The 72,089-nt window shown below is 37.7% G+C and overlaps 3 protein-coding genes and 1 long non-coding RNA gene across 4 annotated transcripts; all 4 read right to left on the bottom strand.

Moving 5' to 3' along the window:
- Positions 1–35,830: 35,830 nt before the first annotated feature.
- LOC127105925 (proteinase inhibitor PSI-1.2) lies at positions 35,831–36,464 on the bottom strand. Its single transcript, XM_051043143.1, has 2 exons — positions 36,320–36,464; positions 35,831–36,213 (listed from the first exon to the last, which is right to left on the bottom strand). The coding sequence occupies exons 1-2, from the start codon at positions 36,360–36,362 to the stop codon at positions 36,023–36,025; spliced, it is 234 nt and encodes a 77-aa protein (XP_050899100.1). The 5' UTR covers positions 36,363–36,464; the 3' UTR covers positions 35,831–36,022.
- Positions 36,465–41,316: 4,852 nt separating this feature from the next.
- Positions 41,317–45,071, bottom strand: LOC127105924 (protein RTF1 homolog). The gene is made up of 2 exons (XM_051043142.1): positions 44,910–45,071; positions 41,317–43,386 (listed from the first exon to the last, which is right to left on the bottom strand). The coding sequence occupies exon 2, from the start codon at positions 43,369–43,371 to the stop codon at positions 41,404–41,406; it is 1,968 nt and encodes a 655-aa protein (XP_050899099.1). The 5' UTR covers positions 43,372–43,386; positions 44,910–45,071; the 3' UTR covers positions 41,317–41,403.
- Positions 45,072–45,196: 125 nt separating this feature from the next.
- LOC127105922 (pentatricopeptide repeat-containing protein At3g09040, mitochondrial) lies at positions 45,197–48,404 on the bottom strand. The gene has a single exon (XM_051043141.1). It carries the CDS (start codon positions 48,269–48,271, stop codon positions 45,380–45,382), a length of 2,892 nt encoding a protein of 963 aa, XP_050899098.1. The 5' UTR covers positions 48,272–48,404; the 3' UTR covers positions 45,197–45,379.
- Positions 48,405–49,766: 1,362 nt separating this feature from the next.
- On the bottom strand, positions 49,767–51,776 carry LOC127107318 (uncharacterized). The gene is made up of 3 exons (XR_007795676.1): positions 51,247–51,776; positions 50,452–50,540; positions 49,767–50,080 (listed from the first exon to the last, which is right to left on the bottom strand). It is a non-coding gene; the product is annotated as an uncharacterized LOC127107318 (long non-coding RNA).
- Positions 51,777–72,089: the final 20,313 nt, after the last annotated feature.

Below are 72,089 nucleotides of genomic sequence, written 5' to 3'. Positions count from 1 at the left end.
CTTATTTTCACTTAATCTCAACTAAACATGTTTAATTTTGATTAAGAGTGGATTAACACAGGGTATATATTCATAATCATAACAGAATTTGAGAGGATTCTAGACCTAGATCTCAAAATTCTCTCTCCCTCCAAAATTTTCTCCTAATCAAAATTCAAATTTCTTCCACATAAGCCTTCAATTTTCTTCCATATTCTTGTTCTTTGGTGTGGATTTAGTAATGATCAAGCCTTGAATCATCAAATCTGGACCAGAATTGTGCATAGCAAGCTCAAGAACACAAGCATGGAAGTTGATTGTTAAGCAAGATCTAAGCTGTTTCAAGCCTCAATTTCAACTTCAAGCTTCATAACAGTGATATAGGAGTGGATTTACATGCTTGCCAAGTCCTGGATCTGCCACTGCCATTGTTGGATCTTCAAGAGGTCAAAATATCGAACCTCTTAATTCATGATTTTATGTGCATAGACTTGTAGAGTTTTTCATGTTGGTTCTACTGATATAAAATTTATTAAAAACGGATTAATATTGCATGAGATATGTGAGTTTAAAGTTTGTAGATCTAGAAAGTTTTCCTTCGATTCTCTTTGGTCATGATGTTTTAGGATGAAATGATGCTTGATTTGTAACCTCCATAACACGAGCTTTCAAATGATGTATTTATTTTAAAATTCTGGAAAAAAAATCGTGAACAGTAACCACCACCGTCTTCATGAAGAAGACGGTGGTTTCTGCCACTAGCGTCCACCTAGCGTCAGTATAGCGTCCGTTTCTGGATTTGGCTAGGGCACTGATGAAACGACGTCGTTTCGTCCTGGAAGCGCCCCTCGCTTCGATTCCTGCTGGGAGCAATTGCCATTTTATTCAATTCTTTTCATTATTTCATGTTTTTTTCAATTTTTATTTCATTTTTTCCATGATCTTCAAAAAATCATAACTAATTGTAGAATGATCCAAATAATTCCAGGTTTTTTGCTACTTGATCCTTGAAATGTCTATAATTTTATGATGTTAATTTCTAGAATTGTGCCTGACTGGATTTTGAATTGTGTTAGACTATGTAAGCATGTATACTTTTGTGACATTGCCTTGTTCTTTCCATTGTGAAATGCTTGATATTGATCCAAATGCCATGAAATTTTGCATGATGATTCTTAACATGTTGATTGACATTTTAGGCTTGGTTTGGTATTTTTCTCATGTTCCATCCCTGTTTTATGTACATGTAAATATGGTGTGACAATGCATGTCACACAATTGGATGTCCTATTTGATCATTTTCATTTCCAAATCAATTGATCTCTTCTATTTAAAATTTTTGGTATGCTAATTGTGTTTGATGTGTTGAATGCTCATGAAAATTTCCAAAATTGTTTGAGCCATTTCTGATTTAATGTGCATTTTCTCATCTTGTGTGTCCAATTGATGATCATGTTGTGTGCATTGCCTTCTCTTGGTTGAATGATAACATTTCTTGATGATTTTGATTTGGTCCTTTTTAGGACATGTTCATGATTGGCTAAGGATGATTCAAGTTGATTTTTACCTTCTGTTTTGAATTTCTTCTTCACTTTTGACCCTAGGCTTTGCCCTAGGGATTTGTACTCACATTTGAGTTGTGAATTTCAGGTTCAAGTATGCATCTCCATGATTGATGTTGCTTCTTCATTTGAGCTTGGCCATTTGTTATTGTTTGCTAACATTTGTTTGTTTTGTAGGCTTTGATGATAATTCATTTGAGTGTTTTCCTTATGGCTTGCTCATTGTGTATATTGGACTTGTCTGTCTGTTGAGATCTATTGACTGTTGTCTGTTTGTCTGAATGTAAATATTGACTGTTTTAGCTTTTCTTACAGGTACTTTAGCCGCTTTAACTCATTATTTGAGTTGCTTTGCTTGGCTTGGGGTTGGCATACCACTTAGGTAACTTCCTTAACTTCATGTAGTCTGGAAGACCTGTCATGTTATTTTGGCAGGCACCTGTCTGAAGCCCTCCTTAAGAGGCAATGTTTGTGGTTGTTTATCTTTGTGCCTTGTACATTTAAAGACCTCCTAAGTGAAGAGACATTGGCAGATAAAAGGGATGTGCAATCCATCCCCTGCTATTCAGTTGTGTCTTTCATCTTGCTCACACCATGTGTTGATGCACTTTGAATAAAAACCCAAAATCTTGTTGTGTCAGTCATGTGGAATAGAGTCCCACATTCTGGACTCCCACACCTTCTTTGATTCAAGATCACCCAGGCCCGGGTTAAGAGCTATGAGGCATAACTCTCATCTCCATTTCATCTGCTCACCCTAACTCTCAATGTTAGAGGTTAAGAGCCTGACCACCCTTTCCAGTTGGCTTGTTTGTCAAGGTCGATATGACCCCTTGACTGAAGCCCAACCTTGTATGGGCCACTTGTTTGCATATAGCGTGTGATACCTGTTCACCTGTGTTGCTTACTTGCTGTGTGATTGACTTGCTGCCTGTGCGAGTTAGGTTCTGTTTAGATACCTCAACCTAGGACTATTGTGGATTGCATGACAACTTTTAGGCTCGAGTCAGTCTCCCTATTAGTTTGTTATTTCCCGGTCTCTGGTTAGGAGAAAGTTTCTCCCCTGTTAAGGGGAACTACGTCGCCCTGATCCTCATACCAGATGAGGTACGTAGGCAGGAGATCGTGCGAGATCTCTCCGGGCAACCTTTTTTTTTTGTGTGTGTTTGCCTGACAGCTATTAGGCTCGAGTTCCAGACTCCCTATTAGCTTCTCTGTTTGATAACCTTTTTGTGGGTGTTAGGAGTTGGATGTAAGACCAGCGATTGGCATTCCGTTTCCTTCTTGTGGTGTGTTTGGAGTCTGATGTAAGTCCAGCGATTGGCATTCGGTTTCCCGTTTGTTTGTTGTGTGCTTGGAGTCTGATGTAAGTCCAGCGATTGGCATTCGGTTTCCTTTTCGTGTTTGTTGTGTGTGGAGTCTGATGTAAGTCCAGCGATTGGCATTCGGTTTCCCGTTTGTGTTTGTGTGTTCGGAGTTGGACGTAAGACCAGCCATTGGCAGTCTGTTTCCGTTTGTGTGTTTACTTTGACGTCTCAGCGTCTTTGTGTTGTGTTTTGTTTCGGCGTGTGTTAGCCGAACTACGGTAGCTCTGATTCTCATTCCAGATGAGATACATAGGCATAGGATGCGATATCCTAGCGAGCCCGTTCCCCATTTCCCCGAACTACGTTGACTCTGATGTTTGTTTCTGACAAACTACGTAGGACCAGGATGCGACATCCTGCCGAGTCACCTTCCTCCTTCTTCCATCTGTGTTTTATTCCAGCGTGTGTGCATTCTTTTGAGCAGTTATTTAGCAACCTTATTCTATTCTTCTGAGCGTGGATCCCGTCGAGTACGACGGACGTGAGGGGGTGCTAATACCTTCCCCTTGCGTAACCGACTCCCGATCCTTGCGTCTCCGGTCGTAAGACCATTTCCTTTCCAGGTTTACTTCGAGCGTTTCCTTTCCCTCCTTTGGGATAAATAACGCACGGTGGCGGCTCTGTTTGTTTGTTTTTCCCGCCGGTTGTTTTTCGCGGATGCGATAGCTGGCGACTCTGTTGGGGAAATATAGAAGTTGACCTCTTGCTGGTCCATCTTCCCTAAGCGAGTCACTCCTAGCGCTCTCTAGGATAGTTTAGGTTGCTTTTGCTGCTCTATTTATTGCATTTATGATTATATTGTGACTGTATATATTTGCATAGATGTTTGCATGCATCATACTATCATTGTGCTGTCTTCTGTACAGGTGGTTCCTCTGATTTGGGGTGGGTGTTCTGAGTGGGGCTAAAACCCAGGCCCGAGTATACACCTAGGATTAGTGTGGTCTCAGGTTGCCTCTCATGTTAGGTCAACAGGTTTTTGGCGACGTGACATACCACAAGCCGGACGAGGTTCTGTTGAGAGAGCCCTTCCTTTGTGGAGTATCCACTTTGGTTGAGTTATCTCATCTGAGCTGGTGACTTCGGTGACCGTTCTTTCCCGGATCTTTGGTTTAGACGATTTTATGAGAGCTGCAGCGGCACACCCAAAAGGGCAAACCCGTTGAGTATCTTGTCCGATTGTCGAGACCATTATCCGCCTTAGGATGACCTGATTAGAATTCACATGTGAGGGGAGGGTTGATTCTTACATATGCATGTTTTGATGGTGACTTTGATGGTGACTAATGGTTCAGTTATTGATCAGAGTCCTGTTTATAAGTCGGATTTATGGATATTTATTTCTGAGACGCCAGAGTTCCGTCCGTGGTATTTATCAGTGGGGATCCGTTTATTTCAGGATTCCCTGGGCTGGTTCAGAGGGTCTTGTGGTTATTTGTTCAGAGGATTTCTGGTGATGATGATGATGTATCCTCCGGTTCCGTTTATTTCGGAACTCTCAAGTCGGATTTGTGGTTACATATTCCCTCAGATGATTGTGATCAGTTCAGAGACCGTGATCCAGTGCAGTGGATGTTCAGATGACTTGGAGGATGGCACAGTGCATTGCATTCATACATCAGCATCATTCACATTTTGCATTTATCTGCATCTAACTCATGTTTATCCATATGCATGGGACATTCTTGACCGAGATCCTGGTTGAGAGACTTCTTTGTTCCAGACATGAGGACCGGTTTGAAAGACGATGTCGTCTACAGTTTCTTCGATCCAGAGATTGGTGTGCTGAGAGATATGATAGCATTGATTACACCTGACCATGTGGGGATGTTTCGTGAGGCATACGGTGGTATTCTGAAGTTGGTTTTCAGGCTCACAGACAATGATAGGAGTGTCATTCATACTCTTCTCCAGTTTTATGACCCGGGTTTGAGGTGCTTTGTTTTCCCGGATTACTTGTTGGGACCTTTGATGGAGGACTATGCCAGTATCCTGGGTCTTCCAATCAGGGACCAGATTCCGTTCTATGTCACTAAGGATGAACCTGATGTTGCTAAGTCTCTCGTGCTCTTTATTTGAGCCCGGAAGTGACTAAGGGGGGTTTGAAGGAGAAGGGAAAGTTGCCCGGTTTCCATCTGAATTTCTTGGAGGCTAAGGCCAAGGAGCATGCTGTTGTGGGTAATTGGAGGGTTGTTTGTGCTTTGCTTGCTGTGAGTATCTATGGAATCATCATGTTCCCTAATCAGAAGAACTTTGTAGACATTAATGCCATCCGGGTGTTTATGCAGAGGAACCCTATTCCTACCATGGTTGGGGATGTTTATTACTCGGTCCATAATCGGAACGAGAAGCGGCGTGGTGGACTGATCAGATGTTATGCTCAGTTGTTGTACAAATGGTTCATGGGGTATTTGCCTTCCAGAGGTGTCTTTGTTTTTCTTGATCCTACTGTCAAATGGTCAATCAGGTTGATGGGTTTGCGAGCCAAGGACATAGCTTGGACTCACAATAGTATGGCTGGACAAGACTTCATTTACAGTTGTGGAAGTCTTCCCAATGTGCCTCTTATAGGAGTTCAAGGTTGCATTAATTACAACCCGGTGCTTCTTAGGAGACAGATGGGATTTGCTGTGGAGGGTCCTCCCCTTGAGCGAGAGATTCATGAGTCTTTCTACTTCCCAATTGAGGGTAATCAGCCAAAGTTGAGGCAAGTGTCTGATGAGTGGCGTGACATTCAGAGAAAGGGCAAGGTTCCTTTTGGCAAGGTTAATAGCAGGTCTTTTCCTTCGTTTGATGATTGGCTTAGGAAGAGGATTGAGCTCACACATCTACCATTTCCTGGGGGTAATCCTTGGTGTCCATTGATTGAGGGGCCACGTTCTGCTGTCAGCATGGAAGAGTTCCTTGAGATGAAGAAAGCCAGAGATCAGCTGCAAGCAGAGAAGACTGAATTGGAGATGAGTGTTGCTAGAATTCAGATGGCTAATCAGGAAATCAACGGGAGAATGAAAGATCAGGATAAGAGACATGCCATTGAGGTAAAAAGCTTTGAGATAGACACTGCCTATTACCGTAAGATCAGCCAAGCGTTGGAGTCATCTACAAAGGAGCATGACCTTACCAAGGAGAAGCTAACTAGAGCTTTGAGGGATATTGAAGATGAGAAGAGGAGACAGGTCCTTGTGAAGAATCAGAGAGATGCCAGAGTCAGAGTCCTTATCATTGAATGGGAAGCAAAGTTGAAGATTAAGGAAGAAGAGAACACGAAGATTATTGCTGAGAGAGATCATTATCTTGCTGAGAGGGATCATTATTTCCGACAGATGAAGATTCACCAGAAGGAGGTGGGGAGATTGCAGCAGGAGAACACTGAGCTCAGGTTCGCCGTGAAGTTTACCAGGATGGTTGATGATGCAGAGCCTTCTGTAGGACCTTCTTTGGTGTAGACTTTTGTTATCATGTGTTGGATTACCGTCAGACCTATTGACGGAATACACTTGTTTGTATTTTCTTTCTGATTCTGGAGAATTGTATTTGATTTGTATCAGCCTGATGTATGACTCTTGCACTTGTAGTGCACTTTTGATATACAGTGGTTATTTTCATTCAGTGATTGATCTTCAAGCTTCATTTTCTTTCCTGTGCATACTCACATCGCACACACATGGTTGGGTAATATTTTTGCTAAATCATATATCTCTTCTTGGATTGGCAAAATTAGACGATTGATGTCAGAATGTTGCTGTCAAATTATTATCTGTCTCGATGAAACCAGGATCGAAAGACAGAGTGTTCCTCATATGGATAGACATTGCATTCATGCATGAATCATAATAACTTGTCTTCTATTTTGCAGGTGTCGGTTTCTAATGTGCTTGATTGTTTCAGGAATCATTGCTCGCGCACGTAGAATCATTCCCTTGCACGCAGCACGTCCGCACAGATACCCTACCCGACATAACACATCCAGGCTGATGGATCTACCCAACGCAGATATTCTCGAGCTGAAGGAGAAAATGAATGAACTGATCAATGTCATGCAAGGGTTTGCCGTGGGGCAAAAAGCGCTTGTTGATAAAGTGGAGAAGCTCGAGCGGGCTTCAACTGCCAACAGTGGTATCAATTTAGAGGGTGTCTCCAACCATGGCCTTGGTGGTTCCAGGGATGGAGGAGATCTCGGAAAGAAGACAACTGCTGGTGTGGTGATTAATAATGGGGGTGGTTTCGGTGTTGCCACAGGCGGAGGACCAGGTCCGATGGGCAACAATCTGAAGGGCAGTCTGTTTCCTCCTTTCTTCGGGGCTGAGGAAGATAGAGAAGAAGACCAGTTCTCCGTGCTTAATGAACAGTTCGGTCAATTTGGTGTCCAACCACCAAATAAAGAGATTCAGGTGTTGGCGGAGAAAATCAGGGCTCTTGAAAGCTATGCTACTCCGGGGGTTGTTAATATGTCGAACATGGGGCTTGTTGAAGGGATTGTGATCCCGCAAAAGTTTAAAGCACCTGCGTTTGACAAGTATAATGGGAATTATTGCCCGGAAACTCATCTCCAGGCTTTTGTCCGAAAGATTTCTGCTTATACAATGGACCAGAAGCTTTGGATGTACTTCTTCCAGGACAGTCTGTCTGGGGGGTCTTTGGAATGGTACACCAAATTGAGGTCATTTGATGTCAAGAGCTGGCAGGATCTTGGTGATGCGTTCTTTAAACAATATCAATTTAATGCTGACATGGCTCCTAGTCGTACCCAGCTGCAGGGTATGTCTCAGAAGCCAAATGAGGGGTTTAAAGAATATGCACAGAGGTGGAGAGAGCTGGTTGCCCGAGTCCAACCTCTGTTGGTAGACCGAGAAATGTCTGATCTATTCATGGGTACCCTTCAGGGGACGTTTGCAGAGAGGATGGTTGGATACCCGGTTACCAACTTTGCTGATATAGTGGTGGCCGGAGAAAGAATAGAAAGCTGGTTAAAGATGGGAAAGATACAGGGTAGTGCTTCGTCGTCTGGATCGAAGAAGCCCTTTGGGAATGGTCAGAGGAAGAAGGAGGGTGATACAAGTGTTGTGTATGCCCAAAGAGGACAGAGTAGGGATCGTTACTACCAACACACTTTTGCGGTAACAATTTCTCTTGACAATCAGGCTGCACAACAACATCAACAACAACCGCAACAACAACGACAGCCGTTTCAATAGAGACCGCAGAGGGTCGGGTATCAGGTGCGGGGGCGAATGACTGACCGTCAATTTTATAGACCACCTGTAACCTACTCGTTCTTGTTGAAGAAGTTGAAGGATTTGGGTTTGGTTCAGTTGAGGACTTTGGCTCCAGTGAGACCGGATCAGAGGCCGGCTAGCTATGATGAGAACGCCAAGTGCGAATTCCACTCAGGTGCCCCTGGACACAATGTAGAAAATTGTAAAGATTTTAAGCATGTGGTCCAGGACTTGGTGGATTCTAGAGCTATCAATTTTGCTCCGTCTCCAAATGTAAATGTTAATCCCATGCCCGCGCATGGTCAGATGGGGGTGAATGCAATTTCTGAAGATGGTAGAACTGTTGGGCTGATGAATGTAGATCAGTTGAAGACTCCATTGGTTGAGGTCAAGAGACAATTGTTGAAGAATGGGGTCTTTCCGGGCTGCGATGATTGTTGTGCTGCGTGCACCGTTGTTCCCAATGGGTGTATATTGTTGAGGGAGGCTGTCCAGAGGCTGATGGATGAGGGAAGCCTCAGATTTGAAAAGGTTGATTCGGGGAAGGAAGATATCTCCACCATAACCATCTACTTCGATCCGGTTGATTTGTCAACGCTGGCAGATGCGGCTCCAGTTACTATCACGTTACCTGGGCCAATTCCTTATGACAATGATGACGCCGTGCCGTGGCACTATGGTGGGGAGGTTTATTATAATGGGGAGAAGTTGGATGATCAGACTGCAGGTGAAAACACTGTTTCAAAGGTGGATAATGCCGGACCCAGTGGTTTCACTCGCAGTGGAAGGTTGTTCGCACCTGACATTTTGAGAAGTGGGGATGGAGAGAGAGAAAAGAAAGATAAGGCCGAGGCTTTAGCCAGGGAGAGAGGGAAGCAGGTGGTAAATGAGGGTACTCCTGTGGTGACACCGGCGCCTGGTGGGTCGGAAAGAGAACTTGATGATGAAGCTGAAGAATTTTTGAGAATCATCAAGAAGTCAGAGTATAAGCTTGTTGACCACTTGCAGCAGACGCCATCTAAGATTTCAATCCTGTCATTGTTGCTGAGCTCGGAGGGGCATAGAGAGGCTTTGTTGAAAATACTGAAGAGAGTCTATGTTCCCCGGGAGATAAAAATCAATCAGTTGGAGACGGTGGTGTCAAATGTCAATGCCAGCCATGGGCTGGGTTTCACCGACCTTGATTTAACTGTGGATGGGCGTAACCATAATAGGGCATTACACATTGCCATGGAGTGTAAAGGAGTCGTGCTTTCGCACGTGTTGGTTGATACCGGCTCGTCGCTCAACGTGTTGCCGAAGAAGGCCCTGGCGAAGCTGGATTGCGAAGGAGTGGTGTTGAGGCCCACTGACCTTGTTGTCAGAGCCTTTGATGGTTCGAAGCGGGCTGTGTTTGGGGAAGTGAAGCTCCCCGTGAAGATCGGGCCTGAGGTGTTTAAGTCCGTTTTTTATGTCATGGATATTCAGCCGGCATACAGTTGCCTGTTGGGTCGCCCATGGATTCATGCTGTTGGAGCAGTGACTTCGACTTTACACCAGAAATTGAAGTATATATGGGACGGGCAGGTCGTCACAGTCTGTGGAGAAGAAGACATCTTCGTCAGCCACTTATCATCGTTCAAATATGTGGAAATGGACGGTGAAATTGTTGAAACACCAAGTCAAGCATTCGAAACCGTCAAGGTGGAGAATGCTCTTTTGGCCAAAGAAGAGGAGAAGCCGTCCATTTCTTCGTACAAGCAGGCTGCCGAGGTGGTGAAGAATGGAGAAGCTCCTGGTTGGGGAAATATGATGGACATCACCGCCAAGAAAGACAGATTTGGAGTGGGTTATCAGTCGGGCCGAGGCTCGTCTGGTCAGAGCAAGGGACGTCGTCAGCCATTCACGTTCACCAGTGCTGGAATGCTGGATCCATATCACATCTGTATGATGGGTGAAGAGGTCGACAGTGACTGTGAGCTCGATGGTTGGATAAAACCGTGTGTACCAGGGATGGAGATCCAGAACTGGAAGGCCGAAAAGATCATCACTGTCACTCTACGTGAAGAGTAATATTTCCTGTTTTTCAATTCTATTTGCATGAAAGCCATACGTTTTGCCCGAAACGTAATGGTTCATTGTAAGGGCCACCTCATGTGTTTCATTTTGCAATATTTGCATCATAAATAAAAAGGATGTTTTTCATTAAAAGCGGTGTTCCCTGTTTTTAATTTATTTTTGCAGTTTAATAAAAACAAAAATAAAAATGGCAATGTTTTCATTTTCCTTTTTCGTTTGTTTCGCTCCGGTTCTAAAGCAATGCATGAATCAACATTCATGCAGATGCGATCATTCTCCGGATCTTATTGATAACAATTTCTGTTACACCCTCATATGACTTCGACAATCCGATCTATCACGCCGAAGAAGAAGGCGAAGAAGATTGTGAACTGCCGGAGGAATTACCCAGGTTGTTGAAACAAGAGGAGAAGGTGATTCAGCCGCACGAGGAGCAAGTTGAGGTTGTGAATCTGGGCACCGAGGAGGTCAGGAAGGAAGTGAAAATTGGGGCCGCGTTGGAGGAAAGTGTTAAGAGCAGAATGGTAGCCTTGTTGAAAGAGTATGTTGATATCTTCGCCTGGTCTTATCAGGATATGCCAGGGTTGGATACCGATATTGTGGTGCACAAGCTACCGTTGAGAGCAGATTGTCCTCCAGTGAAGCAGAAGTTGCGCAGAACTCGACCTAAGATGGCCATGAAAATTAAAGAAGAGGTTCAGAAGCAGTTGGATGCTGGCTTCCTCGCTGTCACTAATTATCCGCCTTGGGTCGCAAATATTGTGCCAGTCCCGAAGAAGGATGAGAAGGTGAGAATGTGTGTGGACTACCGGGATTTGAATAGAGCTAGCCCGAAGGACGATTTCCCACTACCTCACATCGATGTGTTGGTAGATAATACAGCTCAATTCTCGGTGTTTTCCTTCATGGATGGCTTTTCTGGCTATAATCAAATCAAAATGTCGCCAGATGATATGGAGAAAACAACGTTCATCACACCGTGGGGCACTTTTTTCTATAAGGTGATGCCATTTGGTCTCAAGAACGTCGGTGCTACTTATCAGAGGGCCATGGTGACTTTGTTTCATGATATGATTCATCATGAAATCGAATGCTATGTTGATGACATGATAGCAAAGTCCCAAACAGAGGAGGGACATCTGGTGGATCTGGCCAAGTTGTTTGACCGGCTGAGACAATTCAGACTGAGGTTGAATCCGAATAAGTGAACTTTCGGAGTGCGGTCCGGTAAGTTGCTGGGGTTTATTGTAAGCGAAAGAGGAATCGAGGTTGATCCTGCTAAAGTAAAAGCAATACGAGAAATGCCTGAACCGAGAACAGAAAAGGAGGTTCGTGGTTTCTTAGGTAGATTGAACTACATTTCACGGTTCATATCTCATCTAACAGCCACGTGTGAACCTATATTCAAGTTGTTAAGAAAAGATCAAACGGTCAGGTGGAATAATGATTGCCAAGCGGCATTTGAAAAGATAAAAGAGTATTTGCAGGAGCCTCCGATTCTGATGCCTCCTGTGGAGGGACGACCGTTAATTCTGTACTTGACGGTCCTCGAGGGGTCTATGGGGTGTGTATTGGGGCAGCATGACGAGTCTGGTCGAAAAGAGCATGCGATTTACTACCTTAGCAAAAAGTTTACCGACTGTGAAACAAGATATTCACTGCTCGAGAAAACTTGCTGCGCTTTGGTATGGGCTGCTCGCCGACTGAGGCAGTATATGCTGGTTCATACCACTTTATTGATTTCCAAGATGGATCCAATCAAGTATATTTTTGAGAAGCCAGCATTGACCGGGCGGGTTGCGAGATGGCAAATGATTTTGACTGAATACGATATCCAGTATACCTCTCAGAAGGCGATAAAGGGGAGTGTATTGTCTGATTATCTCGCTCAGCAACCCATTGAGGATTATCAACCTATGAAGTTTGAGTTCCCTGATGAGGGCATCATGTTTCTCAAATCGAAAGATTGTGAGGAACCAATCCCGGAGGAGGGGCCTGACCCTGAATCTGAATGGATTCTGATGTTTGATGGGGCCGTTAACGTGAACGGTAGTGGAGTTGGTGCTATTTTGGTTACGCCGAAAGGATCCCACATTCCTTTTGCTGCCCGGCTAACATTTGAATGCACCAACAACGTGGCTGAATACGAAGCTTGTATCTTGGGGATTGAAGAGGCGATTGATTTGCGGATCAAGAACCTTGTCATATATGGAGATTCAGCTTTGGTTGTGAATCAGGTTAATGGAAAATGGTATACGCATCAATCTCATTTAATTCCATATCGGGATTATACGAGGAGATTGTTGACGTTTTTCACCAAGGTGGTGTTGCATCATGTGCCTAGAGAAGAGAACCCTTTGGCAGATGCTTTGGCTACTCTGGCTGTCTTGATTAAGGTGCGGTGGTGGAATCAGTTCACTAGTATTGAGGTGGGACGTCTGGATAGACCGGCTTATGTGTTTGCTGTTGACACAGCACCTGATGATGAGAAGCCGTGGTATTATGATATCAAGCGCTATCTGGAGACCCAAGAGTATCCTGAGGGAGCATCTAAGAAGGACCGAAGGACTCTGAGGAGGTTGGCCATGGTGTTCTATCTGAACAAGGATGGGGTTTTGTACAAGCGGAATTTTGATTGGGTCTTGCTCAGATGTGTTGATGACAAGGAAGCAAGCCAATTGATGGAAGAGGTTCACGAGGGGTCGTTTGGTACCCATGCCAGTGGGAATGCAATGGTGAAGAAGCTGCTGAGGGCAGGGTATTATTGGATGACAATGGAGGCCCAGTGTTTCAACTTCGTGCGGAAGTGTCATAAATGCCAGATTTATGCTGATAAGGTGCACGTGCCTCCAAATCCGTTGAGTTTAATGTCGTCTCCATCGTCGTTTGCCATGTGGGGCATTGATATGATTGGGAAGATTGAACCTACGGCTTCGAATAGGCACCGGTTCATATTAGTGGCCATTGATTACTTCACCAAGTGGGTGGAAGCAGCCTCTTATGCGAACGTGACGAAGCAGGTCGTGGCCAGATTCCTCAAAAGAGATATCATTTGCAGATATGGGGTTCCCGAGAGAATCATTACTAATAATGGTTCTAATTTGAACAATAAGATGATGGCAGAACTGTGCCGGGAATTCAAGATTGAGCATCACAATTCTTCTCCTTATCGTCCAAAGATGAATGGGGCGGTCGAGGCAGCTAATAAGAATATTAAGAAGATTATGCAGAAGATGGTCGTGACCTATAAGGATTGGCACGAGATGTTGTCGTTTGCATTGCATGGGTATCGAACTTCGGTGCGCACGTCTACTGGAGCAACGCCTTTCTCGCTTGTGTATGGGATGGAAGCCGTGCTACCGGTTGAGGTTCAGATTCCTTCGTTGAGAGTCCTGATGGACGTGAAATTGCAAGAGGCTGAATGGGTAAGAACTCGGTATGAAGAGTTGAGCCTGATTGAAGAAAAGAGGCTGGCGGCCATTTGTCATGGGCAGTTGTACCAGCAGCGGATGAAGCGTGCTTTTGACCGAAAGGTACGACCTCGAGTATACCATGTAGGCGATATGGTGTTGAAAAGGATCCTTCCTCCTCAAAACGATCGAAGGGGCAAGTGGACACCCAATTACGAAGGTCCATTTGTGGTCAAGAAGGTTTTCTCTAGCGGAGCCTTGCTGTTGACGACCATGGATGGTGAGGATTTTCCATCCCCTGTGAATGTAGACGCAGTTAAAAAATACTTCGTATAAGAGACCCGCTGGACGAAAAGAATAAAATAGTCCAGGCAAAAATGGGCATCCCGGCGAACCAAGAAAAAAGAAAAAAGGTTCGGGCAAAAATTAGGGATAAAAATGGAAAAACTGTACACCCGGCAAGTCGAAAACCCCACAAGGGCGACTTGGGCAAAAAAGGGTATCCCGGTGGACTGAAAACCCAAAAAGGGCGGTCCAGGAAAAAGAGGGATTGAAACGAACAACTGCGTCCAGCATGATCGTTTGCGCTTTGGTTAAGGCACGTGGATAATCCCCGACAGGGATCGGTCGGAAGTGTCTTGTTCAGAAGGCGGAAAGCACGAAGAGTCTTGAGGACATATGGGGTGTAACCGAGTTGGAACTCGATGAGATCACGGGTTCACATTGCCATTAGGATAGATTTTCCTTTTGTGCGCAATTACCTCTTTTCAGGAATTGCTTCTTGTGTATTGCTCGGTTTTGAGCCACCTTTTTCAATCAATAAAATGCATATTCAGTCAAATAATTCTGTTTTTGTTTTCATTACCGCTTTGATTGCAAAAACATCTGTTTATTTTGATAAATAATCTTTGCATTATGAGACATGGAGGTACCTTCCAATGCATGTTTATAAGATTGAAAACTTGAAATCTTATTTGGAAGGTGGAGTGACCCAGGTGTTGAAATCTTGGCACGCCTGGGGCACGTTTTTATCTAACGATCTTTTTTGTAGGTGTTGTTGGATATTTTCACTCACTTGCAGGTTGTGATGTGAAGCTTTTTGATAATAGATCCTCATGGAGTCCAGTTAGGGACAGGAGAAATAGAAGAACGGTGAAAAGGCGACGGAAGAACGTATGACGATCCTGGAGGGTTAATCAAGAAGACTCTTCAAAGTCTGAGGACTGGGAAGTTTGTATGAATCCAGGGGGTTCGATCTCCGTAGAGTACGGAGAAGTCGAGAATACAAGGTGATTAATCAGAAAAGTCCAGACAAGTCTGGGAGCTCTCAAAAGTGGAAAGTTGACACTTGATTTAGATGTTGAATACCATGGTTCGACGAGTCGACGGTTGTTTTGTGCCGAACTTTCCTTATTTCCCCAAGCAGAGTCGGGATTGTTACCTCTCCAGCAGATTCAAGGTCTGTGTCTTCCCTAGCGGAGTCGGGATTTTTATATCCCCAGCAGTTTCGAGATCGATATTTCCTCAGCAGCCAGGCCGGAAGGTTGCTATTTCCCGTAGCACGGCGGAGCTTGTATATTTCCCCAGCAAGTCGAAGATTGTTGTTTTCCCCGCAGAGTGTGTTAGTGGTTTGTTCCCCAGCGAAGTCCCTGAACGGATCGGGTTCAGCGGAGGTCTTCCCCGGTGAGGGTTGTCTTTTCCTCAGCAGCAGTGCTATTCCCCAACAGGGTGGAGATTGGAGTGTTGTCGAGTTCCTCAGCAGAGTGCCTCGAGCTCCCCAGAAGAGTCTCTTGAGGGGGATACTTTTTATGCATTCATCATTTAGACAAGCATAGCATATTGCATGTCTAATTGCGTAGCATTTCCATGGTTGTGGAGTATTATGCTAAAAAATCATCATGCATCAGCATTGCAAGCATAAACTAGTCTCGAGTCGTGGTTACTGTTTGAGGATTGGTTTCGCCAGAGGGTGAAGATGTTACTCTGAGGAGTTTGGCATCGTGATTTTGAATCAACAGTATTCCCCAGCAGTGCGATATTGGCGGAAGGATTTCTATCGGGCGGAGATGGAAATGATAATCAAAGAAGTTTTGGGGTTCAAAAAAGGCAAAAAAAAGAGAAAGAGAATAATCCCCAGCTGAGCGCAAACTGTTCGTTTGCTAGGGATGAATAGAGGATATCATGCTAATGGCTTGTTATCCCCAGCATGGGTCGTTGGCACGCGTGCCGCCTCACTTATCATTGTCCCTTATTTCTGCCGATGCTGACAGGCATGACAAGTTTTCGGGTATTCAGACCGATGTGTTCAGGCCAGTTTTCGGGTATTCAGACCGATGTGGCGTTCAGGCCAGTGTTCGGGTATTCAGACCGATGTGGCGTTCAGGCCAGGTTTCCGGTGTTCAGGCCGAGGTGGGTATTCAGGCCAATTTCCGATCTTCAGATCGAAGAAGCTTCCGAAGTTCAGATCGATGCAGCTTGCGGCATTCAGGCTAGGTTTCGGGTGTTCAGGCCGAGGTGGGTATTCAGACCAGACTTTCCAATTTTCAGATCGAAGAAGCTTCCGAAGTTCAGATCGATGCAGCTTGCGGCATTCAGGCCAGTTTCCGGTATTCATACCGAAATGGTATTCAGACCAAAATGGTATTCAGACCGAAATGGTATTCAGACCGAAGCGGTATTCAGACCAAAATGGTATTCAGACCGAAGCGTCATTCAGGCCAATCTCTCGGTGTTCAGACCGACGTTAATACTCTCATGTTTCGATGTTCAGTATTAAGACTCATGAGCGGCGTTCAGGCCATGGTGGTTCCCGTGTTACCATATATTTTGATATCCAGGTCAATATTTCTTTTTGGTACTCAGGCCGACCTTCACCGTACCAGACGGATTCTTCTTTTGAGATCGCTTCACTGCCGATTCTGACAGGCATTGTTAATTATTTCCCGGCGGAGTGCAAATTGTTCGTCTGTTCTTGGTATTCAATCACTCTTCACCCTGATCATCTGAAAGCCAAGGCTATTCATATCGACAGGTTCACAGTGGATTGAATAGGGGCAGCTGTAACACCTCAAAATTTGCCCTCCTCTCTTGGAACTAGCTTAGCATATTGCATTTCATTTTTTAGGACATTAGGCATTTGCATATTGCATATCATGTGAGAATAAACAAGTCATCCTCCAAAATCTTTCTCAGAAGATAGAGAGGTTAAGAGATTCATGCCTGAGGGTCTCATGGATTGATCACTAGCCATCTGAGGGTTTGTGCTTCAATTACGGTTTCTTGGTCCTTCAAGGAGTTTGAGCATTATCTTATTGGCAAGGGTACATTATCATCATCATGGTTATGTCATCCTCAAGGGGCTCATTGTTCATGCTCAGATCCTTTGGGATTAGGGTTTTGACCTCTAGTCAACCCTAATTAGTTGCATTCTACCAGTCAGGGTTCCTCAAGGAAATGGGGTTTATTTGCTTGGATGAGGATCATATGATTATTGTGTGGAGCTTACAAGAGCTAGGGGTTCCTTTTGGAGCCAATTCCTCAAGTGGCTGAGGCTCAGGCTGATCAGAGCATGGCCAGGTCATTTAAGGACCTACAAAGTCAACAGAAAGTCAACTAAGGGCTAGGAGGTGGAGAAATGGTTTTCAACATCTCATTCATGTTCAAAAGAGGCTTATTCATCATGTCAAATGCATATCTTGAAGAATTTGAGGCCAGATCAAAACTTTCCAAAACTGGAAAGTGACCTGTAATTGAAAGTTTCCAAAAATGGAAAGTTTTTGGTTTAAATTCAACTTGATCTTACATCATCAAAGAAGCTTTAAATGAAATTTTGTCCAACATGAAAATTGAAGATCTTTCTCTCCCGTTTCCAAAAAGTCCAAGATCATGAATTTATGATGAATGGTTCAGGAGATATGATCAAATCATTGCCAAGTGTGCTTGAAACTTCAAAAGGCCATATCTTTTGACTCATAACTCCAAATTGAGTTCTCCTTTTTGCCAAATTCTTCTCATGACATGAACTTTCTAAATCATTCATCACATTGCATGAAAATTCATCACATGATCATATGCATATTCATGCTTATTTTGGAGGGAAAATGCTAAATTTGAAATTGGTGCATCATGGGAACAAATCACCATTGCCATTGTGTTAATTGGAAGATTTTAAGTGAGATTAATCATTCATTTGGTACTGTTCACGTCCATTTGCTCCATGCACCATGCAAAATGTCATTTTGGGCCAAACACCTTATTTTCACTTAATCTCAACTAAACATGTTTAATTTTGATTAAGAGTGGATTAACACAGGGTATATATTCATAATCATAACAGAATTTGAGAGGATTCTAGATCTAGATCTCAAAATTCTCTCTCCCTCCAAAATTTTCTCCTAATCAAAATTCAAATTTCTTCCACATAAGCCTTCAATTTTCTTCCATATTCTTGTTCTTTGGTGTGGATTTAGTATTGATCAAGCCTTGAATCATCAAATCTAGACCAGAATTGTGCATAGCAAGCTCAAGAACACAAGCATGGAAGTTGATTGTTAAGCAAGATCTAAGCTGTTTCAAGCCTCAATTTCAACTTCAAGCTTCATAATAGTGATATAGGAGTGGATTTACATGCTTGCCAAGTCCTGGATCTGCCACTGCCATTGTTGGATCTTCAAGAGGTCAAAATTTCGAACCTCTTAATTCATGATTTTATGTGCATAGACTTGTAGAGTTTTTCATGTTGGTTCTACTGATATAAAATTTATTAAAAACGGATGAATTTTGCATGAGATATGTGAGTTTAAAGTTTGTAGATCTAGAAAGTTTTCCTTCGATTCTCTTTGGTCATGATGTTTTAGGATGAAATGATGCTTGATTTGTAACCTCCATAACACGAGCTTTCAAATGATGTATTTATTTTAAAATTCTGGAAAAAAAATCGTGAACAGTAACCACCACCGTCTTCATGAAGAAGACGGTGGTTTCCGCCACTAGCGTCCACCTAGCGTCAGCATAGCGTCCGTTTCTGCATTTGGCTAGGGCACTGATGAAACGACGTCGTTTCGTCCTGGAAGCACCCCTCGCTTCGATTCCTGCTGGGAGCAATTGCCATTTTATTCAATTCTTTTCATTATTTCATGTTTTTTTCAATTTTTATTTCATTTTTTCCATGATCTTCAAAAAATCATAACTAATTGTAGAATGATCCAAATAATTCCAGGTTTTTTGCTACTTGATCCTTGAAATGTCTAGAAATTTATGATGTTAATTTCTGGAATTGTGCCTGACTGGATTTTGAATTGTGTTAGACTATGTAAACATGTATACTTTTGTGACATTGCCTTGTTCTTTCCATTGTGAAATGCTTGATATTGATCCAAATGCCATGAAATTTTGCATGATGATTCTTAACATGTTGATTGACATTTTAGGCTTGGTTTGGTATTTTCTCATGTTCCATCCCTGTTTTATGTACATGTTAATATGGTGTGACAATGCATGTCACACAATTGGATGTCCTATTTGATCATTTTCATTTCCATATCAATTGATCTCTTCTGTTTACAATTTTTGGTATGCTAATTGTGTTTGATGTGTTGAATGCTCATGAAAAATTCCAGAATTGTTTGAGCCATTTCTGATTTAATGTTCATTTTCTCATCTTGTGTGTCCAATTGATGATCATGTTGTGTGCATTGCCTTCTCTTGGTTGAATGATGACATTGCTTGATGATTTTGATTTGGTCCTTTTTAGGACATGTTCATGATTGATTAAGGATGATTCGTGTTGATTTTTAGCTTCTGTTTTGAATTTCTTCTTCACTTTTGACCCTAGGCTTTGCCCTAGGGATTTGTACTCACATTTGAGTTGTGAATTTCAGGTTCAAGTATGCATCTCCATGATTGATGTTGCTTCTTCATTTGAGCTTGGCCATTTGTTATTGTTTGCTAACATTTGTTTGTTTTGTAGGCTTTGATGATAATTCATTTGAGTGTTTGTCTTATGGCTTACTCATTGTGTATATTGGACTTGTCTGTCTTTTGAGATCTATTGACTGTTGTCTGTTTGTCTGAATGTAAATATTGACTATTTTAGCTTTTCTTACAGGTACTTTAGCCGCTTTAACTCATTATTTGAGTTGCTTTGCTTGGCTTGTGGTTGGCATACCACTTAGGTAACTTCCTTAACTTCATGTAGTCTGGAAGACCTGTCATGTTATTTTGGCAGGCACCTGTCTGAAGCCCTCCTTAAGAGGCAATGTTTGTGGTTGTTTATCTTTGTGCCTTGTACATTTAAAGACCTCCTAAGTGAAGAGGCATTGGCAGATAAAAGGGATGTGCAATCCATCCCCTGCTATTCAGTTGTGTCTTTCATCTTGCTCACACCATGTGTTGATGCACTTTGAATAAAAACCCAAAATCTTGTTGTGTCAGTCATGTGGAATAGAGTCCCACATTCTGGACTCCCACACCTTCTTTGATTCAAGATCACCCAGGCCCGGGTTAAGAGCTATGAGGCATAACTCTCATCTCCATTTCATCTGCTCACCCTAACTCTCAATGTTAGAGGTTAAGAGCCTGACCACCCTTTCCAGTTGGCTTGTTTGTCAAGGTCGATATGACTCCTTGACTGAAGCCCAACCTTGTATGGGCCACTTGTTTGCATATAGCGTGTGATACCTGTTCACCTGTGTTGCTTACTTGCTGTGTGATTGACTTGCTGCCTGTGCGAGTTAGGTTCTGTTTAGATACCTCAACCTAGGACTATTGTGGATTGCATGACAACTTTTAGGCTCGAGTCAGTCTCCCTATTAGTTTGTTATTTCCCGGTCTCTGGTTAGGAGAAAGTTTCTCCCCTGTTAAGGGGAACTACGTCGCCCTGATCCTCATACCAGATGAGGTACGTAGGCAGGAGATCGTGCGAGATCTCTCTGGGCAACCTTTTATTTTTTGTGTGTGTTTGCCTGACAGCTATTAGGCTCGAGTTCCAGACTCCCTATTAGCTTTTCAGTTTGATAACCTTTTGTGGGTGTTAGGAGTTGGATGTAAGACCAGCGATTGGCATTCCGTTTCCCTCTTGTGGTGTGTTTGGAGTCTGAGGTAAGTCCAGCGATTGGCATTCGGTTTCCCGTTTGTTTGTTGTGTGCTTGGAGTCTGATGTAAGTCCAGCGATTGGCATTCGGTTTCCTTTTCGTGTTTGTTGTGTGTGGAGTCTGATGTAAGTCCAGCGATTGGCATTCGGTTTCCCGTTTGTGTTTGTGTGTTCGGAGTTGGACGTAAGACCATCCATTGGCAGTCTGTTTCCGTTTGTGTGTTTACTTTGACGTCTCAGCGTCTTTGTGTTGTGTTTTGTTTCGGCGTGCGTTAGCCGAACTACGGTAGCTCTGATTCTCATTCCAGATGAGATACGTAGGCATAGGATGCGATATCCTAGCGAGCCCGTTCCCCATTTCCCCGAACTACGTTGACTCTGATGTTTGTTTCTGACAAACTACGTAGGACCAGGATGCGACATCCTGCCGAGTCACCTTCCTCCTTCTTCCATTTGTGTTTTATTCCAGCGTGTGTGCATTCTTTTGAGCAGTTATTTAGCAACCTTATTCTATTCTTCTGAGCGTGGATCCCGTCGAGTACGACGGACGTGAGGGGGTGCTAATACCTTCCCCTTGCGTAACCGACTCCCGATCCTTGCGTCTCCGGTCGTAAGACCATTTCCTTTCCAGGTTTACTTCGAGCGTTTCCTTTCCCTCCTTTAGGATAAATAACGCACGGTGGCGGCTCTGTTTGTTTGTTTTTCCCGCCGGTTGTTTTTCGCGGATGCGACACATATCTCACCATTTATGCACCACATCATTCATCATGCGAAACAATCAATCAATGTTACGACATCAATAAACAACAATGAACAATAACAACTTAATAAATGTAACTTCATAGGAATTCATTCATGTTAATTCACTAAAATAACAACACATCATCATATAAACGTAACGATTCACTAACGGATCATACAAGTCAGCACAAACATCCTTATACTAGGCATATAACTACCCCTCAACTATCTCATCAAGCACTACCATGACGCAGCTCTGAGAGGTAGATTTCTAACGCTTCAAACGGAGTGTCATTTGGACCTACAAATCAAACATTATGGCGTAAATCTTAGAATAAAATGACATGTAAGTTTTGTCAATTATTCAGGTCATCCCCTCACTTTGAACGACGTCTCATTTGGAGTCAAGAAACTCAAGTTACGCTGAAAAACGTATCACTTGGTAAAAAAATCCAATGGGCTACTACGGCCGCCCCGTAACAGCTGTTACAGCCCATAGCACTCCCCAAGCCAAAAAAAAACTTTTGGGGAACGCCTCTGGTAACACCCTAAACCCGCATACAATTTGAACACGTAATTTAATAAAACCACAACCACATAGGGTGTCACTCACATCAAACATATCCTGCTCTGTAACACGGGTTACAAAATATCATATAAGACATATAATCGAGTGCTCACCTTCACTTAGGGTATCATCACAGTGGAATCATTTTTTAATCAATTTAAACATAATAAATGTAACTCATGACATTAAGTCTCATAACTCCAACTTTCATAACGCAGTAACCATGGTTGTAAAGCTCAACTCATCATAATGTTGAAACCTCATCAAACATAAATAGCAATTTTAACAAGATAAAAGAAATTAGATCAAACGTTCTTAGCCCTATGTTACATTGACCAGAGTAAGACCCTACTAAAATAAATGACAATTATAGGAAGCCACTCCAAGAGCTACCTTCCACTTACTGCAACAAAACTACTCTTGAGTATCTACACGATGCCCTTGTAAAGGAAACATTCAAACAGAAGGGGTGAGAACTCATTTCAATAATAAATTATATAACATGAAGAATAGAGTACAACATCCACACAATCATGCACAACAATATATTACATTCTCACACCTAACTCATTATCAACACCATACACGACAACATCTCAATTATCATCAACATCATACGCAACCACATCTCAATTATCATTGACATCATATGCAACAATGTCTCAATTATTATTAACATGATATGTAACATATTTCATCCAAAAAACATCAACAATAATCAATACAAATGTAACACTTATGCAATGTACTCAACACTGACTCGACATACATGTGGTACCAATTATGAACACTCGTGTTCATTTTGCACCTCGTTCCCCGTCATAGGATCATATTCCCTCTTGGAACCGAAGCATACCAAATTACTACCATCACCATAGGTTCTGCTTCACTAATCCCCCATAATAGGAATTATTTACTCGCACCCGATCCATCACTATGGGATTGAGGCTCACCAAAACTCGTTACCATTACCATAGGTAACGCTTGACTAATCCCCCATAATAGGAATTAGATACTCGCACATGATCCATCACCATAGGATCGAGGCTCACCAAAATTGGACTGAAGCCCGTACACCATGATGCATGACTCTCAAATAACATGCATTAACACAATAAGGTTCACCAAAAGGATCCCCATACACATCTCACATTTATGCATCACATCATTTATCATGCAACAATAAATTCATATTACAACGTCAATAACATAAATACATCAACAACTCATCAACATCATAGCATGATTATCATAACAACATTGACACAACAACATCATTATGACACCACGATATTACAATAATGCAATGATTCATTAACCAAACATATAAACCAATATATTTACCAACATAGTAGGCACATTAGTATTATTCAAACCTTTCACTAATCACTACCATTTTATTGGTTTGAGCTCTATCTTTTTAACACTTCGAACAGTATCAAAATCGGGCTTACAAAATGAAAGTTATGACCAAAATTGTTGGGATATGTCAACAATTTATTAACCAAACATATAAACAAAACCTTCACCAACACAGTAAGCATAGTAATAATACTCAAACAATTCACCTATCAATATCATTTTATATATCTGAGTGTTATCTTTTGAATGGTTCAATTGGCACGTCATTAGAGTATATGAATCAAAAGTTATGGCCAAAATCGTAGAACAGTAACATTCTGGCAGTTATGTGTCAACACCATAATATCTATAGGTCGGAATATAACATTTATAGGCCGGCACATAACATATATAGATCGACACATATATTATATTTTTAAAGTCAGTACGTTATCTCATGTGTGCTGGCTGCATGTGTCAATCTATGACCTATACAAGTCGGCACATGACCTTCATAGGTCGACCTATAATGCAAAAATTTCACAAAAATCAAATTTTAAACCATCCAAACACTCCCTCATGTGCCAGAAACTTATGCTATGAAAGCCCATCAAATAAAATACAATTTACATGGTTATAGCTTCCTAATTCATCAACTACTCCATAGTTTTCATGAATTATATCATATTACAACACATCATCATACTCATCATCTATAATTCACCAAATAACACAAATCAAGGTTAAAACCTTAAAACATCAATCAATGGCATAACAACATCAACAACATCAAAAAAAACATATGCATACATAGGATACATGGACTTCACACCTAATTCATCATACAATCAACAATTATAACATGGAAACCAGAATTTATATCTAGAACACCCAACCCTAAGGAGGTTAAGGGTTCCTCTATCATACCTTTCTAACACACCTTTTACTATTGGAACAAGTTTCCACCTTACCTGATTTCAATCAAAATCCCTTTGATCTTCTCCTTCAACCTCAAGCCCTTTCTCTCCATCCTTGCCTCTTTTTCTCTAACTCTCTAAAAATACGTACTGACACTTCTAGGTTCTCCAAATCTCTTCCAAGACCTATCTCCTTCCAAATAACTTTTTCCCTTTTACCCTTCAACTTATCCTTGTATCCCTTTCATATCCTTCATATTTTCCTTATTTCCAACCTTGCTCTCAATTCCTCTACACATCTTATTTTCTCATTATAATTAAATAAATAAAATGAATTACTATTATTTAAATGTAAAAATACTAATATTCTAGATTTAATCTAGTTTTCTCCCTACATTCCATAATGCTAACCATACACCCTCAAACACAAATTTATTTAGTTAAATCATAATAACTAAATAAATTTCACAAAATTATAATTAAATAAAACACCAAAAATCATCATAAATCACCAATAATTCAAAATAAAAAAATTAATAAAATTAGGGTGTTACAACTCTCCCTCACTTAAAGAATTTTCGCCTTCAAAATTTTTTCCAAGTGAACAAATCCAGATACAAATCCCTCATCTAGCTCTTTAAGCTCCCAAGTTACGTTTCCACCAGCTGGTCATTCCCTTAAGCTACCTTCACCAAGGAAATCTGATAGGTTACTCCTCTTATCCTCTGTAAAATCTTGTAAGAACCGATGAAACACGGAGTGAGCTTTCGAGACTTCAATGTTCGCCCAACACCGGTTATTGGGGTAACTCTCAAAAACACGTGACTCCCACCTGGAACTCAAGTACTTTCCTCCTTTTGGATCATCTTGAACTTCTTAGTCGTCTGATGAACACTCTCACGTCCGAGCATAACACTTTTTTCCGACTCATATCAACACAAAGGAATCATATGCCCCCTATGATACAACGCCTTATATGGTGTTATCCTAATACTAGCATGGAAATTATTAATTTAGGTACACTCAATCAATGGCATATAGCTACTCCAAGCACCTCTTTATTCTAGCATACAATCCATCAGCAAATCCTCTAAAGACTCGATAGTCATCTCCGATCTCTTCAAGGATAACACTCGTCAGCTTCAACATACTCAACTTCATACTACTAGGAGTTTCTTCACACATTAAAGTCATATCTCTGAATTGCTCAATCAGTTCTAACTCTCAAACCATAAACGTCGACATGTGTAAATACTTCCAACTCATCGCATCAGCTATAACATTAGCTTTACCCGAATGATAACTCAAACCAAAATCCTAATCCTTTAGAAGTCCAAGCCATCTCCTCTTCCTCATACTCAACTCTTCTGATCAAATAAATATTTCAAACTCTTGTGATCACTGAACACTTCGAATTTGGATCCAAATAGGTAGTGCCTCAAAATCGTCAACACGAACACCATTGCTGCCAACTCAAGATCATGCATAGGGTAATTACTTTCATGAACTCTTAACTATCTCGAAGCATAAGCCATAACCTGACCATTCTGCATCAACACACCTCCCAGGCCCATCTTCGAAGCATCACAATATACAACAAAGAACTCACTTGGATTCATAAAAATCAAAACTAGAGTACACGTCAACTTCTTTTTGAGTTCTTGGAAACTCTCTTTACAATGCACATCCCAAACATAGGCTTGACCCTTTCGAGTCAACTGAGTTAATGAAAATGCTAATTTTGAAAAACCTTCAATGAACTTCCTGTAGTAACCAGCCAATCTAAAAAAAACTTCTAATTTCAGTGACAGACTTCAGAGTATCCCATTGTAACACGACATTTATCCTCAACGAATTCACAACTATACCAACAATATAATCACATGACCAAGGAAACTCACTTCTCTTAACCATAATTCGCACATGGAAAACTTTGCGTACAACTGGTTCTCTTTCAATCTCTGCAATACAATTATTAGATGGTCCAAACATATCCCCATACTACCATTCATCTTCTTCACTAATAGCACTGGAGCACCCCATGGCGAAACACTCGGATAAATAGACTTCTACTTAAGTAGATCTTCTAATTGTTTCTTCAATTCACCTAACTATGAAGCAGACACCCTATAAGGAGTCATCGACACCGGACTAGCACCAGGTACTAAGTCTATAGAAAACACCACTTTACGCTCTAGAGGAAAACCACTGATGTCTTCAGGAAACACTTCCGGAAATTCACACACTGTAGGAAGATCACGAACTATTCCCATTTCCTCTAGCTTTCGACGAAGCTAACATCACAAACACTTGTGTCTTATCCTTCATAAACTCTCTCACTTGCTTAGCTGATACAAATGTTAATTGTTTACCTCCATCAAACTCATATTCACGCTCTGGAGGCAATTCACAATATCTTCAGGAAAATATCAGGAATCACACACCACTAGCATAACACTAGTTGCCACATTGCTCTTTACTCTCTGAGAAGCAACATCAACAATACCTAATTTTTTCCCTAAAGACATACCAACTTGATCGGCAGACATGAATCTCAAATCCACAGCATCTTCAGTGTCAAGAACAACAAAACTTGGACATCGTCTGAGCTCTTGTAATCAGCGACACACTGCACCAACTTGTCAAAAAATTGGTAAACACTTGCTTTAACTACAACTAATTCATTCCAAGAATAATTTCAACTTGTTCCAACAAAGGACTAATCATACACATCCTCAAGGAACACGTCTAGATATTCAACACGCCATTAGATCCTTTCTAACCAAAACATTGGTTTCCCCCTCACAAGGAAGCGATCACTCCCCCTCGGATGTGTTGTCCGGATAATGTGACCTCTGACTGATCTGGAGGATTCGGTCTTCAACCTAGAAGATGTTTGGACTTTGTCGGATGTGAATGACTTTGCTACCCGGGTTTGAGGTAGACCGGCGTCTATGGACTCAAAGTTCTCTTCGGGATATCTGGGTTGCTTGGTAGTACGACCAGGGACCTTCGGGAATTCGGATTATTCATTACCTTCTCAAACAGAACCCGATAGCTACTTTAGTGAACCTGTCTACCTGGAGTGTTGGATTATTGTCAGAGGTAGATACCGGCAGGTGCATCCGGTGGATACCTGCTTCATTGTCCGTTCAGTGGAAACCTCAGTGCATCCGGTGGAAATCTGATTGTATCCATGCGAACTTATGATATATGGGCGCCTTTAACTATGAACTCTGCCATTGGCTTCCTTTTTGACCCCCTTGGTGACGGTGGGAAGCCCGGGAGCGGACATGTTAGGTGGTGAATAAGGAGGCTCTCTGCCGACTTTCCTGGAAATCGTGTTCAGTCCCCCGTGTAACCCTATATATGTGCCTGAGGGACCTTGTTTGGCTAATTTGCAGCATTCTTTAGGGAATTGGAGATTCGGTCCCCGACATGTTGGGACTGAGGCAACGATTGAGTAGGCTGACCGCGACGGATCTCCACGTTCTCCTTCGAACATTTTATGATTCTGAATTCTTAGAAGGTTGCGCAAGATGAAGGAGGAAATCGTAGAATCCAGAAGTTGAATCGCTCTCGACGATGGTCTGATGAGGTCGTAAGCTAACAAATTGAATACCCGGATATGAACCGTTAAAATCCAGATCTAGAACTTTTGATCTTGTTCGATAGCATTTGCAAGGAAAACGTGATTTTCATGGAAATCATAGGAATTATAAGTCATTCCCATAGATGACACCATTATTTCATTGTGAAACTAGAAATGGATGAGATTGCAGAAGTTACGGAGGAGCGAGGCTTCCTAGGTGATTCAGTGATACGACACCTATGATTGAAGGTTGCGATCTCGGTGTTTTTGGAACCGATAAGGTTAATCTTGAACCGTCGTTTCTTATCTCAGGTACGGTGGATCTAAGGGCTACCTACATGGTTAGCATTCCAACGCCCAAGTCAGCTAGGGTTCAAAATTGTGTGTCATAAAATCCTTTATTAAGGCATTTATATCTTGGGCTCAATGGAGTGGGAAGAGTAAGTGGGCCTTATTTTATTGGGCTTTTTGCTGGCACGAAATAGAATCCAAACAAAAGTCTTCTCCACCTTTGCGAGAGGATATGCAAAGTATAAATTATATCGAGTCACTATCAAATAATGTTCAAACAACATCCACGTTCCTTCTGACACAATTTTCTCCTTATTTGGGAGTATTTTGCACTTTACCATAAAGAAATCATTATCAACGTCCATGATCTCAAAACCTCTGATAAGTTTCCACATCTTCTTCAGCCTATCTTCATAAAATGATAATTCATATTTTTCCCAAGGAGTTTTATGATTAGCGTCTCCTTTCAAGGATTGCATAGTTCCTGAAAAAGTTTATTGTGCATCGTAACCTTTCACAGCAAATGATTCCTCCTTCAAGTGAGACTTTAATAAGTCCATTTTTAATCAGGTCCCTCTCACCTTCACAATAGTGGCTCTTTGGCCTTCGATGAGAATATATGAAACGACGGTGTAAGAAGAATACATGCACCACCGTCTAGTGGCTTGACCGACGGCGGCATCATAGAAATGGTAAAAACAAAGGGTTCTATGTGAAAACTTCTCCGCTGTTCAAAAGTTGTTTTTGAAATTATCAACAAATGGGTTGGGTTTCTTAGTTAGTGTCATTTGATTAAACTAGTATAATAAAATTACTATTTTAATTACAAAATTAACTATTTCAAATAAATACAAGATTCTTTATTCAAAACAAAATATCTAATTTAGTTTAAAACAATATCTAAAAACACTTCAAAGTATTATTACAATAGAGAAAATTGTGTTTAATAGTTTGTTATAAGTACTTTACTTTTGGTTGACATTGTTGTGTGACTTCTATTATGTAGTATTGAAACCCAAAAAATAATAAAATATTAAAGACCTAAAGCATAAAGCATGAAGTTAAAGTTTATGGTATTATTATAACTGGTTTGTAACACATATTACAACATATTTATTAAACTTTAAAAGAGTAATGTTTTTCTGTATGTGAATAGACATTCACATGATACCTATATTATTTTAGTAGACTTTAATGGAGATCAGTATTAAATATTGATGTCAGTGTCATTTTGATAGATCTTTATTGATTTCAGTTGAATGTAATTTTTTCAATAAAAAAAGTTGTTTTAAAAGATTAATAAAATAATAATGTTGTTTGATATAATATTGCACTTATTATATATTATGTTTTCTTTTTTTTCTTCTTCAATATTTCAATTTCTCTTCTTATGTTTTAATGGAAGATAATATTATATAGTAAATTTATTAATAACAGAGAAACATTATATTTCCCAAAAATTATTAAAATATCAGGACCAACAGTTGGCCAATGCCCTATGAGAAAAACATATCATTATTTTAATACAACAGTCAAATTAAAGACCTCACACTAAAAGTCAAATTAAATCTCTTTCAATTTCAACAAGGAAGCCAATTCAACCATAGTGTTTACATTGGACAGTTACATCAAATTTCTTAATTGAGAAAAATGATATCGACACTGCTGGTTGAGAAAAAAGAATATAACTATTATATCTATAATTCAATTTTTTAAATTACTAAAATGTTTTAATGATAAATCAAATATTATTTTAAAATATATAAAATTCAGTTTAGTGAGAAGAGTAATAGGTGGGTTTGGAGACACATTAGAGATGGTTTATTTTTTATGGTGTCTACTTACTAAATTCTATATTATCGTTATTCTTCCTGTGAGCCCCTTTTATACGAGGATAATCCAATTCTGTAAGGTGTTGATCTTTTCTTCGCAACTTCTACAAGACAAATTTTCGAAGTAAAAAAAAACTCGTTTAAAACGAAGGTCATTGAGGACACAAATGACATCTCTTGTACCTTTTATGGGGATTTGTCGAATTAGCCTTTCACTTATTTGTTATTTGTAAATTAGCTTCTTGTTATGAGGTTTATTTTTTGAGTTCTTTCTTTCTTTAGGTGGGAAGGCTGAGTCTAGGAGAAATTTTGCCATGATTTGACATGCAATGGTGTGGACAATCTGGTTAGTGCGTAATGATAAGTTGTTTTTTAAATTATCAACAAACGTGAAAGAAGTGGAGGATTAGAGCATTTTTAGCTTGGAGTTAGTTTCTTAATGGGTCAACATTGAACTCGACATCCTTCTTTTACTGTCTTCATGACTCTATCATGACTCTACAGGTTCTAGAGGATTCAATGGTCTTGGTGTTGCTAGTGATTTTTCTAGTCTATTGACGATGAGTCTAGCGGTCGGAGCACTACTACGGAAAACACCTATCACATCGGCTGGAAAATGGATACCACCACGCCAGACCAACCGTTGTGAGGTAAGGTGTGATTGCATGTATGATGTTTTCGACTACGGTCGTGCGATCGTGATTATAAGTTATGTAGTGCGCTACCTACCACAATGATTACTTTAAACAACTGTTGTGGTATTTTTTAAAGCATTATATTTAACAATGGTTGGTATAAACAACCGTTGTGATATATACACCTGAGTTTATTACAAATTATGTGGAATGCTTATTTCGTCAATGCTCATTAAACATATAACCTTTCAATCAGATTTAGAAAATTATAATATGAAAAATTAAATTATATCAGAAGAACAAATTCACGTTCAATGCTAGAAAATAATTCTTTAACTTCTTATCCGCATTTTTGTCTTTAACAGTATAAAACTTTGTTTAATGATCCTAGTTCTTCAACTGCCCATTCCTTCATCTCTAGTTCATTTTACAAAATATCATTTACTTTGCAAACAAAATTATAGGTGGAGAAATGGACAGTTGAAGAACTACAATCATTAAATAAAGTTCTAACATTTAAAGAACAATATGCAAATAACGGGATGAAGAATTCTTGTCTAGAACTAAACGTGTACTTGTTTTCTAATATAACTTTATCTATCATATTATAATTTTCTAATGCAATCTGAAAAGTTATATATTCGGTAAGGGATTGGAAAAAACACTCAAACCACATACGATATAATAAACTCGTCTCTTAAACAAACATTAACAACAACATTCATCAACAACAAACCATATACAACTTACACGATACAACAAACATATCAACTCATAGAATGTTTCAAAAACGTACATGTCCCATAATAACATCTACAATGAAAGTCTCTTAATTGTAACGCTCATTTTAGTTTCTTTCTCGTTATTAAAACAAACATCCCTACCTATAAGTCAAAATTAGTAGAAAGTTCAAACATTGTGAAACAAGCTATTGAAACATAAACAATAATACATAAATAGATTTTGAAACATAAACTATAGTGAAGACGAACCTATAAAGTAATTATTTAATAAGATTTGATGCAACAAAGGTACCATTCGAAGAACATAAGTTGGTTGCATATTCCTAGAGTAAACATTCAAGGGTATGCAAAGGATAAATTAGATGATTTGCTTGTGATTTTGAATGCATGTTTATCTGGTTGCATGGTGCATAAGGTGTTTGCTAAGTCAGGACCGGTTACAAAATGATCGTAGATTAGGAAGATAGTGATACACTAGATCTGGACATGAAACTTGTTTTTCATAAGTTATGGAAAACCAAAATCCCTTCAAGGATTCAGTTTTTGGTTGGAGATTGATTTTAAAAATGTTGCCAACAAGAGACCAACAGGTTTCAAGGGGAATAATCCATGATGGTCACAGTAAAGTTTGTGTTTTTTGTTTTTGTGAGGAAGAATATCTTACTCATACGATCTTAAAGTATTCCTTTTCTATCAAGATATGGGACATAATTCTAGATTGGATATATGAGGATATTGATCAATAAAAGGAAGGGCTAGCGCATCTCAAGTGGTTTTCTAGACTCATGAAGGGTAAAGTGCAAATTAATAAGGAACTTGTTGTTTAGTTTGTAACTTGCTAGAACATTTGAATTAAAACAAATAATATTCTTTTTAGAGGAGAAATTTGTGATGTAGAAGAGATTATATACAACATCAAGTTAGTTGGCTGAATTTGACATGTTATATGGTTGAAATCTAGAGTTTGTACGAATTTTTGTGATTGGTGCAAGACTTCTTTAGTCTCTCTTAATTTATTTTGACATTTTTATTTGGAAGGAGTACCCCTTGTTGTCACTTAAATTTAATTTCTCATATGATTAAATATATTTATGGTCCTCCTAAATATCTCAAATTTCATTTTTAATCCCTTAAAATATTGCTTTCAAAGAATGAACCTCCTAAATTTTTTCATCCACACTTGTGATCCCTCCTACAACTTAGTGATAATTTTTATAACTTAGCGACTGAATTAGTGACGGTTTTAACGACAGTTTATTACTTAACGACAATTCTTACTCTGAGTCTTGCCCCTGAACTTGTTAGAATCACCATGCTTCTTCCATGTTTGAGCATGTAGTGCCTGTGTCGAATCTTGAACGCCCTTTCTTTCAACAATTCCCAACTCATGCGCCTCCAACGAACCAATCAAATCTTCCAACTTCAGTGTTTCAAGATTGTTGGATTCTTGAATAGAAACGATAACGTGACCAAAGTGAAAGGTTAACGTATGCATTATCTTCTCAACTATCATCTTATCAGTTATGGTTTCACCATAACCTTTTATGAGGTGAACAAGACTCTACACCTTAGCAACATAACCTACAATCTTTTCATCTTCCCCATATGCAGTAATTTATACTGTCGTCGAAGCGCCTACAACTTGACGCCTTTAACCTTCTCACCGTCTTCGTAATACTTCACCAAAATATCCCATGCCTCCTTTGCTGATTCAACATGAGAAAGTCGATCAAAATTCGCCGAGTCTATCGCCGATTGAATGCAGAACAGTGTCTTGCAATCTTTCTTCTTGACATCCTTGTGGCCGACTCTCTGAGCATCAGTTGCATTTGTAGCAAGCACAAGAATGCCCTTAGTAACCACTTCAAGGGTTTCATGGAAGTCAAACAACAATTGCATTTGTTTATTCTGTTGAATCTAATATTTGTCGTCAAGAACCGAAGAGAGTTTGGAATACCACCATTGTTGTCTTCATCTTTGCAACGATCAATTAACACTCCACAATCCCGAAAACACCATCACCAATGTGTTGTCGAAAGAGAGAAAAGAGAATAAAGAAAATATAATTGTTATTATTAAATGAATAAAATAGTGTACAATTGAATTACAAGTTATATCTATTTATATACATGTTCAACCCTAATTAACCCTAATTAACTTTTGAGCTTGAGCCTAACCAAATAATTAACTTGAATTATATTTACAAGAATAAGTAGGCAGAAGTCACAAAATGATTTTTTTTTAAATCATATAAAATTAATTATTAAAATAATAATAATAATAATAATAATAAAAAAATTATTCTTGTTTGATTTTTTTTTTAATTTTAAGTGTATTGCATTTTGGCGTAATAAGTTTGGTGTGAGTTATCTAAATTGTGTTTGGTGTCTTTAAGAGGTTTTATAGGAATAAGTGTATGGACAGTTTGTTTTAATTTTTTCTTAAATAATTTTTATAGTCTGATATATTTTTGTGTAAATAATATTTATAAAAAAACTTTTTATAAAAGATTCAATTAAAATTGTAATTTAAATAATTGTTTTTAAAATGTTATTTTAAATAATTCATCATTTTATTAAAAAAAATTAAATATTAAATCTTCAAAAGTCATTGAGTGTCTTAAAGAGGTTTTATGGGGATGGATTAAGCGACTATAAGTAGGAAAAGTTAGAGTAAATATAGTCTATTTTAGGGTGTTAAATGAAAAAAATAAATATTAATAATTAAAAAAAGAGAAAGTGATGTAGAAAAAAGATGAGAGAAAATTATGGTAATTTTCCTTTTCTAAAGTGACGAGAGGCTAACCCAGGTTTTATGAATTGAACTTTCTTAGTGATTTGTAATTTTGTTTTCTTTTTTTATGTAATACATATCTTGTCTAAATTGTGGTTTAATATGGTGTTTGGTTTATTAAAAAACATGATTTTAGTAACTTAAAAAAAATGGGTTTTATTCAAATAGAATACTATTATAATAATGTTAACAAATTATTTCCTTCTAAATTAGCTAATTCAACTACCATCATCGATATCATTTTTCTTAATTGACGAATTTGATATCAACTTTTTTTGTTTTAATTTTAGAAAACAAAAAAAGAAAGTGTTAAAATATAAAATTTCACCTATTATTGATTTGGCTACCTTGTGAGAATTGAAAGCGTTTAAATTTGACTTTTAGTGTTAGGGCTTTGATTTGACTTTTATATTTAAGCATTGATATTTTTACCTCTGCCTATCAGTTTTTTATAAAAGAATTACAAAATGAATATTATCGTCATAAAATATTGGATTTAAATATCAATAATTAGTCTTTTATTGAGTATAAATTAACATAATGTTGTTCAAATATGAGTAATAACTTATAAGTGTTGTATATACTTAATGTTTTAAAGACTTTATGAAATAGAGTGTTTTCGTGGCATAGAATATTGACCAAATGATGCTCTGAATATTTTAAAGATTTTTATGAAATAAAGTTTTCATCTCTTATAATTTTGAAGCATGAGTCCATTGTTGACTATGGCGCTCCTATCAACTCCCCAAAAGAGTAAACAAATATCTAAGGATCAGAATAGGAAAGAAAAAAAAATTGTAGTATTTTAACATTATGAAAAAGATAAAATTATTATCGTAATTTTGGTGGTTTTGTTCAACGAATAACTAATGTCTATCTGGTAGCTAAATAGCCTCCGCAAATGATTAAAAAAAATGTTTTTGACAGTCAAACTTCTATAATGTGCAAATTATTTATTTTTCAAAAATATTAATATTATTAAATATTATTTAAAAATATTAAAATAAATTCAAATCATTAAATCATGGGGTCACCATGTAAGAATATTTTAAGTTCAGTAAGTCTTTTGTGAAAAAAATACTCTGTATATTCATCCAAAATCTTAGGATAATAAGTGTGTAAGTTCTCTTACTTATAAAATGTTTATATATTTTTCTAATCAATGTGAAGTTTCCCCATTTCAACTCAAACTTCTCAACACTCTCCCTCAATCCTGAATAAAATATTCATCATCAATCATAGTCTGGTTTCGATGAAAACAAAAGTCTATATTAAAAGATAGATCAAAGAAGAAAAAGATTGAAATCAAAATATTAAATTGCATTAGCTTTGAAATTAAAAAGATCAGATTATTGGTCAAAATACTTTAATGGAAATTCAAATATTTATATAATCTTTAGATGTTCGAGAAGCTCCATCTCAATATGTGGTAAAGTTTTCCGATTCTTTCTTGTGTATACACTTTCCATTCATGATTTTTCAAAGTGGAAAAAAAATAAGTTTTTCAAAAATATAATATGTAAAGAAAATATATTAATCTATTACTTTTTGCATGGCAAATCGTAACTGAAATAAAAAAAAATGAAGAAGTGACTTTATGAATGAATAAATTAACCAAAACAATTTTCTTCATATAAGTATTCTATTATCCACTTTTCTCAAAATATATGTTACTTTAAAAATTACACATACATGTTTCTTTCTAAAATTTAATTGTGATTGAAAATATATGAAATATTGAAATTTAACCTTACAAGTGTTGTATTTTTCATATTATAATAACTTATTATAATTTTTTTTATGATACAAATTATTCATATTTATTGAAATTTAGAAGAATGATCTTTCTTTACGTGAAAAGACATTCACATCACATGCACATATATTTCAATTCTTAGTACAAAGAGAAGTTCCATCTGCTTTGTAAATTGTACAACCTTTGGATGCAAAACAACAGTTGCATGATGGACTGAGGTGTTGATTTCCTGAAGAAGGACAGATCATATATGCAGAATCATCATAGCAAAATTGGGGGCAACCATCAACAATTTTCAGATTTCCTTCCAAAAGAATTGCACCTGAAATACAAACACCAAAGTTATATTTTATAAATTTATGAGTTTAGTTTTTGGTTTTAGAAAGAAAAAGAAAATGAAGAGAGTAGATAAGAGTTCAAAGATTTACCAAAAACAATGACAAGAAGGATAGTCTCAATCTTTAAAGCCATTTTTCTTTACAACTGATGAAACTTATGTCTCATATTTATAGCACCAAAAAACAATAACATGCATATATGAAAGGAATCATATGTTGGTTGTTTAGTTTTTGGTATGTTTTATTAGATATTGTAATATTTTGTAGATACAATTAATATAAATTTAAATTTATTTTGAAATATATAAATATGACAAAAAATATTATATTAAAATATTAGTTATACAAATTAATTTTTTTATATATTCAATATTTTATTAATTTATAGTTGATATGAAATGAATGATTTATACTTAAATTCAATATTTTATGCCAATTGATTTCAATTACAATTTTTTAATATTTATTTTTGGATAGTCGTATTTGTTTATATTTGACTCAATGAATAATATTAGAAGCTTGTAGAGGAAAAGGAATAGCAATACTTAAATACCAAAGTTAAAATAAAGCATTCACACTAAAGTCAAATTAAAGCCTTGCAATTCCAAAAAGGAAGCAAATTCAATAATAGTGTTCTCACTATTTAGCATAGGTGAAAGGTGGGACATTAATAAAAAAATTGTGAGTTTTTCTTTTCTAAAAATTAAAATAAATTGATATCTTAGAGGTGTTTGCTTCAGAGATTAAAAATTTATTTTCGAAAATCTAAGTTGAAAATATAAAATATTTATGTTTGTTATAAAGGAATAAATAATTATCCTGAAAAAAAATATTTCAAGGAACTTTTTATACTTATTTCATTCCTCTCTTATAAATGTGGCCGGTCCATTTTTGATTAAGCAATGCACATTTTATTTATGAATTTAATTGATAAACACTGACAGTGATTAATCACAATTACTTGATTATTTGAAAGATATATTAACGGTGTAAATTTTACATTGATAATGTATAAAGTAGGATTTAGTTTTAGCATGTAACTACTTTTTATATTTGGTGTAAAAAATTAGAATGAATGCTATGTATAAATATATGGTGTGTGTTTATGTAAAAAAAGTTGTCAACTTATCATTTCTCATTAGAAATAGGTAACATTAAAGTTTCAATCGCTTATTGGAAAAAAAGTAAACAATTTTGCTGACTTATATATATTTAATTTTTTAGCTCTTAATATGTGCTCTTTAATTTTTTTTACAAGAATGCATAAATATAAATTTTAATTTCTTTTAGTGTTGGTGTTAAATCATGACATAAAAATTTAAACTTATTTTAACATATTTTTAAAAAATATTTTTGAAACTAATTTGAAACTTAACTAATTTAAACTTAAAATAAAATTAAACAAATGCGCGTTAAAAATGAGATATTATTATGATTGACAAAATGACTGTAATAATATTATAAAAGGGAATATAAAATTAAACTTCGAATATAAAATTAAACAATTTTTTTTCAATCAATTTTTTTCAATACTTGATTCATCATCCAACTCTTAAAAACACATTCAACAATCATACTCATTTCACTCTAAAACTACTCAGATATTGTAAAATGGAAAGTTTCATCATAGATCTGATGTCGACTGTGACCATGATGATTGAGTATATAGTGTCGAAATCGTTTGAATGTGAAACATGGGAATGTTCGTGATGTGGTTTGAGCGACTTTGACGTTAAAAGTCATCTGAACTGCAAGAGAAAAAATATGCGGTTTGATTTGATTTGGTTGGATTTTATAAATAAAATTGAACCAAACCAAATCAATATGATTTTGTTCGGTTTGGTTGGTCCATGTTCTTACAAAAAAACTTATTAAGTCGTATATACACATATAGATGACAACATAAATTTTTATTTAATCATTCGTACACTACCAAATAACAATAAAATTCATTTTATTTGTACAACAACATCTCATTTAATATTTAAAAATCATATTAGACAAAGGTGGAATAATAAACCTAAAACAATATCAAAAATATTATAATGAAACAAAAAAAATAAAAGGAGATAAGAGATCAGTGAAGATGAAAAAGAAATAACTGAAGATATCAGAGATTAGAGAAGAGGATGTGTGATAAAAACAAAATTGAAAAAGAGAACATTAGTATAAAAATGAGAAGGTGAAAAAGAAAGAATATAAGAGATTAGAGATTAGAGATTAGAGAAAATAAGACAAGATGTATCTGACGAAGAAGGCACAATACTATTAGGAAAGATTTGAGAAGGCTGAATTTGAAATCCTAAGTCTGAGAAGGAGAAAATCTTTTGTAATCGTAAGCACTAGTGCAAAAAGAAGAATGTAATTTTAAAACTTACACCCATTATACTAAAAACAAATATAAATAAGAAAACACGGTGATAATTTTGTTAATAAAGTGTCATTTGAAGTATTAGCATGTGACAATAGATACCCTAAGTGTAAATTTAAAATATTATTATAATTAAATCTCTATTAGTCCTATTAAATTTAAAACAAATGTAAATTTAGATGGACAAAAAATAATTGTTTAATTTTATAACCCAAAATATAAATTATAGTAACTAATTAAGCAAATAACGGATGTACATTTTCTTAAGTGAATATTGTATAAATGAATTAATCTAATATACTATTTTATAAAAAAGAAATATATAATATATAAAAAATAATATATGATATAGTATTATAATATAATAATATATACATGAGTTAAATTTTATATATAGAAAAATTTCTACCAAAAAAAAAACAAAAAACAAATTATTTTTTAACTTTCACTATTCCTTCCTTTCAATAGTGACTATTTCACGTAGCCCTCGACCCCTCACTCTTTTGCTCGTGTTTCTCTCAGTCGCCTTACTCTCCAAGCCAACTCTCGTTCTCCTACTCGTATTTTCTCTCTTCCACACGACTTTAAAATTCTATAGTCACCCACCACTCATATGTTTTCGTTATGGTTTTCTGCGCTCCTTCTTGGGGTACAAACAAGAAGGTAGATGAGTAGTTGCTTTAGAGATGAAGGATGATGTTGAGACTATTCTTCTTTTCCAGTTTTACACGTTTTTAGATTATCATTGCTATGATTTGTAACACTGGACGGAAGAACGTTATGTTTTATTTTATTATGAGTCATTATTGTGAAATTAAATGTTATAACTGCTGGTTTTGAGTTGCTTTGATTTGAAGGCATGTTACCCTGGTTGAGTTAAATGCTAAATAAAATTCATATTTGAACTTATTTGATTGAGTAGTTGTTTTTAATGATTAATTACGCGGTAATGAGGCTAAGTAAAGGTGAGCATGCGATGACATGTGTTTTGAATTAAATATTTTATTTAATAAGTATTACATAGTAGATTGTTTGTGGAGATTGTGTGACATCCTATGTGAAATAGTTGTTTATAATTGTTTTATTCCTTATAATTATAAATTGGGGTTTTAAGGTGTTACACATATAGGTTACTTGAGGACAGGAAAAATAGTAAGTTAGGGATTGTGATGACAGTCGGTCATTACATAATAATGATGAGCAATTTTGGATGAAATCAGCGGAATAATGAGCAAAAGGAATGTCAGAGTGTGAAGAAGTGAGCAAAATTTTATCAAAAGGAAGAAATATGAACTTAGTGAAAATATTGTAGAATAGGAAAAAAAATAGAAGCATTTGCCTCTGGATTTCACACGCACGCGATGATCTCATCATGGTCGCGATAATTTGCAATGCGGGTGCGATACTATGCAAACCTGTCATGTAGTAATTGCTATAAATAGGTATTTTTTACTACTTTTTAGGAGTTTTGAATTTTATAGAGAAAGTGACAATTTGGAGTTCTAAGCGAGGATTTTAAGGGTTTTGGAAGCCATTAAAGACATCTTCATTGTATTTAATGATCTCTTTATCTAAACTCGTGGTAATTGTTACATGGATTATGGGTGACTAGATTCCTTAAATTAGGTCCTTTTAGACAAACTTGTTTGCACTCGTTTGATCATATGGTTGTTTGATGTTAATTGAATTATTTTATGTTATTGTCATTATTTAATTGTTCTTGATTTTAGTGTTTTATATGTATTGAGGAATGCATGAATCGATTTCAGACGAGTAGGGATTATTGACTATAGGTTTACCGATCCGATTTAAGGAAATTATTCAACTTAGTAATTAAGTGGGAATATGTAATTATAAGTTGTGGATTTTGAATTAACAAACTTATAACGCCAAATTTAACTCTAAATTGGACTAAGGAATTAGGGAATTATTGTGTTGATTAGTGAGTTGTACACCAAAGAATTTGGTGTAGTAGCTCTGTTAATTCGCCGCTAGACTTTAACATATTATAAATTCAGTTAATGCATAACTCATCAACAAGTATAAGTAGGGGAGTCGAAAGAAGATCTAATCGCCTTTAACTCTTGAATTTTATTCCAATTAGTTTCTCGTTTTATTCTAGAACCGAATTGATATTAAATAAACCCTTTCGTTATTTACTTTAATTTGACTATTGTTACCTTGTTAAAATTCGCAATTCATGTGGAGATGAATTTAATTTATTACTTCAACGAGACTAGTACACTTGTTAGAATTGTCATCAATTAGCCCGTTAAATCTCAATTTCGGTATTGAACTTATCTTGTTAAAAATTTGTTTTGTTTGGCGGTCAACCTTCTATCATTTCTTGTAAGAAGGTTCTTTGGCATAACCTGAGAAAAGCTAAATATTTTATTATTGAAACTCTGAAGAAACTCTTAAAGACACGAATAGCTTAAGTGGTTATACCAAACTTATATAAATATTTGATGCAATCTCTTTATCTCTATCTCTTTATTTTCAATATTTTTTTTCTTCGATATTTCCTTATTTTCTCTTCTCGAATGTTTTATTTCTGATTGTCTGAACTAACACAATTAGGTTTTTGTTTAACATTTATTAATTTAATCTTAATTTCTAAATATTATAATTCACATCTTGTGATTAGAGTCCCTTATTTTAATGACATAATAAAGGTTAACTATTTTACATTGTCAATGTCTATTAAACTCAAATAATATGCTTAACACGAATAACAATATTTAATTCGGACCATGCCAGAAAAAAATACAATAGTTATAATAATATATTTAATATGTCTAATTCAAAGAAGCCCCCTTCTTCTCTTATAGTCACTAATGGATAATGTAAGAAGATGTTTTCTGCCATCATTTTCAGGTACTTGATAACCAATTGTTGCTTCTATTTTCTGTTTCCTATCAAAAAACACACTTCTTCTTTCTTCTTGTGTTCCACCAAATTTCTTTAGTTCAGCCAATGAAATTGACAACTCAAAATCATGCAACATGTTTGATTCTGTTCCAACATCCACAGGAGCATTAGTATCAATCAATTTCCCTGCATCAGCAGCTTCTTTCAATGATTCTTTTGTAGCCTCAACACCAACTTTCTTATCATCTTTTTCTCCTTTATCTTCTTCTTTACTCTCTTTACTCTGATCTTCATTGTAGTAGTTTCTTGACCTTGTCCATCTCCTTGAAAATGGATCATACCCTTTCTCTCCCTCTTTCAAATTCGCGTTCATATTTCTATGCTCGGATAAGTTTTTAAAATTCTCAACGCGATTCTTTTTGTTCATCTCTTCAAGCCTAATAGCCTTCACATCGTTCTCTCTAGCACGACGCATTGCTTCCAATTCTCCCAGCTTTGTTATAATCCTCTCCATCCACGCGTCGTCGTTTTTGCTCTTCGCTATTTCCATTTCCCTCTTTAACTTATCCTTTTCTACTGCAATATTCAATGGCCTAGATGGCGCGGCTTTTTTCTCCTCCAACATCTGTTTCACCGTAGCAGCCGAGTAAACGTATGAGTTTATTTTTTTTATTGCCTCCTTTTTATCCGATACGTTTTTCTTACTAGGCATGTAGCTACATGTTCTCTCAACTTCTCGTGTCCATTGTTTGAATTCTTTCTCTAATGGTGAAGAATCAGAAACTACAGCAACTTGAAATTTAGCAGCAGAATTTTCACTCCCCCAAACACAAATTAAGTACTTATGAGTAACTCTATTTTCTACCTTATAGTGTTTCTTAGGATCACCACACTCAACTTTTTGAACCATGCAGAGTCTATAAACAGGTACATTATCTGATTTTCCAATGCCAATTCTCACAAAACAACCAACTATTAGTTCCTCAAAAAACGGTTCATTCAACCATTTCACAAGCCTTGATCTTCTTATGGTAATTTCCTTTATCTCTTCAAATGTTGGTTTGTCTAATTCATCCATATTCTTATCATCATCACTGTCAACTAACTCACCATCATCATCGGAAGAAGAAGATTCTTTTTCACTTTCTGATCTCACAACACTCTCACTTTCACTTGAGCTACTTCGACTAACTTCCAATTTTTTTTTCTTTTTCTTCATTTCCGATTTTCCATGATGGTCTGTGATTTGTTGCTTCATTCTCTTCGCGCGCAATTCGCTTAGTACATCGCCTTTTGCAGCTGTTTTCTCGGCGTTCCGAGCTGACGAACGAACCTTGGTAGACGGAGGTCGGGGTGATGATCGATTATTCGAACTAGAACCTTTTGCAAGTGCACTATTACTGTTTTCTCTCTTCATTCTCATGATCATTTTCTCTTTTAACTCTCTGTCGCCTTTTTCCGTCGCTCTTTCAGATAAAATCATTTCTCTTTCGAGTTCTGTCATCTTAGCAAGCCTTTTTTTGTCATCTTCATTCTTGTAAAGATCTTTAGCAGCAGCATCAGATTCTTCACTGCTATCCGCACCACCTTCATCCTTCAAATCATTCCCTTCTCCGCCTCTGTTTTTATCTTCATTACTAATATTATTATTGTTACCTCTTTTGGTGTTTTCCAATTCCAATCTCTTCTTCAATGGAACATTGGACGCAATTGTTGTTGGCCTTTTGTTTCCTTTACCAACACCTTTATCAGAGTCTTCCTCTTTGGAATCACTTCCATTATCAGAGAATGATGCATCACCGTGTTTCGATGATCTTGAGTTTCGAAGCTTTTGTCGCTTTCTCACCGGAGAATTCTTTCTACCTGCTGCCTCAAGAAGCATGTTTTCCAAATCTGCCATCTTCTATCAGTGTTCCTGTTATGCATGACACCAAGAAATTGAAAATCATTGAAATAACACGGCTTCTTTTAGTTTGAAACAATAACATATTCATATGTAACTACAAAGATTAATCTCTCGAAATAATCGAAGTATATATTAATGTTGTAATATGAAACACATGCATTCAATAAAAAGATGAAACTAAAGCGAAAAAACATAGTTTAAGGAAATACCTTAGCAAAGACGCAGATGTGTAATGGAAAGACAAAACCAAAGAACAACTCTTGTTAACAAACTCAATATAGAAAGTATAAAATGTTGATTGTTGTATAGATTATAACATTCAGCAATTTTGGATATCTTTTGCTGTGATTTAGTCCTCTGTTGTGATTTGATATACGATAATCATGAAAATTAATCAGAACTACTTATTTTTAGAAACAAACTCCTATAGTTATGTACACAATGCACACGTATTGTTTGACTCATTCTTTTAGATCAAAACAGTATAAGATTTTTAAGGCTATATATTGCTATTTATTTATTTATTTACTTTTGCTAAAATATATTATTATTACTATTATTATTATTATTATTATTATTATTATTATTATTATTATGATGATGATGATGATGATTTGATTATGATTATTATTATGATTTGATTATGATTATTATTATGATCTTTTTATGATTATTATTATGATTATGATTATGATTTTTTTTATTATTATTATTATTATTATTATGATTATGATTTATTATTATTATTATTATTATTACTATTACTATTATTATTATTATTATTATTATTATTATTATTATTATTATAATAGTCATATATAATATAGTATAATTTATAAACTGCTACCGGGTTTATTTTAAATTAGAGTGTGGATTAAGTTTGTAATGTAATTTTTTATAAGAATATCTGTAATTATTTTGTTTAAGAAAATTTTGAGTTGGATTTTTTTTTATTTTGTACTCAAACTACTAAGCTGTAAAAATGATTTATGTATATAAAAATTACTATTTTCCTATATAAAACATCTGTATAAAAATTCGTTTAAAAATAACACAATACCTTTAACAAATTAATCTATTTTTTCAAAATGAGATATAATATTGTTAATTTAAATTAAAAAAATCTTTGTAAAGTTTAAAGTTTTATTTAAATTAAGTGTTCGCATATATGTATATAACTAACTATAAACATTTGTTTTGTAATACTAACTAATGGTTAACTCCTAGTAAAAAATAAAATCTATTTCATCTTTCATACACTAAGTTGTCAGAACAAGTGCTCTCGGTCTAGTGCAAGTGTTGGTGTGTATTGTCATTGTAAAGTTTGTGAGGCTTGTAAATTCTGAGGTGCCAACTTTGATTTCTAGTGATAGAAAAAAAAATCCAATGGACCTATCCCTATAAATTGCATCATTATGATATGATTCAACTAAGATGAAAACTAACATGTAAAGCTTCAAAGATATTTCATAATTAATATCATTGATTCATATCAACAAATCATAAAAAATAAAAAATGTAAAGCAGCTAACCTTATGAGCCTGAAAGAAACCAGTCCAAGCAAAGCTGAAACTGAATCTCCTGTTCAAATAAGAACAAAGAAAAGGGGAAGTATGGAAGCATGTAAGAGATGGAGAGTGCAACTTTGTTTTCTGAATAGTAGATGTAAATTTTATAATGCATTCTGCAACAGCAGCAGTTTATATTCTACTAGGAATATCAATGCCATATGAGAGCCGTCTTTTGGTCTTTCTGCAGTTTTCAGTTCTATAATATCTAGTTCACAGCAATAAACATCCGAACAGCGATAAGTCATTACTCATGCATCACAGAATGCAAATATTATTTCTACCAATTTACAAAAAGATAATAAGAATACATTTTATCCGACCTTTGCGAATTATCATTTCCTTTCTATCTCTTTCCAAAAACAATATGAAACATTTTAAAAATAAAATAAAGGATAAGTTATTTCCATCTTTTTCTTTTCCCATTATTTTGATCAACAAACTTGCCCAGAATGGGAAAGTCCATCTTCCTGCAATCTATTGTCTCTCATGAGTGCTGTCAGATGCTTCAAAACATGTGAAATTTCATCAGAACTAGGGTGTGATAAATCACCCGCAACAAATGAGTTTGTTATCTGCCCCAGAACAATCCAGCTACACCCGGGCATCTTTTGGATTTCTCTCTGTATCATTGTTCTCCTCAAAGATCTAGCTTCATCCCAATGTCCTGATGCAGCATACATATTAGAAAGTAGTACATACGGAGAAGAATTTTGTGGTTCTAATTCGATAAGTTTCTCGGCTGCTTTCTGTCCCCTTTTTTCATCCCCGTGTATTCTGCAAGCACCCAATAAGTTAGCCCAAATCATTGCATTAGGTTCAACATCTAGTTTGCCAATAAACCCTTCAGCTTCTTCAAGAAAACCCCATCGGCCAAGTAGATCAACCATGCAAGCGTAGTGATCTACTCTCGGACAAATTCCATAATAGTTTACCATGTTGTCGAAAATCCGACGACCATCAGAAACCAACCCGGCATGACTACAGGCAGTGAGCACTCCAAGGAATGTGACATCATCTGGTGAAACATTTGATTGAGCCATCTGATCAAAGACCCTCAGTGCCCTATCTGCATAACCATTTTTAGCAAACCCAACAATCATTGAATTCCAAGAAATCGCGTCCTTTTTTATCGCCAGTTCATCAAAAACTTTTGCAGCACTTTCTACATCTCCACATTTAGCATACATATCTACGAGGGCACTGCTAGTTAATTCATCTAGGTCAAAACCAGTATGAAAGATTAGAGAATGCATCTCTTTACCGTCTTGCAGTGAGGATAAGAGCGCACAAGCTCGCAGAACAGTTACAAATGTTGCTTGGTCTGGTAAGATATTGTTGTTTCGCATTTCACGGTACAGTTTTAAGGCCTCATCACTGCAATCATTTTGAATATGTCCAGAAATTAAGGTTGTCCACAGTACAATGCTTTTAAGGTTAGATAACTCGGAGAAAAGAACGTTTGCGTCTTCCATCCTCTGTGAGTCCATATACATCCCCAACAAAGGGGTACCTAAGAATTCACTACCACATAAAAGACCCTTCTTTAATATAGCACAATGGAGCTGCATCCCTAAAAATACCATAGGAGGTTCTTTACAACAATCTATGAGTGAGGCAAATGTGATTTCAGATGGATTTAATCCCAACATCTGCATCTCATGCAAAAGATTAATTGCTTCTTTTGCATCTTTTAGAGCATATCCTGCGATCAGGGCATTCATGGAAACCACGCTCCACTCGGGCATGGTAGAATAAACTTTACGTGCATCTTTGATTCCTCCGCATTTGGAATACATGTCAATAAGAGAGCTTCCAGCAAAAAGGTTCGTCTCTAAACCCAACTTAACTGAAAAGCAATGAAACTGTAGTCCTGCTTCTAGTGCCTTAATATTTCCACAAGCACTAAGAATACTAGCCATAGATACCTCGTCTGGTACAACGCCAAATCGATTCATCCTCCGAAACATGTTGAAAGCATTAGTTTCCTCTTCTTCTTGCACGTATCCAACAAGAATAGCATTCCAAGAAATATTATCTCGATATTTCATCTGCTCAAATTGTTTTCTAGCTTCCATCAAAGCTCCAGCCTTACCATACATATCTACCAATGCATTATTCACACATAAATTATCAGTAAACCTTTTCTTGATAATAGTCGAATGCAACTGCCGCCCGATATCTAAGAATTCAAAGCAAGCACACGAACTCAAAATGCTAGAGTACGTAAACTCATCCGGATCAATTCCAGACCCCATCATTTCAGAAAACAACTCCATAACACCACTTAAACAACCATTCTGCGCGTAAACTCCAAGAATCGTATTCCACGTAACAACGTTTCTTTCACACACAACATCAAACACTTTCTTCGCATCACACAACATTCCACACTTCCCATACATATTAACCAAAGAACTCACCACATAAACACTCGACTCAAAACCTAGCTTAACAGCCTCTCCATGAACCAACAAACCATAATCAAACTCACCCAACCCAGCAATCGCACTCAAAACACTCGCAAGCGTAGACCTCGACGACTCCACACCATTCTTCCTCATTTCCCGATAAAACCCAACCGCCTCCTTATAATAACCCCTCTTCCCATGACCAGAAATCATAACATTCCACACAACAACATTATCACAACCACCCATCTCCATCTCATCAAACAACTCACGCGCGTAATCCAACTTCCCGGAACTCACACAAGCATTCAAAACAGTCACAAACGCCAATTCATCCAAAACAAAACCACTCCGCATTTCATCAAACACGTGGAGTGCTTCTTCATACAGACCAACATTCGCATAACCACCAATCAAAGCCGTCAACGAAGATACATCGAGAGGCAACAACAAATCTGATTCCAATGCCGAACCGAACAATGTCCGAGCCGAACTCAAACACTTGCATTTCGTATAGAAATGAACGAGGCTCCGATGGATTAACGAATCGGATTCGAATCCTTTTTTAATTATAGAGGTGTGAACTAACTTACCGAACTCGAGGCTTTCGAGCTTTGTACACGATGATAAAGTGGTTGAGAATGTTGATTGGTTTGGTTGTTGAGATGAGTTTATTAATAAGGTGTAAGTTTGGAGAACTTTCTGGAATAAGCCTTGGCGGGAGTAAATGGAAATGAGTGAATTTGAATTGGTTGTAAAGGTTTCAAATGGGAGGTGGTTAGTGGCATTATTAGGTTGGTTGTTGGAGTGAATGAGTTTGGGAAATTGGTGGAAGAATTGGAAATTGATGAAATGAGAATGATGAGTTGTTGTTCTTAACATGTAGTTTACTCTAAGTGCTAGTGTTATGTGCATCTATGCAAACTCAGATGATTTGAATTTTATGTGGGTAGGTAGTACTTCTCGTTTTTGTCCCTAATGCATCCGCAGGAATAAGTTCTTTCTTTTTCAAAGGTCAAATATACTATAATTAGGAGTTATGCTATTCCGTAAGAAACAGAATTGTACCATAGGGAAAGTAACTATTAAGAAGAAAAGAAGTACCCGACAGTACCCGAAAATCTTAAACGATTCATAAATAGAAAATTTATATTGAAAAAAAGTAATAAAAACATTAATTATAAAATTTAAATAAAAATGATATATAAATTTCAAGAAAATATTTTTATATTACTTCTTAACATGTGTTCTTAGGGCACAAGTTAGCATTATCCTAAGAAAAATGTTTTAGATAACAAAAGGAATGAGATGTGGCATTACTTTGACCTCTTTTTATAACACTAATACCCATGTATTCCATAAAAGCTTGAAGATACATCCATTCAATGTTAATACACATCATGATTCACAAATTTCACGAAGATAAATCTTCGTACCAAATAACAATGCTAAAAATTTTAATAATGATCTAGTGGTTAGAATTCATCTTTTAAAAGTAAATAAAATGGGATGTCGTAGTTCGAACCCACATTTCTGCACTTGTTCACCTAGGTCCTTAACTCTAAAATTTACTCTATCCTTCACAACGTTCACATAGATCTTTAACCCTAATTCACATGCATATCTCCAGGTTCAATCATTTTACTTGCATAGGCATTGTTCAAGACAAGAGGGTAGGTACCTTGGATTCAAGGCATAGTTGTGTGTACCTAGTAAAAGCTAGGGTTTTCTAGCAACTTGAGGTTGCTCAACCAAGTTAAACCCTAATTTGTTGTCCCTTTGATCCTTGTGTGTGTTTTGCTTTGAAGTTTCATGTGTATCTTCTTGGTGAAGTTAAACACTAATTGTGGCTATCCTTCATAGGATGTGCATCTAACCCTAATTTCATCTGGTTCACTATCATTCATTTGTGTATGTTCTCTTGCTTGGTCAAACTCCATTCAAAGTCACTGGTTCTTTGTTCGTTATGAGGTTTCATTTGTTGAATTGAGTTCATTTAAAGTCATTACATGTTCATCTATTGCCTAAGGTTATCCTTTGGTCCCAAGCCCATTCTCATGGCACCATAACTTCCACTTATTTCATCCATGGTCATTTCATCTTATCATTTCATCTGGTCATTGCTAGTTGTTGGTTGGTTCACTCATAGTTGTCCATGTGGTCCTTGATGTTTCATCCAAGTCTCATTACCTTTGGGTCATACTAGTGTCCTTGATTCATTGATCATTTGTGACATGGTGGTTTATACCATAGTCTTTGGTTCATTCAAGTTCTAACATACACATTCACTTCACTGTCCATTCAAGGTGTTAGGGTTCTTAGGTCTTACACTTGTATCATTGGATTTTCATACAATTTATTTCATTTCTATTAGTCCATGTTTCCATACAATTCATTTCCATACATTCAATTCAAGTCATTTCCATACAATATCATTCAAATCCATTCATTCATAAACAAATACCAAATATCAAATTTCATTTATACATTGATTATTCAAAGTCCATACATACAAAAAAATTACAAGTTTGACTATTTTTTATAACAATTGACTTTTGGTCAACAGTTGACTTTTTGGTCAACCCGTTGAGCAAACTCAATTGACCCCCCTTTACCACCCTAAGACCTAACCTAATCCAATTTTCCTTGATTCACCATCCAAATCCATGTTTGCTTTTTTCTAGCATGGTTTCTTCATTTACAAGTCACCATGTGCATGTCATCCTACAAAATGGAAACCATCCAAGCAATGTTACAAGTCCAAGTAAGCATGCACATAACCAAATGAAAAAACACATTATCACTTTCAGACACAACCTAAACCATGACTAAAACAATCCATCCTAGCAACCATAACCAACATTTCCAAACATTGCATATATATAAGCATGACCAAAGCATACATCCAAGCAACCATGTTCAATCAACCAAGGGCCTACCAAACACCAACCTAGCATATACATACCAACAGACCAGAATGTTCATCCAAGTCAGGACATGTACACAAAAGTAAAACATGTTGCAAGACCAACACATACAAGTTCATGAGCCTAAAACAGACCTAACACCCATATAGTTGCAACAACACATCAAACCTGTAGCAAGGCAAGGCAAACAGTAGACAACATTGCAAACCAACTTAGTAGGCCTTGCATCATGACCCTGCACCAAGTTGAGCACAAACCTGCAATAAATATTACACATCAATCAAGCATCTGCATCAACAACTCTTGGCCATTTCCAACCATTTCATTAGCATACATTGAACAATACATTGCAAGCACATTAATCATGGCAAGACAGAAAATCGAGCCAAGCCTGCAACCACATCATCACTTTCAAATTGAATTAACCCTAACATTGAACATTTCAGCTAACCTAACATTACCAACTAATTGAACCTCAACTAACTATCATTGTTACATCACCTAACTAACATTCTAGTTAACTTTGCCTCGACATCAGCAAATCACCAAAACAGAAAATAACAAACTCACCCTCGAATTCAACAATTTCAGTTCAACTGAACCTAATTGATTCTCACAAATCCCAAGGCTTAACCAACTATATAATCTATCATTCCCTAATCATTGAACTAACTATTCATTTCATATCATAATCACTTCTCTCAAATCATGAATCTCTCCAATCACTTATTCATCTCAGAATTTCAATACTCTCAGAGTTCACACATTTACATAATCTTCAATCCCGGAGTTCGATCATCATCAACCTCCCTCATTCATCATCACAGATCCTCACCAGCTCAACATTTTTCCTCGATTCAGCTCTCTCAACATTCATTCTCACTCACGAATTCAAGAAAGGAAGAAGTAGAATAAGAGGTTTCGCAGCAAGACAGAGCGGAGAAAGGAAGAGGAAGAACTTACTTGAGACATTTTTCTGAGCGTCTTTTCCGGCGAGGTAATCCCAAACCTCCATTATTTCTTCATTTCCTGGTTATCGAGATGTAGGGGTTTTCAAGAGGAATCAAAGCCCTAACATCCTAGGCCTTGATTCCTCATAGTTTTCATTTAATCTAACCTAGAACTTCTAGGGTTCTTGATGTCGTTGCCTTCGATTTGAGCTTTTGAGTGAGATTTTCGTGAAATCATCCCCATATTTTTCACCAGTGAGTCATTGTGCATAAGATGGTGGTCTTTATTTGATCCTTGGTGCACCACCGTTGTCGGAGGCAACCTCTAGTGTTGTGGTTGTTGGTGGTTTCTTGATATGAGTGTTTGAATGTTTCAATTTCAGTTGGCGCATTATTTTTTCATTTTAATTTGAATATCATTTTCATTGGAACTGGAATGTTGAGTGATTGTTTGATATTGCTTTGTCACATTTTGGGCCTACTTGGTATGGGATTATCATCACTTTGTTGAACATCACCTTGTTTTACTCATGAATCCCCTGGTTTCCAATGGCTAATTGGCGGTGGGCCTCATGTTAGGCATGCGCTGGATCTCCTTATTACACCCGTGTCTACAATTCCAACCCTTTTTTGTTATTCATTTTTACATTTTTTTGCCATTCTTTTTTCTCATATTTTTCCATATTATTTTCTAATATATTTTTTACTATATTTTAATTTTTTTTGTGATCTAAAATTTGTTTAATTTGGCCATGGTTAATGTTATTAGGGTTCTTAATATTGTTTTTGACCATGATTTTAATTTCCATTTAATCACCATGTTAATCAATGTGCTTAGCTTAGATATTAGGTTAGGTTTAAATTGTGGAATTGTTAGATGATTCATGATTAAATCACCTTGTTATTTTGGATCCATTGATTGTATGCTATGCATAATGATTTTTATCATTAGGTTAATTCCATTCAAATTGTCCATTAGATTGTGATTTTCTTATTAAATTGAAAATTCCATTTTAATTTGCTTTGATACTATGCCTTATTTAGATATCATGTCTTACCATGTTCATGTGATTAATCCTTATTATTTATCCATGTTTGATTCATTCTCCTTTAGATTGAAAATCGTCATTGAATGTGGTTGAACTTTGATGCATGTTTCCATTCAACTTTGACTCCATACTAACTTCATTTTTCCTTGTGTGTTTACTTAGACCATGCGACTTCAAGATTAATCCATATTGTGGTCCCATCATCACAATTGCTTACACTTATCATTTTCATTATATTGTTTATTTAGGGACATCATGCCACTTGATTGTTTTAGGCATGGTACTTAGTGTGTAACTTGTATTGATCCCATTTCCATCCCTTGTATTGTTTGGTATCATCCCCCCATTGTGGGGCATATGTTACCCCCTTCCCATGAAATTGTAATAGTTTAGGTTTATCTTTCCTTTAATGCTTTCAATGCATGCTAACTAGAAAGATAAAATCAAATGATATAAATACATTTTTCAAAAGATAAAAAGCACACTTGATCCAACGTCAAGTGCTTTCCAAATCAAACTCACTTCAAAGTAATGTGAGTGTTTGATCCAATGCCAAGTATCTCATCACCATTATCCATTCTATTCTTCCATTTTACTTCTTAACATATCTCTATCTCTACCTCTATCTCATTCTTCACACATTATTTCAAAAAATTCCAAATGCTTGATCCAACGTCAAGTGCCTTTTCAAAATCTTTTCTTAATAAACTGGAATGCAAAAATGGGGTGTATGTGCTTTTGCACAACACTTAAGTACTTCGATTGTCGATTGTACCTAGCTTGTGGCCCGATTACTTGACTTCTATTCAAAATACTTAACAATAAAATGAGTTCAATCTGGTGCTCCGAGAGAGAAAAGGTGTGATTAGGATGCCATTGTCCCTTCAACTCCCGAGTATTCTGATTATTGGTTGTACTTAGCCAGGGGTTAGATACTTGTCTGCCTCTAAGTACCGATGATTAAGCTCGCCAAACCATTTCACAATCAAAATTCCTTTGGATGAAAATGAGGGGTTAGGATGAAATTATCCTCTCAACTCCCAAGAATTCAGATTGTCGGTCGTACCTAGCTTGTGGTCTGATACTTGTCTCCATACTAAAATTAAACATAACCAATCAAATCCATTTTATGCCTTTGGGCATCATCTCTTGTTCAAACCTTTTCAGAAAGGGCATGTTACTTTTTTTCTACCGTGAACGAAGCTTAAGTCTCTCATACGCGAGCATACAAATAATGTTTAACTGCTAGAATATGATCCAAGCGCATCCATTCTACTGCAAACAAACAAAACTTAAACCTCTCATGACGTGAGCATATAAGCAAAGTTAACCGCTAGAACATGAACGTTAACATTTCCCACTAAAAACAAACAACAAATACTCTTTTTTATGATCAGAACTACGGAGTTTTGACTTCCTTATTACACGAATGAGGATACGTAGGCACAAGGGTTCGAAACCTTGGCGAGCACATTAATAACTATTTTATTTTTTCACTAATTTCTCTTCATTAATCGATAGTAAGTAACCTTCAGATAACAATATCCATACGCACGGAACAAGCATGATGGTTCTCGATGAGTACAACGGGTGTGAGGGGTGATAATATCTTCCCCTTGCATAACTAACTTCCAAATCCGCTCTTGGTTGCGAAGACCATTCTTATAGGGTTTTATCGATATTTTCCCTTTCCTTTGAAATAAATAAAATCAGGTGGCGACTCTGTATTTTTTGCGGTGTGACACCCATGTATTCCATAAAAGCCTGAAGATACATCCATTTAATGTAATACACATCATGATTCACAAATTTCAAGAAGATAAATCATCATACTAAATAGAAATGCTAAAAATATAATAGTGACCTAGTGACTAGAATTAACCTTTTATTAGATAAACAAAATAGGATATCATAGTTCGAATCCACACTTCTGCAATTGATGTCCCTACACAGCTATCAACTGAGCTGGTTTAACAGGATTGTAATAGTTATTGTTGACAAAAACATAGGTATGGTTGGTGTAATTCTTAGGGGTCTCAAAACAGGTAGATACCATAGGCATGTCCGCTTTGCCCATACTTTAGTGCAGAACAGACCAAGGGTTTATGTCGTCACCCTCTAGTGTGATCGTCCCGCTTTACCCCGTTTTTTTGGGGCTTTTGTAGATACGTGAATTAACATAATTTTATACATTTTTAAGCTTAAAAAGATCAATGTTCGCGGACCCGCCCCACCTTCACTTTAGTGTGGGAAAAATTAAGGTTTTAGACTCGCACCCTCAATTATGCATGCCTCTTACCCCATTTTATTACGAGCTTTTGCATGGTAGTCCTAAACGGAGCAGGCATACTCATTTGTCACTCTTAGTAATTCTTGTGTTTCGTTTGTTTGTGCTTCATACCAAACCGCGTTTTCCTATAGTTATAGGTGAAAATAGACATGCATGTTTCATTTAGGTTTCGACGGGTCAAAAATATTAACTCACCCCTGTCGTACCTCGAAAAATGAGAACACGACTTAGTGAAGCGTAATCGCACGCTCGCGGGGTAGACTGGATAGAGTCGCCACCGAACTTTATCTATTCCTAAAAAGGAAATGGGAAATATCGATAAAACTCAATAAAGAACGACAATGATATTGGTCGTAGCAACCAAGTCAGGGTTTGGGAGTCGATTATGCAAAAGAAAGGTATTAGCACCCCTCACGTCTGTTGTACTCAACGAGAACCATTTGGTTAGTTATGCGTGTAAGTGTTAGTTTAGAAATATTAGGCCTCTCGAGTTATTAAGAGGGAAAAAAGAATAGGACCAAAAGAAAATAAAAAATGATTTTGGATTTTTTATTAATGTTCCTGACAAGATTTACAAATCTTGCTCCCACGTATGTCCAGATGCAATAGAGAACTCAAGGCTTACGTAGTTCTGGGTAGAAAATGTTTGTTTGTTGGTCGATTTTAGAGAAAGCTATTGATGCTTTTCGTGGCTATATATAAAATATAGTTTGTCGGGTACTTGACTGCAAGTGCACAGTCTAGTCGCTTTAGTTTTAAAAGATATCGATCCCACAGGGACCTATGGTCAAATTAGTGCTACTAACGTCACTATGTTTAGCTAACGGAATAGATTAGTAAGAGTTTGGGGGTAATATAGTAAATCTAAGGGAAATTTTCGGTTTTAAGAAAGAATTAAAGGAAGGAATCAGTATGCAGCGCAGTAATCGTCAGGGATTCGATAAGTCACCGGTGAATAGTTTAAATGTCAAATATCTCTCAGTAGAAAATGTTTATTTAAAAGACTTTATCTCACACTCTCGTGGTTGTTGATTTGGCCTATAACTTTAAGTCAGAACGTACGCTCTCGCTGTCCCATTTGAAGTCAAAATTACTTTTTGAAAATAAATAAATTCTAATTGTTTTTAAAGTGCTCTCGCTATTTTTAAACCCAATGCCTAATTTTTATTATCCAGCTCGAGCCTCACGCTCTCGCGATTGTTGGTTCTCACCTTAGTTAATTTTCCACTCTCGTGGCAAAATCGTATTAAATAGCTTTTCACGCTTTTGTGATAAAGTTAATTAAATTCATATTAAAAACTTCAACCTAAAAGGTTATTTGAGAAAAAGGGTTTTCACCAGTTATTATTAAATCTCATCAAATTAAGTTGCTACATACCGATACCGGTAGTTTAGTCGGACATATTAATTAAGGCAATCGCAAGGCATAAACAGATTAACTCAGCAACAAACATGCTTATAACAATAAATGGGCAACAATAATAATAATTCAATAAAAACCTGGATATCGAAGTATAGAGTATAGCGATTCTTGGAACACTTGAGCAGTCCTCCACAAGTCGGTAAGCTTTGCTTCTTCAATACAGATTACTACTTAAAATTAAACAAAGGTGTAGTAGTTCCCCAGTGTAGGAAGCTACTACAATGGCTAACTGAAAAAGGGAAACTATGAAAAGAATGGTGAATACAATAAGGCAACGGAAACAAGGTTGCTGGAAAAGAAAGAAAAGTGCTGAATGCTAAAAACTGGAAATTAAATTGCAGAGCATCAAATCAAAATAGGCGTCCCAAATTTTTCCCAATTGAGTCATTTATATAGTGTCCATTAGGTCTTGGTAGTTGAGGAATTCAAGGAACACTTGGTCTTGAGAGAGGAAATCATGGGAAAAGTTTGTTGGAGGAATTATAGGCACTTTTGGGTGCCTGTTGTTGACTGCTTCAAAGCGCAGTTTGTGGCCGTGTGACGCTCGTCATGGGCCTGTGACGGTCGTCACAGTCTGGGTCGTGACGAGCGTCATTGTTAGATACCCAAAAGTGCTAATTTGAGCTATCAAATATGGGTATCTTTCACTCTATTTCCTTGCTAAAATGTTCAAAACCACCCTTGTTTTAGATGAAATGCAATTCAATGATAAACGATCTTGGTACCTTTGATTTGTGTGTTATTGTGCAGGAAGTAGGCATGAAATAATAGAAAGTGAAGACACAAGAAATTTGGCAAAGGGATCAAATCAAACAAGCATTCATCAGCTTACTCGCTAGGCGAGGGCTGTGGCGAAGCACTCGCTAGGCGAGCGTCCAGCGAGAGTCCAGCGAAATGCTCCAGTAATTTACAGTGGCAAACATGACCAAACTCTCTAGGCGAGCTGCTAGCAAGGTGGGTAGCGAACACTTCCAGACTTGGTGAAAAGCGCAGCCAGCACTCACTCGTTAGGCGAGGCTCTAGCGAGTTCCCAGCGAGGATTCCAGTAGCAAAACCTCTCAACCTCGCTGGAGCGAAGGTTGAAGCGTGAGGCGAAGGTTTTGTTCGCTAGGCGAACATGACAGTCTGGGAAAGGCTGTTTCTCTGGGCGCAGATGCCTCAGGTGCCTTATTTTGGGGCTCGCTAGGCGAAGCAGTCTGCTCGCCTAGCGAGCATGACAGCCCAGAAACAACACTATAAGTAGCAAGTGCCACTTTTGAGAGCCATACTTCATCTTTTCATACTTTTGTACTTTTTCTAGATATTTTCCAGCTTTTGCTCTAGAGATCTTTTTGACCTAGATTTCATTTCTCTTCATCTTTTAACCATCTTTTACAAAAAGAAGGTGGATTCCCATCCAATCTTGATTATTCGACTTGGATGTTGATCAACCTTCTTCCGAAACTTGCCGACCAAGCTACCATGAAAATGAGTAGCTAAGTCCTCCATTTGTCAAGGTTAGATGTAGATGATCATTAGCTTTGTGTGTAAATGTAAGGATCTTCATTTGTAAACTCTTTAATGGTGAATCTATGATGAAAACTTTGTTCTTATTCAAAACTCTTTGTGTTGGTTTATGATCGAGAGATGTTTACCAACTCTTAACCTAGGTTTTCATCCAATCTTGTTTGTTAGCTAGAGATAGTAATGAATGATTTTGTTCACCATAAGGTTGAACCAAAAAGTTGTCATTTTGATAGATTGTGTTAGAGATAAACAATGGATCAAAATGGGAAAACTCACAATGTGTGTTCGAGAGAAACACATTGGGAGGACTTTGTGAAATAATTTATCATCTAAAGAAGTTGATAAGATTGTTGACCGAACAAATACATGCAAAGTGATCGTTGAACCCTAACTTTGGCAATATTTCTCAAATATTCAAACCATAATTTTTACCGCATTTTATTACATTTTTATGCAAGATAACGTGACAACAACCAAAACCCTATTGTTACCTAAAGCTAGAATTAATACAACCATCGAACGGCGGTGATATCTTACAATCCCTGTGGATACGATAACAAAAACCCGACACTTAAAATTACAACTAACAGTCATGAATGTGTGGCGATCGTCATATCAGCAAAATCTGCTTTTTCTGTTCTTTTGGTTTTTCTATGCTTTTTTACTTGTTTCTTCTTCTTTTTCTTCCTTTTCTTCATTTTGCTCTTTAATGCATGGAGATTTAAATACCTGCAAAAACAACATGAATACTTGCGCAAAAATCGGGATATTAATCGAAATGATGTGATTTCTGAGTGTAAGTAAAGGCAATTATCTTATGTGTTTTCGCGTTATCAAACTCCCCTAAACTTGAATCTTTGCTTGTCCTCAAGCAAACACAATTTGAAAAATAGAATTTAAGCGCAGATACACTACCTGTTCATACGTGGTTATCAGGTGGATTGTTAGGATGTCCGATATTGAGTGAAACACCAAAGATACTGTGATGACACGAGCTTTCAGCTTTATCATAGATCTCTCCTTTACACAAGCCAGTTCGAATCATGCTATTATAGCTCGACCTAGTGTCTCTATTTCTATTTCACCCGGTTTCATTCTAGCGCAATCACATTAAGCCTTTTGCCTCCGCACGCACTTAGTGAAGTAGCCGGTTAGTGACTTTGATCCTTTTCTTAGCATGGGGGTCTGGTACACTAGTGTGGTACCCCTTTATATATCCCATTTGAAGGTTGTAGGGGATCGAACCGTAGTTCGCCCTACCGAGTCCAGTACCAGGTACCTCTGGACCAACCAACTGGGGTTTTTATTCCTTCTTTTTGCATAACTTTACAACCTTTTGTAATGGTTCTTTTTATCAATTTCTTGATAGCAACAGTATGAAGGAGTTTCTTGATTTGTAGGCATCAAACACTTATATTCACCGGCTCTCCACGTGGTTTGCGCTTGAGACGGTGCTGACTGCTAGTATAAACTACTAGGGGTTAATCTAGAATGGAGACTTAAGGTGTCGGTATAATGGTTATTCAAACTGATCTCGTAGAAATAGGGGGTCTAGGGTGTCGGGACGGTATCAATCTTGTTACATCTTTCTCGGTTTTCCTGACAAAGCCTCCTCGGGACAACCTATGTACTTATAGGGTATGCATTTAATTTTAAGGAAAATTTTTGTTATGCCAAAATATGTGTAAATGATTGAAAAAGGACAAGCAAAAATTTTTGTATTGGCTGAAAACATTAGCAATAGAAACAAGTAGAGGAGTGATAAGGATTTCCTCCCACATTTGAAAATTGCATTGTCCTCAATGCGACAGTATACAGAAGTAAAAAAAAGGAAAAGAAACAAAAAAATCACTGCTCATCATTACGCGGTTGGCTTCTTCGTGCTTTGGCTCTTGCTCTTGCGCGCTCACCTCGTCCTCGCTGGGTAGGATCCAATCCTACGTGCTGAGTGTACTCCTGGATGGCATCTACGCGATATGTCAGGGCACTCATCTGGTCTGAAAGTTCCGCCATCCCCTGACCATGCCAGTGAGCATGATCGTGTTGATCCCGCTGCATTTGCTGGATTGCTTGCATCATTTCAGTTTGGCGGTCTTCCATGATTTGGTTGTGTCTCAACATCTCGGCGTAGATGTTTTCCATGGAGGCGGGTCTTCGTTCGCTTCTTCTTTGTCCTCGGGAGGAGGTCTCTACAGCGTGCTCTTGAGATGGTTGGGGCATGCCTCTATCAAGCTCTTCTTCGACTTCATCTGTACCATTACCAGGATTTCCATCAGTTGGCTCGGGGGCCTCCAGATCAAAGGTCCAATTTGTCATTTCTCATGGATCTGTGCGGTTCCTGTTGGGCATGATGATGCTCTTTACCGTCTTGTTTCTGACAACAGGATGATACTTCCCATCATCTCTTGCTTTAATTAGGTGTGAGGCACGACAGTAGTCGATGTCGAGGAATTCGGCTTCCAGGGCTGGTAAGTTGGCTAGCCTATCTCCCAGGTTCAAGCCCAATGCTATGGAGGTGATAATTCCCCCATAACAAAACGCTTGGCTGCCTCTCATGCAAGCAGCCTGGATGTTGGCTAGTAGGAACAGAGTAACATTGAACGCAATTTGGGCAAACACACAGTGAAGAAGGAAAAGTTCCTTAGAGTTTACCTTGTGGTTGCTGACTCTTCCAAAAATTGTGTGCCCCAGGACTCTGTGAAAGTATCTGATGGTCGGGTTGTGGATGTAGGTTGCGTTAAGCGTATCCCAGCTCGTTGCGTTCATGTGGGTGAGGTTGTGCCAAACTTGGAATGCTATATCAGACCATCCTTCTGGAATGCAGCAATGGATTCCTTCTCCATGTCGGAAACCAAGCATTCTTGCAATCAAGATTTGATTAAGGGAATACTCGATGCCGAACATTCTGAATATGGCTACACCGGTGAGATATTTGGTAGCACCAGGTGGAATGATGTAAGAGTAGGAACTTAGAAATTCCAGGGTCAATGCTTCGTAGGTTGGCTGCGGTGTTGTACAGAGTTGCGTCAAGCTGGAGGCAGCTAGCATCCATTCCACACCCTCCAAAAGTCCTAATTCCCTTAGGCATTCATGATCCACATACCTCGTGGCTTAAACGGAGCGTTGATAGAATTAGAGGTAGTTGCTCCTTTGGCATTCGCCGGCTTCTCCATCACGGAATGTGACGGTTGATAGGTCGGGAGTGCCTCTTTCTTGACGGGCCATTTGATGAGTTGGATGAAACTTTTGGTATTGGTGGGTGAGGTGGAAGGTTTGTGAGTTATGCGCTCGCAGAAAAATAGTGAAGAATTGAATAGATGATGATCAGAATATAGGAGAGCGAATATTGGTGAGGAGAAAAGGGAGAAAAAGTGTCTGCTTTTATAGGCGAGCTCTCTAGAATTTGTGACGGTCGTCATAGGGGTGTGACAGTCGTCACGAGCAGCGGATGCGTAACGGTCGTCTGCAACGGTCACTTGCTCGTAACGGTCACTTTCATGTGTGTGACGATCGTTCCAGATTCGTGACGGTCGTCACGTCTGTGAGACGAACGTCACCCTATAGTGACGGTCGTCACACGCTAAGTTCAAAAAAAATCTCAACACAGAAGAACACAGCAGAATAGCAGCATAAATAATAGCTAAGCAATATGAATTTAATAGCTAAATGCAGAAATAAATAAATAGATGAAATAAGCTTAATTAAATAAATAACAATTGAATTAATAAATTGAAATTGGATGTATCATAGAAAAAAAATGTAGCGATAACATAGCAAATGAAAACAATAGAACAAAAGTAATGCAATAAATAAAAGTGCTCCTCCCCACACAAAACAAAGCAGTGTCCTCATTGCTTAGTGCGAGTAGGAGAAATCAGTGGTCAGAAATTTCAGCCACGTTTTTGTCCCAATGCAGCAACAGCTTCGTTCAGATAATGAAACTGCTCAACGGCTATATCCATCAGGCATAGGACATCAAAGCGTATGAGCTTTATCTCTTCTTTCACAATGGTGATGTCAGCTTGGAAAGTATTCAGACGGGTGATGAGCATGGCATGATTATCAGCACAAGAATGAGGAACCGGTTCAGCGATGTTATAATAGTTGGGAGGTGTTTCAGGGTCAGATTCTTCCTTAAGGATAGGGTCATTAACACACTCATATTTGGGCGGTGTAGTGGGAGGTGAAGGTGGATTGATAGGGTGTTCCTCTAAGTCATAGAGCCAGTTATCTCGGTTGTGAACACTCGTTTTCTCATGGTTAGGCAAGGTGAAAAGTCGAACCACTTCATTACTGATTAGATAATCAAAGGTATCCGTCCCAATGTTACCTATGATTCTGCGGTTAAAGCAAAAGTCGATATCCATTGGGCGGATGTTTCCAAAAGGTATAAGCTCATAAAGTGGGCGTACAAGTCCTATAGCGTCTTCTATCATGGTAACTAGGCCTCCTATGATTAGTGGGGTATGATTATTCTTAGCAAGGTGGACAAATCTTTCCATCATGAATGATACTATATTGACGTGTCGACCTTGATCGACACATAGCAGGATGAAGAGTTCATCTCGGGACACTAATGTGTTATTCTCTGCCTTACCAAATAAGGTGTGGGCTAGTATGAAAATAGCGGATAGCAGGGTTATGGATCTTTTGTGAGTGCGTCTCATTCGGGTTTGGGTTGGATTCTCCAGATATGCAACCCCAGAAGTCATCGAGATTAATGTCATCGATAAGGTCCTCCTGGCGGGTAGTAAAGACGAAAGGGCCGCTAGGGAATCCTAAGAGGTCAGCAAGGTCTCGACGGGTGTAGGTGAAGTCCATGCTAAATAACCTAAAGGATATTAACCCTTTGTTAAGTCCGTAACCATGTTCAGGGATGTATACAAGGGAACTCAGGAATTCTAAGGTTAGCTCACGGTACGTGACAAACCGTCTCTTAATGGTTGCGTTCTCCCACCCCAGCTGGTTAAACATATATAGGATGCTATCTCGGATGCCTAATTTATCCATGGTCGGTCCATCATAATATATGGTCAATGCCATATTCTTCCTGGCTAGATAATCATATCGCTTGCGTTGAACTCGACCTCTAAAAATTGTCTCTGGTTGTTGCATGATGAATGTAATTAACTAACTAATTAGTAATTTTCCTGTTAGTCAGTATCCAATATAGCTAAGTTAGTTACTAGAAACAGCAAGAGTGACTGCAAAGAATCAAGAAGGGGGAGCAAACAAAAATAACAAAGAAAAAGTAAAGAAAGGAGAAACTAGATAGTAAGAAAAATAACGAAAAGAAATAAGGTGGGTTGTCTCCCACTAAGCACTTTGTTTAATGTCAGAAGTTCGACAGTAGTGTCGTGTTGTACTAGGTTTAGGGTTGAGCGGGCAGCTCTATGAGTCTGAGACTGTTCGAATAGTCTCTGTTTTCTGTATTATGATAATGCTTTAGGCGCTGCCCGTTTACTATGAAAGGGTCACTATTTCTACCTTTTATCTCTATCGCACCACTAGTTAGAACCTTGGTGATCTCGAAAGGGCCAGACCAGCGAGATTTGAGTTTTCCTAGAAAGAGTTTAAGTCTTGAATTAAATAGCAGCACTACGTCGCCGACTTTAAACTCCTTCCTAGAGATGCGTTTGTCATGCCATCTTTTGGTTCGTTCTTTGTAGATCCTGGCATTCTCGTAAGCGTCCAACCGGAGCTCTTCTAATTCGTGGATGTCCAGAATCTGTTTCTCGCCTGCGGAAGTGTAGTTGATGTTAAGGGTTTTAATTGCCCAATACGCTTTATGTTCCAGTTCTACAGGGAGGTGGAATGATTTACCATAAACTAGTTTGAAGGGTGTGGTTCCTATCGGGGTTTTGTAAGCCGTCCGGTCCTTTCTGGATGTTCCTACGATTTTCTCAAGAATTTGTTTTATTTCTCGATTTGAGACTTTGACTTGCCCGCTAGTTTGTAGATGATACGGTGTTGCTACGTGGTGTCGTACTCCGTACTTCAGGAGGAGTTTTCCAAATATATTCGATATGAAGTGGGAGCCACCATCACTAACTACTATTCTCGGCACACCAAATCTGGGAAAGATAATATTTTTGAATAGCTTGATTACTACTCGTGTGTCATTTGTTGGAGAGGCTACAACCTCGATCCATTTTGAGACATAGTCGACAACAACGAGTATGTATTTATTACCAAAAGAAGCTGGGAAGGGTCCCATGAAGTCAATCCCCCATACGTCAAAGACTTCGACTTCTAAGATTCTTGTTTGTGGCATTTCATCGCGTCTTGAGATGTTGCCAGTGCGTTGGCACCGATCGCATTTTATAACCGCGTTATGGATGTCTTTCCATAGGGTAGGCCAAAATAGGCCGGATTGCAGGATCTTAGTGCAGGTCTTTGAGGTACTTGCATGCCCTCCATAGGGGGCGGAATGGCAATTAGAGATTATATCTTCGATTTCATCCTCAGGAACACATCGACGGAAAATACCGTCGGTCCCTCTTTTGAAAAGAAGGGGTTCATCCCAGTAATACTGTTTTAGGTCATGAAAGAACTTCTTCTTTTGTTGATAAGATAGGTCCGGCGGAAGTACTCCGACGGCTAGGTAGTTGACGAAGTCAGCGTACCATGGCAGAGTTGCATTTGCGTGTACTTCTTCCATGGATTCTTCTATTTCTGTATCGCTTAATGTCAGTTCAGACATATCACTTTCCATTTGGGCTATGAGTCGTTCGTAAGGGAAATCGTCATTAAGTGGGATTTGTTCAGGCTTGTTCCCTTCGATACGAGATAAGTGGTCTGCTACTACGTTCTCAGTACCTTTCTTATCTTTTATTTCTAAATCAAACTCTTGTAAGAGCAAGATCCATCTTAAAAGTCTTGGTTTGACATCCTTCTTACTTAACAAATATCTAATAGCAACGTGGTCGGTATAGATGATAATTTTCGCCCCCACCAGGTAGGAACGAAATTTGTCCAATGCGAACACGACAGCTAGAAGTTCTTTCTCAGTGGTGGCGTAGTTCATTTGGGCAGGATCAAGTGTTATACTCGCATAGTAAATAGCATGAAGCTTCTTATCCTTCCTTTGTCCTAGTACTACACCCACTGCGTAATCACTCGTATCGCACATGATTTCAAATGGTAATCTCCAGTCAGGTGGTTGCATTATGGGTGCGGTGATTAAAGATGTTTTCAGTTGATTGAATGTTGTTAAGCATTTTTCATCAAATATGAAGTCAGCGTCCTTCATTAATAATCCTGTAAGTGGTTTGGTTATTTTTGAGAAATCTTTAATAAAACGTCGGTAGAAATCGGCGTGTCCTAGAAAGCTTCTTATCTCCCGAACGGTTTTCGGAGGTTGAAGGTTCTCTATAATTTCGATTTTAGCTTTGTCCACTTCGATTCCTCTATCAGATACCACGTGACCTAATACAATTCCTTGTTGAACCATAAAATGGCATTTCTCCCAGTTTAGTACGAGGTTTACTTTTACGCATCTTTCGAGTACCATTTCGAGGTTAGATAGACATCCTTCAAAACTCTGACCGCAAACAGAAAAATCATCCATGAAGACTTCCATGATGTCATCTATAAAATCTGTAAAGATTGCCATCATGCATCTTTGGAATGTTGTGGGAGCGTTACATAGGCCAAATGGCATTCGTCGGTAGGCGAATGTACCATACGGGCATGTGAAGGTAGTATTTTCTTGGTCGTCAGGATGGATTGGGATTTGAAAGAATCCTGAATAACCGTTTAGATAGCAGAAGTGAGAATGCTTAGCCAGTCGTTCAAGCATTTGATCTATGAAAGGTAGAGGGAAATGATCTTTACGAGTGGCTTTATTCAGTTTTCTATAGTCAATACACATTCTACTTCCGGTCACCACTCTTTGTGTTATGGATTCGCCCTTCTCGTTCTTAACAACTGTAACACCTCCTTTTTTGGGTACTACATGAACGGGGCTAACCCATTGACTATCTGAGATTGGGTATATGATTCCTGCGTCTAGAAGTTTCTTTACTTCATCCTTGACTACGGTACTTAGAATTGGGTTGATCCTTCTCTGGTGCTCTCTAGAGGTTTTAGAGTCTTCCTCCAGCATAATACGATGCATACAGATCGAAGGACTTATTCCTTTTAGATCGGCGATGTTATATCCTAACGCTGTTGGATACTTTCTTAGGACATCTAATAATTTCTCGGTTTCCATCTGTCCTAAGTCAGCATTGACTATTACTGGTCTTTTCAGTTCAGCGTCTAGGAATTCATATCTTAGGTTCTTTGGTAGTGTTTTTAATTCCAAGTCAGGTTTCTTTGGGCATGGCATGTGGTCGGGTGTAAGTGCTAAGCATTCGCTTAGACTTTCGTTTTGGTACAGTTCATGCCAATTATTGTCTTCAAGGATTTGAGGGATTTGGGTTTTCATTATTTCAGAATACGTGGTTTCTTCCATCTCCATCTCTCTCACGCATTTGTCTATGACATCAAGCAGATAGCTGGTGTCGTCTATAGCTGGCACTTGTAAGAATTGGGTTAAGATGAATTCAACCTTTTCCTCTCCAACTTCGAATGTCAGCTTACCTCTCTTTACGTCTATGATGGCTCCGGCGGTAGCCAAGAATGGCCTTCCTAGAATGATAGGTGTACTGGCATCTTCTTTAATGTCCATGATTATGAAGTCGGTAGGAATGTAAAATTGACCTACACGAACTGGGACATTCTCAAGTATACCAACAGGATATTTAATCGAGCGGTCAGCTAATTGAACGGACATCTTTGTCGGTCTTAACTCTCTTATACTGAGCCTTCTACAAATGGTTAGGGGCATTACGCTAATGTTGGCTCCTAGATCGCATAGAGCTTTGTCTATGACGAACTTTCCAATGACACAGGGTATGGAGAAACTACCCGGATCTTTTAGTTTGGGAGGCATGTTGTTCTGGATTATGGCGCTACACTCGGCAGTAAGTGTAACTGTTTCGTCATCCTCAATCTTTTTCTTATTGGATATGATTTCCTTAAGAAATTTGGCATAGGAAGGCATTTGTATGATGGCTTCTGTAAAGGGTATCGTAATGTTTAATTGCTTCAGAAGCTCAACAAATTTCCTAGATTGATTCACAGTTTTAGAACTTTTGAGTCTTTGAGGATACAGAATGGGTGGTTTATAAGGAGGTGGAGGCACATAAGGTTTCTCTTTCTCTTCGGCCTCCTGGGTAGTATCTTCTGTTTCCTTTGGTTCATTCACCTGCTCAGTTGAGGTTTTATCTGGTTTTTGGTACATGGCAGGGTTTTGGAGTCTCGGATTTACGGGTCCATCTACTACTTTTCCACTTCTCAATATAACGGCATTTGCATGTCCCTTCGGATTAGGTTGCGGCTGTCCAGGAAATGTTCCAGCTGGAGCGGCTGTAGATGCTTGATATTGAGCCACTTGTGAAATCTGTGTTTCAAGCATTTTATTGTGGGTGGCTAAGGCGTCTACTTTATTCGCTAGTTGTTTAAGTTGCTCGCTAGTATGTATGTTTTGGTTCAAGAAGTCCTTGTTTGTTTGAGCTTGAGTAGCTATGAAGCTTTCCATCATCAACTTGAGATTTGACTTCCTAGGCATGTTAGGAGCATTATTGGCTGGTTTTTGATATCCAGGCGGAACAACTGGTGTTTGGCCAGGTGCATAAAGGGCATTGTTATTCTTATACGAGAAATTGGGATGGTTTTTCCAACCAGGGTTGTAAGTATTAGAATAGGGATTTCCTTGTGTGTAGTTCACTTGATCAGTTGGGACTCCTGCTAATATTTGACATTCTTGTGCAGTGTGTCCAGGATTTCCACATAGCTCACAGTTTGGAGTTACAGTAGCCACGGTGGCTGCGGGTGGTATGGTCAAGTTATCTAATTTTTGGACAAGGGGATCTACCTTTGCATGAACATGGTCAAGGCTACTGATTTCGTACATTCCACCCTTAGTCTGGGATTTTTCCACTGGAGTTCGTTCACCTCCCCATTGGCAATGGTTTTGGGCCATGTTTTCAATGAGTTGATAGGCTTCGGTGTATGACTTATCCATAAGTGCACCGCCCGCGGCAGCGTCTATTGTAAGTCTTGTGTTGTATAGAAGCCCGTTATAAAAAGTGTGAATGATCATCCAGTCTTCTAGACCGTGATATGGACATATCCTCATCATGTCCTAGTATCTCTCCCACGCTTCGTAGAGAGATTCCAAATCTTTTTTCCTGAATCCGTTGATTTGAGCTCTCAGCATAGCAGTTTTGCTCGGCGGAAAGTATCGGGATAAGAAGACGTTCTTCAGCTCCTCCCATGTTGTAATGGAGTTGGAGGGCAAGGATTGCAACCAAGCCCAAGCTCTGTCTCTTAGTGAGAAAGGAAATAGGCGCAATCTTACCGCATCTTAAGATACACGATTCGCCTTTACAGTATCTGCGTACTGCACAAACTTGGTCAGGTGCTCATTAGGATCTTCTGTTGGATTTCCAGCAAATTGATGTTGTTGGACGGCTGATAAGAGTGAGGGTTTCAGCTCGAAATCGTTTCGATTAATAGCGGGGGCAACAATGTTGTTGTGAGGTTCTTGTTGAGATGGGGTAGCGTAGAATTTGAGAGGACGATTCTATGGTACTTCGTCGGCCATGTTTGGTTTTTCTTCTGATTTAAGAGGAAATGAGATATCGGGAATACCGTATTTTTGTTGATATTCATGTATTCGGCGTCTCACGTATAGGAAACGCTCTAATTCGGGGATTGGTGGTGCTAAGTTATCGCCTTGTGAGCGAGTACTTGGCATACAATCAGGGAAAGAAAAGGAGAGAAGATTAGTTTTTTTGTTTTTATCTTAGTCTATACCATGCAACGGAAGAATCACACTATTTGACTAAAACAGGTCCCCGGCAACGGCGCCAAAAACATGATGCTTTTCGTGGCTATATATAAAATATAGTCTGTCGGATACTTGTCTGCAAGTGCACAGTCTAGTCGCTTTAGTTTTAAAAGATATCGATCCCACAGGGACCTATGGTCAAATTAGTGCTACTAACGTCACTATGTTTAGCTAACGGAATAGATTAGTAAGAGTTTGGGGGTAATATAGTAAATCTAAGGGAATTTTTCGATTTTAAGAAAGAATTAAAGGAAGGAATCAGTATGCAGCGCAGTAATCGTCAGGGATTCGATAAGTCACCGGTGAATAGTTTAAATGTCAAATATCTCTCAGTAGAAAATGTTTATTTAAAAGACTTTATCTCACACTCTCGTGGTTGTTGATTTGGCCTATAACTTCAAGTCAGAACGTACGCTCTCGCTGTCCCATTTGAAGTCAAAATTACTTTTTGAAAATAAATAAATTCTAATTGTTTTTAAAGTGCTCTCGCTGTTTTTAAACCCAATGCCTAATTTTTACTATCCAGCTCGAGCCTCACGCTCTCGCGATTGTTGGTTCTCACCTTAGTTAATTTCCCACTCTCGTGGCAAAATCGTATTAAATAGCTTTTCACGCTTTTGTGATAAAGTTAATTAAATTCATATTAAAAACTTCAGCCTAAAAGTTTATTTGAGAAAAAGGGTTTTCACCGGTTATTATTAAATCCCATCAAATTAAGTTGCTACATATCGATACCGGTAGTTTAGCCGGACATATTAATTAAGGCAATCGCAAGGCATAAACAGATTAACTCAGCGGCAAACATGCTTATAACAATAAATAGGCAACAATAATAATAATTCAATAAAAACCTGGATATCGAAGTACATAGTATAACGATTCTTGGAGCACTTGAGCAGTCCTCCACAAGTCGGTAGGCTTTGCTTCTTCAATACAGATTAATACTTAAAATTAAACAAAGGTGTAGTAGTTCCCCAGTGTAGGAAACTACTACTATGGCTAACTGAAAAACTAACTGAAAAAGGGAAACTATGAAAAGAATGGCGAATACAATAAGGCAACGGAAACAAGGTTGCTGGAAAAGAAAGAAAAATGTTGAATGCTAAAAACTATAAATTAAATTGCAGAGCGTCAAATCAAAGTAGGCGTCTCCAATTTTTCCCAATTGAGTCCTTTATATAGTGTCCATTAGGTCTTGGTAGTTGAGGAATTCAAGGAACACTTGGTCTTGAGAGAGGAAATCGTGGGAAAAGTTTGTTGGAGGAAATATAGGCACTTTTGGGTGCCTGTTGCTGACTGCTTCAAAGCGCAGTTTGTGGCCGTGTGACGCTCGTCATGGGCCTGTGACGGTCGTCACAGTCTAGGCCGTGACGAGCGTCATGAATGTGTGGCGATCGTCATATCAACAAAATCTGCTTTTTCTGTTCTTCTGGTTTTTCTATGCTTTTTTACTTGTTTCTTCTTCTTTTTCTTCCTTTTCTTCATTTTGCTCTTTAATGCATGGAGATTTAAATACCTACAAAAACAACACGAATACTTGCACAAAAATCGGGATATTAATCGAAATGATGTGATTTCTGAGTGTAAGTAAAGGCAATTATCTGATGTGTTTTCGCGTTATCAGCTACTTTGTATCAATCGATGAAAACATTGTTGGCTACCCAAAACAAGTGAAGAAGGGAACATTTGCATCACGGTCTAATGGATTTACAAATCAACATTTGTGGGCAACATCGTAAGCTTACTCACACATTCAAGTGGACAAAACATTGTTTTTGCATCGTCTTGAGACAAAGTACCTTTCGTTTACACAAAAAGGTTTGAGGATCAATCACAAAATGGTGAAAAAAGAGTTTGATTGATTTAAAGTATTTTTGGACGATGAGAGTGTTCGGAAGGGCGAAAACTACATCTCGGTTCCTAACTCTCGGGAGCTCGTGGGTTACACCACGTTCCTTTTTTTATCTTATTTGCAAAAGGGTTTTGATATTCTTAGATGTATTGAAGTTTCTCTTGAGAAAGCGCACTTGAAGCTAGTCGAGGTTTATTAAGCGTATTGAAATGATTTGAGGATGATGAGTGTTTGGATTGACGAGAACTACATCTCGGATCCTAACTCTCAGGAGCTCGTGGACTACACCCCGTTTCTTTAATCCATTTTATTGAAAAGTGTTTAATAAGAATTACGTGTTTTTTATTTTTATTGTAAAAATGACTTGAAGTTGGATTAAGCATTTGATTAACGATTGCAAGAGATTTAATGGTTTGAGAGTTTGAAAAGGTTTGAAAGTGAAGAGTTCGAGAAATTGGAAATGGTAGAAACAAATTGAAAAGAAGGGTTTTAAATGGTTAGTCTTGGAGAAAATACTCGATGTTGGGTCGAGTTTTTATTTTTGTTCTTTTTGAAAAGGGGTTGATTTTATTCTTGTGTTAGAAAAAACAGACAATAAAAAATAAAGTGATAAACTTATTACACGTCATGGGAATGAAGGTACATTTGTCGAATGGGGATATGGGATAATGAATCAATTAAAGCAAAAAAACTCAAACAAACAAATGCAAGCAAGTGAGTGTACATGCACCAAGAAGGGTCTCATTATAATAAGGCCTAAGAGTAAACCAAAAGATAGGAGATAACAACACACACACCATAGGCACAATACACGTTCATTATTATTGAATCAAAAGTAGTAAAGCACAAGTCGAATGTGAACGGATCAAGATCATGATGCGAGGATGTGAATCAATGTCACATAATGCAAAGACGTGCAAAGCTACCAATGTAGGGTTTCAAGTTCGATTTAAACTTAACAATGTTGGATTGTTGTAAGTTATCATGAATCGAAACAATGCTAACGTGAAACATATCATTACAAGATGGTGTAGAATACACTCAACAAAGAAAACATAAAGTGAGGATTAATTCACATGATGGCAATGCAAACGATATCAAACTGTGATCAAGTATACCTCACAAACATTAATTAAAGTAAACAAAAAGTCAATAGATGCACGTAAAACTCTAAGTAATATGCTCAAAGTCGGTTTATGTGTATCAACAACAAATGGAATATTGTATGCAAAAGGTCATAATGCGGCGAAATACAATTGATATATGGAGAGAAATCCGACAATACAACAACATATAACATATAATCCAACATTTAATTTGCGGGTCGAATGTCACAACCAAAACAAAGCAAACGAAAACAAGGTATATTTTATCAATATGAATTTGTCGAATCCACGGATCTAAATCGATTTCACAATGCAAAAAATGAATTCTAACGCGCAAAAGCATAACGTCATGTAACTTAAAGTTACCGCATATGAATCATGACGTAATGCAATAAAATGTTTAAAACACAACGTCGAAACGCAACCGAAAACCAACAAGTGAACGCACGGCATGTCATCAATGTATCAAATGAAAATTCGGAAGACTAACGACATATGAACGATGTCGTACCTGCGGATCTGAGTCTGATTTAACGCCACTAACGTAATGTAATCAAAACTAACAAAAATAACTAAAAATTATATTTACAAAATTTATAAAGGTATTTACCATGCTAAAAATAATCCAAAACAAACGACAAACCAAATAATCCAAAAACCGTGAAAAATAAGATAATGGAACCGAAATCTGCAGCCAAACAACAAAATGCATAAATTCGAAGCTAACGAT

Source organism: Lathyrus oleraceus, chromosome 7 (genome assembly GCF_024323335.1).
Source record: "Lathyrus oleraceus cultivar Zhongwan6 chromosome 7, CAAS_Psat_ZW6_1.0, whole genome shotgun sequence".
NCBI lineage: Eukaryota > Viridiplantae > Streptophyta > Magnoliopsida > Fabales > Fabaceae > Lathyrus > Lathyrus oleraceus.
This window is presented reverse-complemented; position numbering and strand designations above follow the sequence as displayed.

What these genes read in the sequence shown, in the direction of transcription:
- LOC127105925 (XM_051043143.1), bottom strand. Translation starts at nt 36,362, where the DNA reads ATGGCTTTAAAGATTGAGACTATCCTTCTTGTCATTGTTTTTG. An exon ending in CCTTCTTGTCATTGTTTTTG is followed by an intron (nt 36,214 to 36,319) that starts GTAAATCTTTGA and finishes TTTGTATTTCAG; the next exon opens with GTGCAATTCTTTTGGAAGGA.
- LOC127105924 (XM_051043142.1), bottom strand. Translation starts at nt 43,371, where the DNA reads ATGGCAGATTTGGAAAACATGCTTCTTGAGGCAGCAGGTAGAAAGAAT.
- LOC127105922 (XM_051043141.1), bottom strand. Translation starts at nt 48,271, where the DNA reads ATGCACATAACACTAGCACTTAGAGTAAACTACATGTTAAGAACAACA.